The sequence below is a fragment of the Pongo abelii genome, chromosome 21 (assembly GCF_028885655.2).
Source record: "Pongo abelii isolate AG06213 chromosome 21, NHGRI_mPonAbe1-v2.0_pri, whole genome shotgun sequence".
In the NCBI taxonomy this organism is placed as follows: Eukaryota; Metazoa; Chordata; class Mammalia; order Primates; family Hominidae; genus Pongo; species Pongo abelii.
Window position 1 is genome coordinate 33,270,575 of NC_072006.2, and position 72,089 is coordinate 33,342,663.

Consider the following 72,089-nt stretch of genomic DNA (forward strand, 5'->3'; position numbering starts at 1 on the left):
CTCTTGTTGCCCAGGCTGGAGTGCGATGGCATGATCTTAGCTCACTGCAGCCTCCACCTCCCAGGTTCAAGCGATTCTCCTACCTCAGCCTCCTGAGTAGCTGGGATTACAGGCATGCACCACCATGCCCAGCTAAGTTTTCTATTATTAGTAGAGATGGGGTTTCACCATGTTGATCAGGCTGGTCTCAAACTCCTGACCTCAGGTGATCCACCCTCCTTGGCCTCCCAAAGTGCTGGGATTACAGGCGTGAGTCACCGTGCCTGGCCTATAATAGCTACTGTTGATTCATCCACATTCAGCTCACATCCAAGAGCACCATAATTCCCCCCTGAACAGCGCTTTCCTAACACGTGTGTCTTCTCCATGAGGCACACTGCAGCCTCCTTGTACGTGGGAACACGAGGCAGCACTTGGGCACTATGCATAGGGACAGTTTAAAGTCACCACCAAAAAGCATACATGTGAAAAACATGGCACTAAATAGACTGTGGAAAGGATCCTTGTCAACAGTTATAAGACCTGAATCAAGAAGGCAGAGAGTTGCCTTGTATGACTTCAGCTGGGAACGTGAGCATCTGGCTACTCACATTTTTGCTGCCTGTACATGTCTCTGAGTGACTGCCACAGCACTGTGGTTACTGATTTTGGGGTTACAAATAAATTTTAGTGAGTAGGTGAATTTGTAAATACAAAATAGTGAAGATCGACTTATATCTCCTCATTTATTTAAATTTCTTTAATTTTTCCCAGCAATATTTTGTAAACTGTGCAAATCTTTGATTTCTTTTGTGAGATTTATCCATATGTAGTTCATACTTTTTGATGATATTTTAAATGGGTATTATTTTTTCCATTTCAATTCCTGATTATTTATTGCTAGCATATGGAAATACAATTGATTGTTGTATATTGATCGTGAATCTGGCAACCTTGCTAAATTCACTTAGTTCTAATAGCTTTTTAATAGATTTCATTAGATTTTCTACATAGATGATGATGTCATCTGCAAATAAAAACAGTTTTACTTCTCTTAATCTCATGCCTTTTATTTTTTTATTTCTTGACTGATGGCACTGGCTAGAAATGCTAATACAATTGAATGATAAGGGTAGACATCCTTATTCCTGATGTTAGGGGGAAGGTATTCAGTCTTCTACCATTAGTATGATGTTAGCTGTAGTATTTTCATAAATCCCCAAGGAAGGACAAACTTGGAAGGAGTTTGGACTTTGTTGGAAAAGCTGTAGTTCAGCCACTGGATAGCAGAGAAGTTTGATGGTGTAGCCAGGCTGGAGCTGGCCTGGAGCTGCTGGGCAAGCAGTAGGCCCTCCAGAGTGTGGTCAAGGAGACAAGGCCTTCAGCAACCACTGTCATGGGCACGCAGCATCATGGACACGCAGTGGGAGTCCAGGCACCAGTGGGAGCAAGAAGTCTTTAGACAATCAGGGCTGAACATGAACTTGTTCTGCTGCTGGGGATGTGAGACCTCAGCCACAGTCAACTGTGTGCAGGCCACACGAGGGCTTTGGTTTTACGAGGCTGTAGAAAGGTTACCACTAAACTAAGGCTGCAGGGTCGCAGAGAAATTGTGTTCTGGGCCTATGGCTAGGGTAGGAATCCACTGCAGATCCCTCCTCCCTCCCCCATGCAGGATATTGTAGGGAGCCTTTTCCTCCTGCAGTGTCCTTTCAGTGTCCTCCTAGTGAGGGCTGTAAACCATGCATAGTGGAATTCTGTTGCTTACCAGAGAACATATATTGAAGGAGTGCTTGGAACTGACACAGATGGGCAGAACTTGCTATTTTAACTGTTCTCCAAAGCTGGCTGGAGAGTGGGTGTGAGAGTCTCAAAGGACAGTCCAGGGAAGCGAGTTTGGGGCCCTGAGAGCAGAGCACAGGCTGGGTTCCGGGGTGCAGGCAACTGGCTCAGCTCGGCAGGCATCCATGGCTAATCATCTTTTGTTCCCAGATTACTGCTCATTTGATGACACAGGAAAATACAGTACTACTTTTCTGTGCTGGAATTGGGTGTCCTCCTCTCCCAGGCCCCATCCACAGGTCAGGCTTTGCTGCCTGTCCAGAATTACGCAACACAGATGTCCACCCGCTACCTCTCACCAACAGAGCTGGGACCAGACCCACTTCTCTTAGCCCCTTAGATCCCTCTTGCCTGGAACAAAAGTTCTCAAGGTATGTCCTTAATATATCCCACACCTGCCTACACAGCTCTGCCAAGCCTCTTTCAGTATTGTCATCTGGTGCATGGAGTTTCGCACATAGCAGAGGCTCAGGAAACATTTGTGTGATTAGGGGATACAGATCTACATGTATTTCATCTGTGAATCCCCAGTACCTAGCAAAGTACGTGCTCAGTGAATACTTAAGGCGGGCAGGGTGAAAGCAAAGTAAAGCTTTGTAAAAGCAAAGCAAGCTGCTCCATGGACCCATGGAGCAGCTGCGTGGGTCCATTGAAAGAATCAGAGCCTTCTCCCTCCCAGTATTCAAAGCCCTTTATTTGTACTAATGCATTTCACCCTGAGAATAATCCTGTGATGGCATTCTTATCATCTTCCTCATCTTAGAGACAAAGACAACAAAGCCCACAGAAGTTACATCCATTTCTCAGGATCACACAGAAAGTGGCCAACATGGGGCTCTAACTCAGGCTCTGTATTTCAGACCCCACTCTCTTCATCACAAGATATTGCCTCTTCCCACATCTCTTCTATATTCCCAGCCCTAGAAGAGAGCTGACACATAGATGCCATGCATGTTTACTGAATAAATGGTACACCAACAGACAAGGCCTAGGCAGTTTTCTTGTCTCTGCCTAGGTCTGCAGAGCTAATATTAATAATGATAATACCTAGCCATTATTGGAATGAGCCAGGGGCACACTCTGTATGGCAGAGCAGCTAGTTGCCTACCCCAACGTCCAGTCTCCCCTCGGCCTTTGTAACAGGACCGTTGCCCCTGTTTCCTGGCCTCCTTGGCCTCAGATGTGGCCATGTGAGCAAGTTCTAGCCAACGAGATATAAGTGGAAGTTTGGTTGTGTCTTCAGGAAAGTTACTTAAAAAGAGGGGCAAGTTCTCTTTCTCTCTCCCTTTCTGCTGCTATTTGGGATGAGGATGAAATGCCTGAAGATCCAGCAGCCATCCTGGCCCAGGAGGTGACCTTGAAGATAGAAGCCACTTGTTGAAGTCCAGGAGATGGGATCCCTGAAGAATCTGGGTAACCAGCATGAAAGTCCTGGATTGCCACCGTTTCACGTGAGAGAGAAACTAAGCTCTAGCTTTTTATGCGGCTGTTGTTTGGGGTCTCCTGTTTGTCCAGCGGTACCTAATGCTCACAGACACAGGTGCAGTTTCCTGTTGTTTTATTTTACTATTTTACTTTATTTTAGAGACACAAATAAAATATCTTGCTCTGGCACCCAGGCTGGAGTGCAGCGGTGTGAACATGGCTCACTACAGCCTCAATCTCCCAGGCTCAAGGGATCCTCTTACCTCAGGCTCCCAAGTAGCTAGGACGACAGGCTCATGCCACCATGCCTGGCTAATTTTTTTATTTTTTGTAGAGACGAGTTCACCCTATGTTGCCCAGGCTGGTCTTGAACTCTTAGGCTCAATGCTATTCCTGCCTCGGCCTCCCAAAGTGTTGGGATTACAAGCGTGAGCCACCAAGCCCGGCCCAGGTACAGTCATTATCCTCATTTTGCATATGAGGAAACTGAATCCTAAGGAAGTAACTTGATTTGAAGCCGGGCAGTCTCATGGCAGAGCCCGTGTACGGAACCACTAAACTATAGGTGCCCCCCAGAAGAATGCTAATTGCACATATTAGGCACTGGGTAAACACTAGTTGGAGGGTGGCTGGGGTCTGCCAGTGTGGGAACTAGGAATGCAGGGGTTTTGGCAGTGTCTGTGGTCTGCTGGCTGGGGGAACTGCACTCTGTGTTCTTACCACATTCAAGTGGTTGAGGCCTGGGCCCTACAGCATTTTGGCAGGGCACTCACTGCGGTTATTAAATTCTTCATATTCTGGTCTGTCCTTAAGGAACAGTAGACCAAACAAAGGCAATTTTTGGAGGCTTCTACAAGAGGAAAGTGATCCTAGCCCCATGTGAAACAGGGTGGGGCAGCTAAAGTCCTCTGAAAGGGAATTAGGATTTTCGAGCTGCAAAGGTGATCTTAGTTAGCATCTCCCAAAGTGGGCTCTGCAGCATTTCCCCCAAAACACTAGAATTAGAAGATGTTAATAGGTGTTCAATGTAGAAGCATCAAGGATCCAAGAAGCTTGAGAAACTGCATTATTGCAGGACTTCTCAGAGCCGTCAGCATGCACTGGCACCTTCTAGGAAGGGAAGGAAATACACAGTATTCCTTAACATCACTTGAAGTTGGAGCCCTTTTATTTGAGAAGCACTTCACAGGATGTCTTTCTGGTTTTTAAAAAATACCATCAATAGATAATATTTATGAATAATTTACTGCATGCCAAGTATTGTGTTATGTAGTATATATGCACTATCTCATTAATTCTCAGAAAAATTTATGAAGTGGCTACTTGTATTGCCATTTTATAAATGAGAAAACAGGCTCAGAGAGTAACATGGCCAAGGTCACAAGACTAAGTAGTAACGCAGAGGTCAAACCCCTCTGTCTGATTACAGAATCCGCCACACTGTTAGACTCAGGAGGTAACTTGCCACATCCGACACTGTTGGCAGGAGGCCATGATGGATCTAGATTCAGCTATTTTGACTCCTTTTCCAATTACCATTTTGTACTTTGCTGCTTCTAGGTCACGGATGTGCCAGATGGTGGGTGATGCCCATCTCCCTACACTGTACTTCCCTCCCACACACCCAGAGCTGTGACCAAGGGACCAGCTGGGGATGAAGCAGAACCTCTGGGCCTGCCCATCACCAACATGCACATGGCCTGTCCTTCCCCCTACGGACCTGACACGTGGACTAGTCCCTGAGCTGAACCCGTCTGTCATGGGCCATGCTGTCCAGAAGCCAGCACTCAAAAGCAAGCCCTGGACCATTCTAGGTGTGTGGTTTTTACATTTTTAAATGGTTGAAGACAAACAGAACAATATTTTGCGACAATTTGGTGAAAACTATGTGAAATCCAAATGTCAGTGCCCATAAATAAAGCTCTACTGGCACGCAGCCCTGCTCATTTGTTTACTTGGTGTCTATGGCTGCTGTGTGTTAGGACAGCAAAGCTGAGGAGCTGCAGCAGAGGCCCTATGGCATGTAAAGCCTAAAATATTTGCTTTTTGACCCTTCACAGAAAATGTTTGCTGACCCGTTTCCAGATGAAAAAAATCAAAGCCCAATAATATAATCATTCACATCTGGTCATTTCCTTCTCAAGTAGCTGGTTCCATTCCTACTTATCAGGGGTTGGCGGGAATGAAGTGGACTGTGACTAAGCCTCAGGAAAGAAGAGAATTTGCAGGCCAGGCACAGGGTGTGGGCCAGGGCTCAGGAGGCCTGGATTCCTGTCCTGGCACCGCCCTCTACCCTGTAGGCACCCGAGGAAGTTTCTTCTACTGGGGCTGTGAACTAGCATGCTCTGATATGATATGCAATCAATAAATACATATTACACATTTACTATGTGCCTTCTCAGGCACTGCTTAAGCATATCTCTATCTATCTATCTATCTATCTATCTATCTACCTATCTCACATACATACACACAGATTTATATACACACGTGTATATATACAATATATAAAACTTTCTGCTAGTGATAAGTACTATAAATAAAAATAAAGCATGCTAAAGAGGTGGTGATGGTGAGGTGTTTCTTTAAATAAGAGTGCCAGGAAGGCTCTCTCAGGTGAAATGAGCAGAGACGTCTATCAGGCAGTGAAGAACGAACGCATTCCAGGTAGCAGAAACAGCCAGTGTGAAGGCCCTGAGACAGAATTGTCCTGTGTGCTTAAGTGATAAGGTCAAGATGGCTTGGAGGCAGAGCCTGAGGGGGTACTGGGTAGGAAATGGACCTGGGAGGCCACGGAGACAGGGGGTCTGGAGAATATCTTAGGCGTAATAGGAGCCTACAGTGTCCTGTGCCACAGCATGATCTGTTCTGATGATTTAAAATGAAATCTGTTAGTTGGAGACTGGATTGAGGAGTGGAGCTCAATGCCTCAGGATCTCTTTTGGATTCTCAGGGTGAGATATCACGAGGTAAAGACCCCTTGGGAGGCCAGCAGACCCTGCAGCTCTCCAAGTTGAAAGGCTCAAACAGGGTGAGGGTGCCAGGCCCACCACGCCTCAGAACAATGGGTGGTGAGCAGTCTGTCAGGGGGCACTGCAGGCTGAGGGGCTGTGGCACGGCCTGGAGAAGGGCAGGCTCAGGTCAGGCAACAGGGTGAACTGAGTGTGGCCCTTTAGACCTCGCCTCTTCCAAAAGTCTCCCCAAGGGCCCTTGGGTTGCAATGGGCCCTTCTCCACGCTCTACAGCCCCTGGAGCTTCCCTCTCTGTTATACCTGGCATGCTATGAGGATGTACCCGTCTTCTGACTCCCCTTCCGTGGGCCAGGAGCTCTTTGCTGGCAAGGCCTGTCTGACTCAGCAGCACTGAGTAGGTGGCTGGGAGTGGGTATTAATCCAACGATTAAGGCAGAGGCTGGAGTTGGACAGCCAGCAGCGGCTTAGGAGAGGAAGATCAGTGAGGGCCTGGATGTCTAGCCTCTTCCACTGGCACGAACACTGGCCTGGTTCTGTATTCCAGATCCTTCCCTCCAGGGTCTGGGTGACACACCTCAGACCTTGTATTACAGTGATACATCCCACATTCTTCACCATTCGTCTTTGAACCCTGCCCTAACTCTGTAGGACACAGGGAAAGGAGATACTCACTGAAGGGGTGCCCGCCAAGCATTTTGCAGGAAAAATCTTTAGTCCTGCGAAGTGGGTATTTATACTTTGTAAATGAGAAAATAAAGTCAGAAAGGTGATCTGCCTCAAAGAGCCAGTAAAGAGCAGAGCCAGTTTGTGTTCTTTTAACCCGCCTAGGCACAGGCTATGCCCCCAACAGTTGCTGGATCCATCAGTGTCTGGGTCAAGAGTCTAAAGCATCTACTGTCTATTCTCCCCCTATCCGCTATTAACCCGTAGCACAATGGTGTAGACCTAGCCTATAACAACTTGTGACCACTTTACACCCACTCAATTGACTACAATAAAAAAGACAATATAGCAAAAATGTGGGGCAACAGGAACCCTAGTGCATTGCCGGTGGGAATGGACAACGGTGCAGCCACTCCGGAAAAGCCTGGCAGGTCCCAAAAAACTAAACAGTGACTATATGACCCAGCAATTCCACTGCTTGGTATATACCCAAGGAAATTAAAAACACGGAGGGACTAGGAAGTGACTGCCAGCGGGCATGGGTTTTTTTTTTTGAGATGTTCTGGTATTAGCTAGTGTAATGGCTGCCCAACTCTGTACATGTACTAAAAACCACTGAATTGTACTCTTCAGAAGGATGTACTCTCTCAAAAAATCTGTTAATAACAAAACAAGTCTGTGGGCTGTCCTTCAAGCTCCAGGTTATCGCCCAGGCTAAGGACAGAAGTATCCTTTTCTAGAAGCCCCATCCCCAGCAGCCACTGGACACCAACTCTTGGGCCCAGAATGTAGCTTATTCACTCGCAGATTAGGCAAGCCAGTCTTTTATCTTCCTCTAACTCACACATTCCTAAGTCCTGACTCCATCCTCCTGCAGTTTTATTTTTCCTGGGTTCCCCGGGTCTCCCTGGGAGAGCCCCTGAATGATGGGCTCCACAGTAAACATCAACCCTCACCTGCCTGGGCAGCCTCACCAAGGCTGCACGATGCCAGGAGTCGGGGCTTAGTGCTCAGCAGACTCCGGGAGAATCCCAAACCTCTTTGGGAAAATCGAAAATTCATTTGAGTGCCTACTATGTGCTGGGCCCAATATTAGGTTCTTATTTAGCCTGCAACTTGTCTGAAGGTAGCTGTCATCACCCCCGCTTTCGTTGAGGAAGTAGATGTTCAGCAAGGCTCAGTTACCTGTCCCGGCTGGCAAGTGGCGGGAGCTCTTTCCCCAGCCCGCCTGGCACTCACCCAGCAGTCTTGATTTCTCTGGGTTTTAGTTCTCTTATGCGTAGAGGAGCACACATCACACCTACTATGCAGTATGATGGTCACAGAAACATCTGGCTTTTCATAAATTCCAGTCCCTGGTCCTCATGGAATGTGGCTTTTGTTGGCCCAGGCAGAAAGGGAGATGGACTATGTGCTCTTTTTCCCATTCCCCAACCAACCAGGATGGCCTGGCTTGACTGGACCCCTTTGCTTTTTGGACATGGATGCTACCAACCTCAGGCCACTGAGCTGACCTCTGACCTCTGATGGAACCGACCTCTCTGCTGAGCTTTTCCAAAACTTGATCCTTACACCCTTGCGCTGTGGTATGGAGACCCCTGCTATTTTAGCTCTTTGTTAAAACTCTCTCAAAGGTAGAACTTGCAGAACCACAGGGTTGGGGGTTGAGGGGGCTTCTGAGATGTCTGGAGGAGAGGCCCACAATGTTTGCTTAGGCCCCGGACCCCCTGGAAGGGCAGACTAGGCTTAGTTTGGATCCAGGATCCCCCAGTGGCAGCTGCACGATTTCAGATAGCTTCCTGCACTTCCAAGTGCTGGTTTCTCAGATGTAGAATGGGAAGGCCAGTCAAAGGCCATCAGGCAGCTTCTTCAAGCACGGGGACATGGAAACGGCCAAGGATCCTTCTCTCCCACCACCCACCAGCTGGGATGGGGGGCTGCAGCATGGGCTGGCCTTGCCACCCTCCCAAACAGGGGCAACAAACCACAAAACACTCTTTTTCAAATCACATATGGCTTCTTTGACCCCATCAAATAACTTTATTCACACAAACGTCCCTTAATTTACAAAGCCTCAGTCATTCATACACATTAGGGGATCCACAGTGTTCAAGGAACTTAAATATAATGTATCATACCAACCCAAGTAAACCAAGTACAAAAAATATTCATATAAAGTTGTTCACACGTAGGTCCTAGATTACCAGCTTCTGTGCAAAAAAAGGAAATGAAGAAAAATAGATTTATTAACTAGTATTGGAAACTAACTTTGTGCCTGGCTTAAAACCTCCCTCACGCTCATCTGTCCCACACAAATGTTTAAGAAGTCACTGAAATGTACTCCCCGGCTCTGACGAAAAGAAGCCCCTGGCACAAAAGATTCCAGTGCCCCTGAAGAGGCTCCCTTCCTCCTGTGGGCTCTCCTAGAAAACCACCGGGACAGCCTTCCTGCTGATACCATCTATAACCTTAGGGGTCCTCGGGCAGGCAACGGCAGCGGCCTCATCTCTTGGTGATGGCTGTAGATGCTAACACTGGCCAATCCAATGCCACACCTACTGGTTACCCTTTGAGGGCATTTCTCCAGACAGAAGCCCCTCGAAGCCTAGGTAGGGCAGGACCAGAGATACATCTGTGTTGTCTCGAAGGCTGTGCCACAGCCCAGTATGACAGCTTGGCAGAGCCAGTATCTCTGGACTTCTGCCTCCAAAACCCAGTGGCCTGAAGAGCTAAAAAATGTCAGTTTGGCTTTTCCAAGGTTGCCAGGGCCAAGACTCCCAGGAGCTACGTCTGTCTGGGGGCTGCCAGACAGGCCTATGAGGGAAAACCAGCCAAGGGGAGGGATAGTCTGAGACCCACCTAGAGTAAGTGCCACCAGCGCCCCCAGATGTGGGGGGAAGAGGGGCGTATGGGCAGGATGGAGAGTGGGAGCTGCACTTGGTGGGCAGAGGTGGAAGGAGCCATATGGAACCAGGCAAGGGCAGAACGTTAAGGTCCCTCCTTAGGGGGTGGCAGCCTGACTCCTGCTTTTCTAAGTTTCCAAAAGATACCCCAAGGCTAAAACCCAGACATCCATCCTAATAAGATGTCTTCTAAGAAGGTAAACAGCTAACAGAATAAAAAGAAAATTCCCACAATGCCAGCTCTTTTCCTTCTCTTAGAAAAAGATTCAAGCAAAAATAATCATCTTATTGCTCCAAACACTGGTTTTCTAGGCTAGGAGACAACTGATATGTTAAGGAGCTGAGATCCTGGAGGAAGGGAATGTGGAGGTGGGGAAATGTGCAGGGCGAGGGAGCCGTAGGGAAGGCGGGGAGTGGTCCTAGCACCACAGGGTCGGGAGCAGAGGGAGCGGAGGGCGTTTACCCCTGCCCCGGGCATCTCTGCCCTCATTCGCTCTGGGGCCCCCCTGGCAGTGCCACTAAGGAGGCCAGGCCCTGTCCAGAGTCAAATCTCCACCCAGTGTTGGGTGTTTCTCCTCTGGCTGTAAACAGGGTGTTTCTTAAGTAAACATTTAATATACTCCCTCAGAAAGGCAGCCACAGGGGCAAACTATGTCCAGGTGGGAGGAAAAAAATTCCCATTCTCCTGACCCAATGCCTCTGGGATGAGACGAGGCTAAGGCCTGCAACCTTAGTCCCCAGTGCCCAGAGAGGGTTCAGACGGGGCCAGTCTCGAATGAACAGACTGAGGCATCCTCCTGGCTAGAGGTAAGAGGCAGAGAGTGTGCACCTGTCCAAAGCACAGTTTTTCTGTCCTGGGCTATAGCTGCGAGTGAGTGCCGTGGTGGTGGTGGGGAGATGCGGACCTGGCTACAGCCCTCAGGAAGAGGGTGTGGGGGGTGAGAGGGTGATCCCTCCCCCGTGGCTCTCTGGGAATGAGAGAGACAGTGAAAGAGCAAGTGACAGAGGACACAGATAGGGAGAAAGAAGCCATGCACTTCCAGCTAAGCCAGGAGGCCTGGCCAGGGGAGGACAATGGAATAAGGCACTACGATCTGTCCTGCTGATTCTTCTGATGGGAAAACCAAGTTCAGATCCCTAACAGCCAAGGTTAAGAGTCCCCCTCCAAAGGGCTATCCTTGCCACAGAGCCGAGGAGAACGAATGACTGCCGTTTTAAGGTTTGAATACTACTAGAACTTGGGCAGGTCCTACAAACTTGGTGGTGTTGAGATGATGCACCAGAGAGCTGCTGGCAGCCTGAGACCCAGTGAAGACGCAGGAGTGAGGACGCGACAGTGAGTGGAAGCCGATCCACAAGGGGACAGTGGAGAGTGGCACTGAGACTACAGGTGCTACCCAGGGCTGAGCCACAGCCAGTTCTCTCACCATGGCGGAGCCCGCTGAGTGCCTGAGGTGGGCAAGTATTTGAGAAAGCAGGGGAGGGATAAGAAGCAGGGGCAGGCACTTGGGGCTAAAACGCTGGCCTGCATTTATGCTACGGAAAGAGGTCGTGCCACTAAGCAAGAACTGGAAGATGAAGGGGCATGGAGGCTGGCGACCCCTACCAGGCTGCCCACCTGTCACCTACAGGGGTGCTGTTTCTTGCTACTCTGATAGCAAGAAAAATAACAAAGAGGGAGCACGATGGCTCCAAGAACTTTTTAGTTAGAGCTACGGGACCTGGGGAGGGAAGAAAAAGTAAGAGGCTCATTAGGCTGGAGCCTCACTAGGGATGTTACAGTGTGGGCTGCAGCCGGAGGGGGGGGGCGGGGTGTGCTGGGTTTGGGGACTGTTTTTTCCCATTTGCTCATGTACAGAGAGACAGCTGTCCCCAAGAGAAGGCAGGGTGGCGGGCGGAAAAGGAACCATGTACTGCAATTAGGGGATGCTGCTGTTCCCACCCTCTTGGATACAACTCAGTGCACTCAGGAGGCTGCCTGAGAAGTCAGAGACAGGAGAGACAGGCAGTCACAACGGGTTTTGGCCTAGGAAGGGAAGGGCCCGGTTATCACCTGTGGGATCCTGCTAACAGCAGCCAAGCTTCCGCTCACAAGGAAGAAAGTTTGGTGTTGAGGGGGGTGAGAGTAGGCTGAAAGAATGTGAGCAAACATATTGCTGAGCCTGGCCTGATGCACTGTTCTCCCCCAAATTCTCAGGGCCAAAGGATTGCTGCTTAGCGGGTAAAAGCCCCTGCCTTGGTCACATAGAAACGGAAATGCCCTCCAACCGTCTCCCCTATCAATCCTATGCTGGTTTAGGTGAAACAAACAAAAATGAACACAAAAGGATTCCCTTCCCCCTCCCCAGTGGCCCTATAGTATTTGGCCATAATGGGGTGAAAAGCCTTTAGAGTGGCCAGGCGCGTCCAGACAGAGGGACAACACAAGAGCATTGCCCCTTCTTGCAGGGGGAGGACAGATGGGCTCAGAGCAGCAGCCCAGGGGGAGGGCAGCTTCCCCTAGGGAAGTGTGAGAGTGTCGCCGGAGAGTGCAAGGATGGCTGCAGCAGACAGGCATGGGTGGCGGGGCTGACATGTCATGGCTGGGGAAGCCTGAAGGTGGTGAGCCCACAAATGGGCCCCTAACGCTGCAGGGGGTCTACCCAGTTCCACGACACATCCCTGCTCTGGGCAGGTCCGCTGTTTTCCCATTGGATACGTCTATACTGAGGGCAGGCACCTAACAGTAAGTCTCCAGGGGTGAGGGAAATGGCGCTTGACAGTGTGTGTCACTGCATATGACACCATGGACCCCGGCACACAGGGCATGCCCTTCACTGTGAGAACACGACAACGGCAGCCAGTTCAGGACAGCCTGTTATCATGGCAAAGTCACAACCAGATCTTAGGGCCTCAGGCCGTCTCTGTGACACCTGGACACTATGGGACACATCTGGGAAGATGACAATCCAGGAGGCAGTTAGGTGAGAAGTGCTGACCTCACAGCAGTGACAGACGCCTGCTGAAGACCCAGCTGTGTTCCACACAAGAGTTTGGCACAACAGTTTTTCCCAACAGAAAGGCAGGGATGGCTGCTCCACCACCAGCAAGTGCGAGATGGTCGCCCTCCACCCTTACCTCCTAGTTCCCTGCAACACAGGGTGGAAGAGGAATGGATTCCCACCACTGTAAGTCCTGGTGTGGCCTGGGGCTCCCAATAGCTTAAACAGAACAAAGCCTGGAGTTGAGACCTTCTTAGTTCTCCTGGCCAAACCCTGGCCTTCCTCTTCCAGGCGGTTCTTCGCCTCTGATCATCTCCGAGGCCCAAGGGCTAGCCAGGGCCAGCCCACCAAGGAGTCCGGGAGTTCCTGCATCTGGTAGGGAGGCGTGGCCCAGAGGCCTCCTTGTGTCCTCATGCCCCGTTCCAGAAGAAACCCCCAGATTCCCTATGGGGAGGCAGGCCTTCTCTAGGGAAGTGAGGTGTCATAAGTAGAACTGAGAGAAGTATAAAGAAGTAAGACAGAGGGAAAGTGAAGGACAAAACCAAAAATAGCTCCCTAACCCCTTATAAAAATTAAGTGAAATTTATACATATGCCTTGTCCACAATGAATTTCTTTAAAGAAATTGGTGCTTGTCCACAGCATTGCGTCCTGCTCTTCTGAAGTCTCAATGGTTTAAATTAAAAAAAAGGAAAGAGGAAAAAAAAAAAAAAAGAAAAGGAAAAAAATAAAGCAAAACTAAAAAGAAGCGGGGAAACCCAAACAAAAGCTTCACATTGCCGGATCCAGCTGTCGGGAGATCGCCAACCGGCCAGGCCACCACCTGTACCCTCTGCCGTCCTCTGGAGGAGACGTGGTGAGACTGTGGGTCCCGAGGAATCGACCTGGAAGACAGAAGGCGAGTAAGGAGGGGACATTGGTCAGCAGGCCTGGGCACCAGCCCTCAACCCAGAGGAACACTGAAGCTATGTGTGCTAGGGGCTGTAGGGCAGAGCTCTAAATAGATGGGGTAAATCTAGCTTCACAACCTCCCTGGTCTAGACACACGTGCTTGTTTTTCAGATAAGACAAACTGAGGCTCAGGTTAAGTAACTTACCCAAGGTCACACTGACTAAGGGGCAGACACTTGCTGGGAACCCAAGCTTGCTGGCTCTAGCTGTCAAACCAATCGTGAATCCTGGCTTCCCCGTACTATTAGGAGCAAGACGCCGCAGGGCCCACCCTGGATAGTCTGTCCCCATAGACCTTGCCAGCATTGCTTCCACCCATGCTTTCTTCCCCACTCTCTGTGACTAATTGTGCTGTTTGTTATAAACGCCACAGCAACCCTCTCTAGGTTCAGTAATCCTGTTTTACAGAAGAGAAGAGTGAAGCTCAGGCCTCTGAGAATCCAAACCAGGCTACCCGCTAAGGTCTTAACAAGGGCCAGAATCCCACACCCAGGGGCAGGGCTGGACTGGGCCTGCACTGCCAGCTGCAGTGCACTGTGGGGGTTAAGAACTAGGGCTCTGGAGCCAGAATGGGTGACTGAGTAAACAGGAGCTGCCACTCGACTGTGGGGGAATTTAAGTCCTCTGTTCCCTGGTCTCATCACCTGTACCTGCGTCACAGGCTATTATGAAGATTAAATGAACGTAAAACCAAGAAGAGGGCCTGATCCTATTAGTATTGGCTATTATTTGGAAACTGCCTTAGAGCCAGGCCTCAGGAATAAGACAAGAAGCCTGCCCTTCAGTGGCTTATTCTACTGGAGGCCTATAATACAAGGGCCCACAGAGATTAGCCTTGGACAGCCCCCCGCTCTGAGCTATCGGATCAGTGCTAAGTATAGCGCTGTCCTGGGCAGGGCGGGCCATCTAGGGCAACAATGCTCCAGTCTCGTTGCACATGGAATCATCTAGGAGGTTTTTTGAGACAGGGTCTTGCTCTGTCACCCAGGCTGGAGTACAGTGCCTTGATCACAGCTCACTGCAGCCTTGAACTCCTGTGCTCAAGTGATCCTCCCACCTCAGCCTCCCGAGTAGCTGTGACTACAGGGCACATGCCACTATGCCAGGCTAATTTTTGTATTTTTAGTAGAGACAAGGTTTTGTCATGTTGTCCAGGCTGGTCTTGAACTCCTGGGCTCAAGTGATCCACCTACCTTGGCCCATCTAGGAGTTTTTAAAGTGCCTGAATGACCAAAGCAGACAAGTCTTTCACTGTGCGTGCAATCCCCCAGTGGCTTCCTTTCTTTGTCAGGCAGAGCCAGCACCGTGCTGTCATGACTTGCCACCTGTGCAGGCTGACAACACCAGCTCGTTGTCCTCAGCTCCTGGGAAGGGACCTGGCTAGTCCTCCCAAGAGGCAGCAGGATAGGAAAATATTGGATACTTTACTGCCTGTTGGCCTCAGTTTCTCCCCCTGAACACTGGGGACTCTTGGTTGAGGTCTGAGTGGAACGACTCAGGTTCCTGGCCCACAGCAGGGACGAACATACTCAATGAGTCCACCCCTTCCTAGCCAACTGTCCCCAACCAGAGACTATAAACGTGTTAAATCTGAACAGGCCATGGTTCTCAGCCACACAACCATTAAAAGTGTTTCTGGCTGGTGAGGGTGCCCCGCACACTGCTGGAGGAGGGGATAAAGCTTCTGGAAGGTAGTCTGGCACTGTTTTTAGGGCTTCAAAGGTGTTTAGATTGGTGGCTCCCTGAAATTCCACTCCTGAAAGCCAAGCTTAACAGATAAACCTAAATATGAAAATAACTTTATGGATAAAGAAGTTCATTGAAATATTTAAATTACAAGACAATAACTCACAAGTCCAAAAATAAGGATTAAGTAAGCAAATGATCCTTCAACGCATTGATATACTACAGAGGAAAGGAGATCATTGCATGACATTTTGAAGATTATGACAAAAGCACTTCCCTGGGTGGGGTAGGTGGAAGAGAGTAGGTTACAAAGTTGTGTAGCGCACAGCATGACCATAACTATGTAAAAACACAAACCCCTCAGTGTAGCAAATCTGACAAGAAATACACCAACATGTTGTGCTTGTTGTGACTGGATTTTCCTCTTCCCTCACTTCTGATTTTTAATACTGAACACACACCAATGTCACATTTTACTTTTTAATAGGAAAAATAGGGTACTTTAATGAACAAGAAAAGCTGGCAGCTCCAATAGAAAGGTCCAGATGTGGGGTCTTGTCTGGACTCTTCCATGCCCAGTGGACAAAGGAGAGCTTCCACACTGCCAAACGGGAGGTTAGACTACGTGACTCCCTGCTCTACTGCCCAGGGAGCGGGTGACCAAGAAAGTGGGTGACCAAGAAAGTGGGTGTGGCTGATCTGGAAAGAAAATACAGGATTTCTTGGGCCCAGTCTTTCACTCTGCTGCTTCTGTTTCTCGGTCTGTTAATTCCCCTCAAAAAAAATCCACTTGTGGGTCTTGTATCCCAGTTTTTGACTTGGAAAAAGAAAATCATCATAAACATACTCCCTGATGATTCAGCAGCCATCTCAAATTCTAGCTCTATTTAGCATGCCTATTGCTTTCTCCCCATGCTTTCTGTAGACACAGCAGATCAACCTGAAGATGGGGGAAGAGGGTATTTAGGGTAGGCCCTCACCATATGAGACATTAAGACCTTGTGAAATACGACAAGAAATTACACAGCCACACGTGATGTGCTAAAATAATCTTTGGGACCAGTTATGACTTTCCAGCATTCCTTTCCTCCCTCCCTGCGGACAATCTCCTGAAAAGGATGCCCATCAGCAGGAAGGTAGCACGTGGCAGCTGAAAAGCAGTGTTGGCAAGGAGGCAGGTTCAGAAACCAGAGGTTCCTTTTTACATAACAAACTAGCAGAACACAGTGTGACTGCAGAAGGTCAGACCAACAGCACAGCACTCTGCAAGAACTCCTGAGATACCAGCTTGTAATGACCACTATAATCACTGGGTCCCATGCCAGGAAGTGAAGCTGACATTTCCCAAAGGCTCCTCCCTGCTCCCTCTAGCTCTGGCACTGGCTCTGGCCCTCCTGTTGGAAGCCTCAGAACAGCCTACAGGTCTCAGTCTGGGTCTCTCTTGTGGGCACAAAGAAGGAAAATAAGAGGGCTCTCTATTGGCGAGAGGATCTTTGCTTGGGGTTCTTTTCCCGCCTGCCATCACAGAAAGAGCACTTTTCCTAGGGAGCTAACAGCACAGTAAGCTCGCCGAAGGTAGTGGAGGTGCTTTCTGTAGCTATGAACAGGAATGGCTCAGACCACATGGTTCTGAGTTTAAGCAGCAGACCCTCCTAGGTACTTGTGGGCACAATAAAGGGTGTAGGTCTCAGCCCCAGTGGGCCCTTGGGGAGGCCTTAGGCTTGTGATGCTTCATCCTAGCAGATGCCACATCTCAGCTCCCTGACCACTCAGGCTGTGCCTGACTGCCTGGCTACCCAGCTTCTACCGGGGCTCTTCTCATCCCTCTCTGTGGAACCCCTACCTCTGACCGGAGCCTGCTCCTTGAGGGCAAAAATGACACCTGCTAAGCATAATGAAAAGTGGTGATGTGATACACCTGCAACTGACATCTGTAGTGCTCTTCCATGATTACTGTGAGGAGGGATTTGGCCAGTTTTCACAAGAAAACAGGCCCAGAGAAATGGAGCAACGTGCCCCACGCCAGAGTTGCTGAGCAGTAGAACCAGCACTTAATCCAAAGTTTCCAGCTTCACTACCCAAAGTCTCTGCACTATGACAGTCTTCAATCAGTGCTTCCAAAGCCGGCTCAGCAATGGTTCCAGTAGCTTGCACCTGAGATGATCTTGGGGGTGGAAGGTGTCAGTGATCTGGGAAAATGTGCTATGAATCCTTACCTTTCTCATTTCAGCTCTTGGACCATGTTCTCTCAGTGCATCCCACCTTCTTATTTCTCTGTAACTGGCATAACAGCAATCACTTACTGAGCAGTCTGTATGTGCAAGTTCTAACTGTGACATAGGGAACAACCTTGTAAAGCAACACTGCTTTCCAATCACTGTTAAAGGATTGAGTGTTTTACATCCATTGCCTCATTTCACCCCAGCAACCCTAAGAGGTAGGGGTTATTGTCCTCCTACTCTTAGAGATGAGAAAACTGAAGCTCAGAGAGAACAGCCTCATAGCCAGTAAGTGGTAGAGAAAAGGGTTTAACTCAGGGCAGTCTCACTCCAAATCCCCTGCTTTTGACATGTAACGGTGCAAAATCCCTTCCTAGAGAAGACAAGAGTCTTAAGTGGAGTTTAAAACCCATCTAATCCCTTCATTTATAAATAGACTCACTCAGAAAAAAGGCTCATGGAAGGCTTACGTGCCTGTGCACAGGTCTAGTGCTCGGGGGACAAAGGGGGACATGGTGCCAACCAGGCAGTGAATGGTCTTCCAGCAAGCTCCTCTGCCAGTCAGGCAGGTGTCTGGTCTGTTTAAGGAGACTGAGAAACTGAACTACTTTCATGGAGGCCATTAGCAGCTTGGAGAACAGAAGCCTGGAAGATCTGAGGGGAACATGCACAGGAGGATGGGGCTGGAGACAAGGATGGCACGTGTTCACCTCCTTCCCCTACTCCTCAGCCTGCAGGCACAGAATACCTTGGTGATCAGCCCTTACTCTAAAAGGATGGCCTTCCTACTTTATTAGTGTCAAAATGTCATTACCTTTTGCTTTCTTTTCTAAGACACAGGGTCTCACTCTGTCACCCAAGCTGAAGTACAGTGGCACAACCATAGCTCACTGCAGCATTAAATTCCTGGGCTCAAGCAACCCTCCTGCCTCAGCCTCCTGAGCAGCTGGGATTATAGGCACATGCCACTACACCTGGCTAGATTTAATTTTTATTTTTGTAGAGACGGGGTCTCATTATGTGGCCCAGGTTGGTCTCAAACTCCTGGCTTCGTTCATGCAATCCTCCTGCCTTGGTCTCCCAAAGTGCTGGGATTATTATAGGCATGAGCTACCATGCCTGGCCTAAAACGTCATTTCTTTGATGAAATGATGATGAAAGTAAGTAGGAATGGTTTTAAAAATTGCTTCCCTCCTGGACCTGCCTCCCCAGTTTTTAAAATTGCACTGTCTTAGGAAATGTGGAAGTCTGGTAATCACGAGGTTTATCATCACTCCAGTGCTCTCTCAGGGAAGAGCACAGGCTCTATGGCAGACAGTCCTGGTTCAAATACAAGCTCTGCCATTTACTAGCTATTTCCATGATCTGAGTCTCCCTCTCCTAAACTAGAAAATGGGCATGGAACTCTTTCCTCTTCCAGGGGCCTGCTGTGAAGAGTGAAGAATTCTTCAAGTAAATTGCCTGTCATGGCACCTCACACAGGGTGGGGCATTCAGTAAGATCGATCTTGCTGTCATTCATGTTAATGGTCATTTTGGTTCTTAGGGTATCACAGACTGGGACTTCAAACCCAAAGCCCGGTTTTCTCTTACTATCCTGCCTCTCAGATCTAGTTAATAGAAAAGAAAGTCATCCCATTGGCATACTCATAGACTAAGGCACAGTATAAACTCAAAGTGGGGTATTATTGGGTGGCTAGCCAAGAATTCACTCCTACCTAAATTCACCCGCAGTCCTGTGTAGTGGTATTATCACCGTAGCTAATGATACCTATGACATGCTAGCTGCCGTGCAAACTTAATATGCAATACCTCATTTGTCCAAAGGACCATGTAAGAATTCTCCTCATTTTACAGATGAGCAAACTGAGGCTCAGGTTATTAATTTTCAGCATATCGTGCTGTGGAGCAAGCAGGCCTCACAAGCGCACAGAGGGAAAGTCATCTGTCAGGGTCACAGACAGCAGTCCTCTCCTTCCTCTAAGTGGGGTTAGTCATTCTTCACTTGTTTAATACACCAAAGCATCTGGCTTTTCACATTCAGACATCAACATGCCAGCCCTGGGGGTTCGGTGGCCCCAGCACGAATGTCTCCTCCAATCACTCAGAGGCACCAAGGCCAGGGAGTCACGCTTCCTGATGCATCATTCCTCTAAGGCTGCTCTCCCAACTGTGGTGCTTAAAGTAGGGCAAAAACAGGGATGACTGTGCTGTGAACGTGCCTGTTGTCAGGGTCGAAGGAATGGGAGTACTGACAAATGGGATAACACTGTTTTCAGTCTTCGGGTATACAGAAGGGGCAAGATGTTAGGAAAAAGAGGAGCAAGAGGGCAGACATTATACAACATATACAACAGGAGCTTCGCAGTGCTCCATGACAACCCAGAAGACCACAGGTCCACGCCTTATGACATCTGAGCCCTTACCAGGAGACCAAACCAAGGCAGCTCACCCACAGGCAGATATCCAGGGGCAGGCCCCAAATGCAGAGGAGCGTGGCTTGGAGGTGGTGTTCTCTCAAGGTATGGGCTTTGGAGTAGGAAGATCCAAAATTTACATCCCAGCTGACCTTCACCAAGTCAGGGTCCCCCGAGCCTCAGTTTGCTCAGCCTAAAATGAGGAAATGTCTACTTTGCCGGGTACAAAGACCAGTGATAGTATACATAGCAGGCAGAGTGAGGTGCACAGGAGGTACCTTAATAAGCTACAACAGCGGCTGCAAATCACATCCAAAAAAACACAAAACCAAACCCATAAAACCTCACTGCAGTCACCTGCCGGGGCAAAAATTCCAGAAAAGATGCCTTGGCCTCAAGTTGGTCTTCTCTTGAGGTGACATCCTCCCTCCTGCTTTGGGTCTTCAGCTCCTGATGGTCTGGCTACCCCAATTCCCACCCCCCGTCTGTCACTCAGATTGCACTCACCCTTTGGGTTCCCATCCACACGCCTTCCCCAGGAAACACTCCCAGAGGGCCCAGTCTCTATGGGAATTCTTCTGTCCCCCTGCCCAGTGAAAAGGCATGGATGACCTCAGATCCCACTAGCCTTGTTGTGTGCTCCAACCTTACCATCTTAGACCCTGAGCTTCCTGCAGGACAGAGAGAGTCTGCTGCTTCTCTTAACCCTCTCAGGTGACCAAGCAGCAGTGTTGGGTTTTTAGGAAGAGCTCAAATACCAGGTGATAGCTAGAAACTGGGAATTAGTACATAGCAATAAAACTTCACAGAATCATTCATTCCACATAATAGGGTTTTAACATAAACACATGATTATAAAAAAAAATCTCTGCCTTTGGTTGAGTTCCTGCGTCACTGCCAAGTGTTCTGCACACGTTCCCACTGAAAATCCCAGCAAGCCAGGTGTGGACAGTGATGCTCAGAGAGCTGGGCCACTTCTCCAAACTCCAGCAGCTGGTAAGGGACAGAGCTGGGACCATGTCCAAGTCGGAAGCCCATGCTATTTTTCTACCATGCTACAGGGTGCTGCTCCCCTCTCTCACACCTTCAGAGCTGGGTGACAGAAACGAGGCATGCAGGGATTACAGATTTTCCTGACATTACATAGTCTATCAGTTACACAACCAGGGGGCTCCTGTCTCGACTTCAGCTCTCTCCACTACTATTCCCCTTACTGACTTCTCAACAGGAGGCTTTCTTTCAAGGGGAAGAAGACGGCCAACTTTGGCAAATACATCTGTTTCACGTGGAGGGGTTCCTTGAAATCCAAGTGTGGCTATTTGGAGCAGGCCCGGCCTCAGAATGTGTCCCCTGAGTCTAAGTTAGGTATGGTAAGAGGTTAATGAGAAGAGTAGACTTATGACTGGAACACTGCGGTTTAGTCTGAAAGTATGGACTTCCCAAGATGTCTTTTTTTTTTTCTGAGATAGGGCCTTGCTCTGTCAGGCTGGAGTGCAAAGGCATGATCCTGGCTCACTGCAGCCTTGGCTTCCCTAGCTTAAGTGATCCTTCCACCTCAGTTTTCTGAGTAGGGACCACAGGTGCATGCCACCGTGCCCAGCTAATTAGTCTTATTAGTCTTGCTGTCGTCCAAGCTGGAGTGCAGCGGTGCAATCTCAGCTCACTGCAACCTCCACCTCCTGGGTTCGAGTGATTCTCCTGAGTAGCTGGGACTACAGGCGCACACCACCATGCCTGGCTAATTTTTGTATTTTTAGTAGAGACAGGGTTTCGCCATGTTGGCCAAGCTGGTCTTGAACTCCTGGGGTCAAGTGATCCTCCTGCCTTGGCCTCCCAAAGTGCTGGGATTACAGGTGTGAGCCACAACGCCCTGCCCAAGATCTTAAAATGCACAAAGCCTCTTTCTAGACCCAACCATTTGTAAAATGGCAAATATATCCTATAAGTCTCTTTAGCTAACAAGTGGTCCAGGAAGTGGAATCCTGGCTGAAGTGCTGCCAGATATGTTGGGACTGGTGGAGGACTCCCATATGCCACATTCAAAACACACGGATTGTTGAAAGAGGTGGCTGGGGCAGCCCTACAAGGAACTGAGCACCAGCCTGTGCTCAGCAGGGGTTCACCCTTTACGTAGCCACCCCCTACCACCATCTTCCACATTCTGTTCACCCACTTAAGTGTATCCAGAGGAAGCCAGTCCCACGGATTCTCTGAAAGGCAGACTGTCGCCCAGGCTATAACAGCACAGATGCAATCATAGGAATGTGCTCCCAGGAGGCAACCTACTAAGAGGCACTGAAGTGAAACACGGGAAGATGAAGGATCTTGTCTGGTGCTAAGAGTAAAGGTGGGAAACCTGGTTCCAGGCCCCTCTAGCTCTCTCCCTACTCCCCCTCTGGAGACTTCATTTCTTCATCTGCCAAATGAAGGACTTGGGGCCAGCACAGGGGTTCTTAACCTGGACTCCTTCTAACCCCAAGGATGCACAGGTTCTGCAAAGCCCCTGAGGGCTGGGAATTTTAATGTACATGCCAGGCATTTTTTTTTTCTTTTTTTTTTTTGACACAGAGTCTCACTCTGTTGCCCAGGCTGGAGTGCAATGACACAATCTCGGCTCACTGCAACCTCCACCTCCCGGCTTCAAGTGATTCTCCTGCCTCAGCCTCCTGAGTAGCTGGGATTACAGGTGTGTGCCATGATGCCCGGCTAATTTTTGTATTTTTAGTAGAGATGGGGTTTCACCATGTTGGCAACGCTGGTCTTGAACTCCTTACCTCAGGTGATTTGCCAGCCTCGGCCTCCCAAAGTGCTGGGATTACAGGCCTGAGCCACCGCGCCAGGCCCCAGGCATTTTTTTAATGGGAGAATAACACACCATTCAGATTCTGAGAAAGGAACATGGCACAAAGAATACTGAGAAGAGGCCCTTTCTAGGCCCCTTATTTATTAAGGCAAAAACTAACTGGACAGTGGCACATGAGTGCTCTAAACAGGGCATCCCCAGCACAGGTGAGACGTACAACTTGTGTGGCTGGGGCTGAGGGAAATCAGGCCAAAGAGTGTTCGGAGGGAGGCAGACTTCAGCTCAAAGCACCAGAGCCCTTTCTAACAGGGCAACAGTGAGGTCTTCCTCCTCCTTGAAAGTTTCTAGCAGAACCTGAGACCCGCCCATTTTTTTTTTTTTTTTTTGGAGACGGAGTCTTGCTCTGTTGCCCAGGTTGGAGTGCAGTGGCACCATCTCAGCTCACTGCAACCTCCGCCTCCCAAGTTCAAGCGATTCTCCTGCTTCAGCCTCCCCAATAGCTAGGATTACAGGCGTGCACCAAAACGCCCAGCCTGAGACTCCCCTTTAAAGCGGATGAATGTTAACAGGAGGAGACAGGCTCTATGCTGCATCCCTGAAGCTCAATCCACGCCCCACTTATACAAGGAAGAGACAAACACTCTTGCAGCAACAAGTGGCAGGCCCATGTAAGGCCCAGTAAGTCAGCAGGGTATGACTTACTGAGGGAAAGGGTCTGAGCAAAGCTTAAAGCCGAGACAGCATGCTGCTGCAAAGAGATGTCAGCTGTATCTCAAGTGTGCCAGAAAGTCAGGGCAGTGGAGCAAGCAGTTACTGTGAAAGCTCCTAGACATGAAGACTTGCTTAATATTGTTTTAAACAATTTGATTCCTTGGAGTATACTGCCAAAAGTGCTAGTATTAAAAAGTCTGCCAAATGCACACAGAGAAACAGTAGGCAAGACTGCAGATTCTGAGATTTGGAGGTCTCCGTGGTGACCAGCAGGCAGGGCTCCACACTGAGTCATCTTGTCTGCATCTGAGAACCCAGACTCACTTAAACCTCGTCTTTCTGGCCTTGGGAGGTCAAGAGGCAATAGGGCACTGGGATGGTAGTTCCTCTAAGCACTTTAATTAGTACACAGACACTGGGTGAAACCCAACACCAACTAAGGGGAACTATTTGTCTCTAGAAACAGCCCAGGTAATTGGCAGTTAGCCGTGTGGATACCCTAATTCCCCTCCTCAACTTATTAAGTGTGGGACCGAAAATAAAAGCTGCCAACTGCCTCAATTGGTCCCCAGAGACAGGTTCAGCTGTGGCTGCTGTGATTAGCAAAGAAAGAGCCCAAGGGAAAGGCTGAGGTCCTCAGGGGCCCTTGCCAGGAGGAAGATGCTAAGGTGCCATTACTAGCTAAAGGGGAATGGTCACTCTTCCATATGGGGACAGAACAATTTGTGGTTATAAAAAGAAAGATGCCAACAAGGTCGTGCCCACAGAGAGGTCCATATGGACTTTTGGTTACAACAACCAGTTAAAGCCTACCAAGCCAAGGGGAACTCACTGGAGGCACTTGCTAAGGGGTTTGGAGATCTCTTTGGGGGAAAGAATGCTATTACAAATTGTTAGTAAGAAGCAAAGTGAAAACGTATGATTGGCCTATGAGGATTTGGCAAAAACAAACAAAATAGCAGGATGGGGGCAATACACAGAGCTACCATCGTCATCAGGAGCTAGGAACTGCGCCGGACACAGCCTACAGTGAGCAACACTTACTACACTGACCAGACAAGGAAATGGGGGCCCAGAGAAGGTAGATCACTTGCCCAAAGCCGCCCAGCTAGTAAGTAGGAGAGCTGCCGTTTAAACCTAGATTGACCAGTCCAACAGGTTCAACAGCAAGTCTCTTGATGTCTTGACACCAATACAGAAGCAAAGGTTTCTCATCTTCCTATTCAGATGTTACCCTTTCCGCCTTCCCATGCTCTGGAAGGTGCCTGTGCAGTCTCACACTTTCTGGAGACATGTACTGCCGGTGTGGCAACTCATCTTCCCCTCCTGGGGGACTGACAGTTCTCCCCTCATTGTTACTGACTCACCTGCCTAAAATATAGCCTTGCTCACCACCACCCACACCCTTGTCTTTTTTGGCAGGATGAAGTTCATTCTCCTCAGGCTGGCATTCAAGGCTCTTGGCAACTTAGCCCTATTTACCTTTCTACTCTAGCCTCTGTGTGAACCCACCCAGGGACAGGCACTCTCCACAAATTCCAGTATTCTGTCTTTGGACGTGCTATGGCCCCTGCTTCAAATATGCTAATCTGTTCTTCTTTCTTCAAGGTCCATCTTAAGTCACGTGTCCTCTACTTTGCCATCACTTACTTCTTTGGCAAAAGCCAGCTCCCTTCTCTGAGTTCCTGGTGGCCCTGAGACAGTGCGGTGCATATGGACTTGCTCAGATGACCTCTCTTTGGTAGCTCAATGGAGAGCATGAGCACTGGAGCTCTGGCCCTTGAGCTGGCATGAGCTAGCCACATGGCCAGTGGTAAATCACTTCCTTTCTCTGGAGTGGGAGTTGGGGGGACAACAATACTCAGGACGCAGGTGAGGATTTCACAACATTTAAAAAAGAGTGGGGAGTACTGACACTGAGCCTGCATAGGCCTAGGCTAATGTGTGGGTTTTTGTTTTTAAGCAAAAAAATTTAAAAAGTAAAAAAAAATACTTTTTTAAAATAGAAGAAAGTGTGCAGAATAAGGATATGAAGAAAGAAGGGCCAGGCACGGTGGCTCAGGCTTGTAAGCCCAGCGCTTTGGGAGGCTGAGGCAGGAGGACAGCCTGAGCCCAGAAGGTCGAGGCTGCAAGTAAGCCAAGATCGTGCCACTGCACTCCAGCCTGGGTGACAGAGCGCGACCCTGTCTCATGCTTCTGTTTTAGGCTAAATGTTAATGAATCAAGAAGTTTTAAAAACATTTTAAGTTTAGAAAGCAAAAAAATTACAGTAAGCTAAGGTTAATTTATTTTTAAAGAAAGAAATTCTACAATAGTGTACAGTAATGTCCTAGGCCTTCACACTGACTCATTACTCACTCACTGACTCATCCAGAGCAACTTCTAGTCCTGCAAGCTCTATTCATAGTAAGTGCCCTATACAGGTATACCATTTTTAATCTTAAAAAAAACACAAAACTTTAATATAATTTTGTAGAGATGGGGGTCTCCCTCTGTGGCCCAGGCTGGTCTCAAACTCCTGGGCTCAAGTGACCTTCCTGTCTCGGCCTCCCAAAGTGTTGGTAATATAGGCATAAGCCAGCAAGCCCAGCCATTATTTACCTTTTATGCCATATTTTCACTGTACCTTTTCTATGTTTACATGTTTAGATACACAAACACCATTGTGTTACAACCGCCTATAGTAGTATTCAGTACCACAACATGCTGTACAGGTTTGCAGTCTAGGAGCAATAGGCTCTATCTACCATATAGCCTAGGTGTGTAGGAGGCTATACCATCTAGGACTGTGTAAGAACACTCCATGATGTGTGCACAAAGACAAAATTGCTTCACAATGGATTTCTCAGAATATATCCCCATCATTAAGCGACGCATGAGTATATAGTGAATGCAAGATGATCGGCAAGCTCCTAATTCTCAGTAACCATTTGCTGAATTTGTATAAAGACCTAGGTCCCCAGGGGGTTTCAGGGAAGGGGGTCTGGTGAGCAGGCAGATGACGCAACTTCTACCCACGCCCTATATTGTCATTCAAACCACGGTGTGACGGGATGGCCAAAGGAGTGACTCCGAAGCCCCTTCCCCACTGGCTGACCATCCAGATAAGGCTGGAGGGCCGCCCCTCAGCTCCTGGTGCTTGCACTTAGAAACCTGAAGATTACTGAAACCAGGGACTACAGACCTTCTTCCCCCACCTCCCTCCCCTGTATGCCTTTCCCTAACCCAAAATAGAAAGTATTTCCCAATTTACAAATTAAAGTAGTTCTCAAAATCAATTTTACAGCCAGCAATCATGACTCTGATGTTATATAACTAGTAAAAATAAATAAATAAAGAGAGAGCGAGATGCCCACACTGGAGAGCTGCCCCGTGACAGGATCACCAGGCTGCCCATGTGACAAGACCCCGCACAGGTTTTCAGCTCTAAAAAGCAAAACAGTACAAAAACAACAAAACGCCATGTTCTTGAGACACAATTATAGCAGAGTGCAGATGCAAATAAGGACAGAAGAGCAACACATCATAACCTAATGAGAAGCTGATTACCAAGAGAAGAACAAAACACAGCGAGACTCAGCCATGAACGCAGCCCCGAGTCCAAGGGACCATTCAGTGCCTGTGAAGGTGCTCTTTGTTCAGCAGCAAAACTGAGATCCAACAGTCCTCTGAGAAGACCCAGATAAACGGGCGCCACTTACCACAAACACCCACGCAGGAGAGAGTGTACAGTCTCATGTCCGCACGTCCAAGACACATTTATGTATCTCCCTACTCCCCTAAACCCTCTCCTGCTGCAACGTTCACTCCTACATGGCTCTGTTCCCACCACCCAGTCACTCAAGCCACAGATGATGGAGTCAGCTCTGAGCCACTCCTTCCTACCTTCGGAATTCAGGCCATCTGAGAGCCTTTCTGAATCTCCAAAATGCACCTTGAATTCACTCCCACTTCACCATCTCCCCTAACCTGGACAGCTACAGCCTCCTACCTGGGCTCCCTGCTTCCACACCTGCCTCTCTCCAGTTCTACTGGCCACAGAGCAGCCGGTGACCTCCTCCTGGCCTCCCACGCCTTGACCACTGCACTCCAGCCAGCTCCCTCCTCCTCTGCTTGGCAGAGGCCTCATCCTTCAGGTCTCGGCTTCAATGCCACCTCCTCAGAGAGCCTTTCTCTGACCGCCTTGGGCAGGTCCTCATTTTCTGCTATTTTCTTCATTTACACACAACTGAAACTGTACCTATGGTACTCTCGTATGACATGTCTCTCAAACTCAGTGCCTCAAGGGTGAGGACCATGTCTGCTTTTTTCACCCATGTGTTATTAATAGAGGCACCCACCACAGTGCCAAACACACAGTTGATCAAAAAATTAACGGGCCCCCTCGGGCACCCAGGTTTTCCTTTTTATTGGTGGGGGAGGGGGAAGCACATGAGCCTGCACACATTCCGAGATGCTAATTCTTGCTCTGCCACCAGCGTGCCCGAGAACTGGCATGAAAGGGCAGCAGGACCCAACGCCTGTGTGGTACCTGCTGCATGCCTGGTAGGCCTATGCCAGCTTTTCATTTACGTTCTCTGTAATCCCCACGGCAATCCCTCCAGGTGTCAGCAACGCCCCTTTACGAAGGCGGACTCGGAGGCTCAGAGAGATGCCCAGGGTTTACATGGACTGAGGATGGGAATTCTCCTCATTTCCACGGCCCAAACCTGGCTCACAGCGGGTGCTCAATACATGTCTGTGGAACAGAAAAACGAAGTTTGCTAGTCACGATTCAAAGTCATGTTTAAGATTCCACTTAGAGGCCTGGTGCAGTGGCTCAAGCCTGTAATCCCAGCACTTTGGGAGGCCAAGGCGGGTGGATCATGAGGTCAGGAGATTGAGACCATCCTGGCCAACATGGTGAAACCCTGTCTCTAACAAAAATATGAAAATTAGCTGGGCGTGGTGGCATGCACCTACAATCCCAGCTACTCTGGAGGCTGAGGCAGGAGAATCGCGTGAAGCCAGTGAGCCGAGATTGTGTCATTGCACTCCAGCCTGGAAACAGAGCTAGACTCCACCTCAAAAAAAAAAAAAAAAAAAAAACCCACAAAGATTCCACTTAGAGACCTAAGTTCCACCTGTGCCTCGGGGGGGCTTCCCTGTTTCCTATGCCCTGTTGCTTCTCAATTTCTCCTTCCTCTAGGGATGATCTCCCTACCATTCAGACTTCACAGGAATCCTGTGGTTGCCCTGACAGTACTCCCCTGAGATCACCTTGAGACATTCATCATTATTATGGCTCAGAAGTCCACTTCCCCAGGGAAGCCCACAGAGAAGTTTAATTGTTTCCTCCTACTCCCAGGAGCAAGAGGCCACAGGGCTTCACCCCATCCTAAAGACAAATGCACTGAGAGACAGCCTGAGCGGGAGTCAGTTGTCCCAGGGTCCCAGAACCACATCCACCACGGAACTAGGAACACGCCAGGACAGAAGGAACGGGGGGAAGGGAAAACAGTGGTCCTTCAGGTACCTTGGTTCTCTGGAGGAGTGACTTGTCCAAGTCACAGTGCTAGGTAATTATACAATTACTTATGGAATCACAGAAGCCAGGACCTTACAGGCTCTCCCGATTCTCACACCTAGGTCCAAGCTTTTTGAAGGTAAAAGGGTAAAAGGTGAGGGCAATGGTCTGCACGTTTAAAAGATGGCAGGGTGGCTGATTGCACATTTACCCTCTTTTGCCAGAGCAGTTCTGAAGCTTTTGTGTTCATCAGCCATCACCTGGAGAGGTGATACAATACCACTCCCCAGTTTCCAACTCAGTAGGTTTGAGGTGCAGCCAGAAATATGCGTTTCTAACAAGTTCCCAGGTGATGCTGCTGGTCTGGAAACCACATCCTGAGAACCACTGGTGCTAGGGTTTCTCACTGACACTGTGTGTTGGGGGGTGGGATCAAGTGAGGAGGAGCGGAGAGGAGACAAGGGGTTGAAGGTATCTTCACCAACACTCCTTACTCATGACATCCTCTGTTCCTGCTGCAGATAAAATAAAAGCAATCTTTTAACCATGGTTAAAACTTCACCCAGGTTCATATAATTAGGTTGAAGACTCACATCTGGGTCTCTCTATGGCAATGATCCCAACTCAGTTCTAAGAGCAGAAGCAAGTCTGGCATTATCACGACAGCTGTTGTCCTGCTTACAGGACTCCAGAGCAGCAGGAAGGAGCTATGTGCTCTCTGAAGGCTTTTCCTGCTATACCTGTTGGTACCCTGGCCCTAAGATGCTCAGGTCAGAAAAGGGAGGAGGACCTCTGGACCATGTCAGTGGTGACATCTGGATTTCAGTTTAGGCACTTGGCCTAAACTCCAAAATATTTTTAAAAGTTAAAGTTAGCCTGTTTGTCTGGGGTGTGGTATAATCACTTATTTCTGCTGTTCTATGCAAACCAAGGGTTTCTTCCAAATATCGTCAGATCCAAGATGCAATCTGGTTACTAACAACAGTCTTTACTTGTGACTTCCAGTTCTCTTTATGTCTGGTACAAGGCCGGGCTGTGCTGGTAATGCCCATACAACCTGCCAAGATCTGACAACACTATACTCCCAACTCCATGCCTTAGATTTGCCCTAGGCTTGCCCAGCTTTCTGAGAGGGCATGTCTTAAGCACATTCAAAAAAAGTAGAAAAGAAAAAACAAAGGGGTGCTGTACATGGTGAAGGGCTTTCTTTCCCCACAAAGATGGAAGTAAACGCAGAATGAGTCAACTGGTTCACATCATCTTTGTGATTTTCCCATTAAAATAGATAATCAATACTAAAACCCAACACGATATAACAAAGCCAACCTGCCTCCCATTACAGCTACACTACCATGCCTCTGAGTTCAGGGGAAAAAAAAATAAAGGTGACCATCCATAAGGCGACTTCCCCAAGCCCCATGTCAAGATGCTTTTTGCAGCCTGGGAAAATGGAAGCATTTTCATCTTCCTCACTATGGCCTATGGAGTGCCTGGGTGGCCCTAATCCATTCCTCCCATGTCCCTAGACATCACTTTCTTTAATAAAGAAACAAAATATAGAGTTCTGACCTGTGTACGATGCAGGCTGAGTTATAGCTTTCCCCTGGCACCTCTAACTGAAAGTGAAATTTCTTTAAAGTTGGGAAATTCATTGCAGTGTTTTATGGTATTGATTTATTTTAAACTTGGTTGGCAGTTTTAAGGCCTGCCATGCCTCTGAATCCTAGAAACGCTGGAGGAGATCTCCATTTCCTCTGATTTTGTAATATCACAGCGGACTCACTAGTGGAAATGAGAAAAGGGGCTGGGAGCACGAATGCGGCTGCCCTAATCAAGACAGAGCCTTGGGCACTCTCCCTAGGTCCTGGGTCCACAGTGTATCTCCAGTTGGGAATTTCACTACCTGAACAGGAGTACCCTTTCCTCCTGTAGCTGAGAATACTGTCATCAAACCAAACCTGAGTATGTACCCTGAGATGTGGCCCCTGTGCATCTCACTTGGCTTACAAGGTACCCCTAAAACCTACCTTCAAGAACCAGCCTGGAATACCACCTCCTCCACTCTTTCCTGTCTTCCTGTATCTCCACTGAGCCATCTATAACCCATTACAACCAAGTGTCCATATCTCATCTGCATTATTAAACTAAGTTCCTAGGAGACCATATTGGGGTTTAAACAATCAATGCCTCCACTGGGCAAGTGCCTACCATATGCCAGAAGTGCTCTTGCCCACCAAATCTGACTTGGCTCCAGAATCTTTCGACACAGGGCTATGGGCAGCCACATCAATCGGAGTAAGCATGAGCGATGGAATCCCTTGCTTAAGTCAGGATTCAATGAGTGAGCTGGAAGATTTGTCAGAAAGACACAGAGCAACCGCTGCCATTCTGCTGGGTCTTCATCAACTTTAAATCCCTGGGTTCACTCAGAACGGGCTTCTGCCAGGGCATCAGGACCACAGACATGTACGATGCCTTTGGCTCTTATTGGAGCCCTTTCCTTGTAGCTGGTGCCAGATGCTGGCCTAATGACAGCATTCCCTCAGTGCCGGGTGCTTTCCCAGCTGCCAGTGGGTGAAGGTGTGCTTTGGATCTCCTACTTTCCAACCTTTTGGCAATTTTGACCCGGCTGCATACGTGGCTCCTGCCTTCTCTGCTGCCAGACCTTGGTTATATGGGCACTATCCCAGCCTTGCCTCCTCTGCCAATGTTTGGGGCAGTCATTGTAACACAGGAGGAATCCACATGCAGGCTGACCTCACCTGAAGGGATGGCTGGTGACTCTGCCACAGTGTGCCTGTGCTGAAACCAGTGTCAGACTGTGAAGGACACCCACGGCAGCCCTGGGTGCTTTACTGTATGGTGCTATTGGAGGGGAACCCACCATCTGCCTCAGAATAGAAATTCATTAAAAGTGGCTTTAAGAGGCTGTAGAATGCAGAATGGAGCAGTAGAATTTCCAGACAGATACACCTTGTCTCAAATCCTGGCTCTCAAAACCTTAGGAAAGTGATTTTCTGCTTCCTTATCTGCAGAAAAGAGGGCACATAACAGAATAGCTAAGCAGATGATGTATGATAATGATACATGTAAAGTGCTTAATTCAGGGCTCGGAATAAAAAGGCAGGGTCTCTGCCCTGTACAAGTCAACGGGTCCCTCAAAGCAGGTTTTGATAACCAGTAGCTGTTGATGGGAGTGTCTTTGCGTCCCTGGGGTAAGAGGAAATGGGAGTTGGAAGCACCCCTGAACCATCAGGCAGCTTTGCTCACAGCTGGATGATTACAAGAACCACTTTGATTTGCCCAAAGGGATGCTATCTAGGTTAGGTGGAGCCAAGGATGCCACGGAGGAAGAACACGTGAGCAGCAACTGGGCCTTGACGTCAACAGCCCCGGGCCAGGCCTGTCCCCTCATGGATGCTTTCATGTCCTGCAGAGCTGCAAGGGACAGATTATCCCTGGGGGGCCATCAGCCCCATTACATAACTGACAGCTCAGCTTCCTGCTGTTGATGCGGCAGAAACAATCAAGAGATGGCAACAGCAGGTCACTGGGGAGCTTGTGGGGACTTACAAAAAAAAATAAAATACCAGCCTTCCCCACCTGGGGAGGAAAACTCCTCAGAAAACACCAGCAGAGAGATGAGGCCCCAAGGGACATGTCTCTTTGTATACAGGTATCTAGCGCCACTAGGGTCTTCACAGTTGAAGACTGAGCTTCAATTTCCTGAGAGAAAAGAGAACCAAACACTCTGACTCTTCACTCATAACCCCCACCTCTTGTGAAGCTGTTTAGTGCTAGTGAGATGGGTTGTGGCAAAGCTGTGACCCCTACTATATGGGCAGGGACTCAAGAACCTCAAGGGTTCTGGATCTGCCTGGATTAAAGAATTGATCATCATCAAGAGACACCACCTCGACCCCATGATCTCTCTGCTCTTAATAACACCTCCATTCTTACCCACTTCAGGGTACAGCTTAGCGTTTCCCTTTTCCCATCCTCCCTTTGGGAAATTCAAGGCTCCACCAAAGACTAAGTAGGGATCAGCTTCTGGGGTACAAAACCAAACCACTGACTTCGACCCCTTGGCAGTTACACCTTCCCATGAAGGAAGAACCTTCCTTGCTTCTACTTTCCTTTGGGCTACCTGGCTGCTTATCACCATATTCTGGACCTTTTCAGAGTAGGAGAGGAACCATCTCCTCTTGAAGCCTACTAAGTGTTCCATACCATGCATCTCATAATGCTCTGGGCTTGGTGGGCAGGAAATTCTATCTACTTTGATGCTCAGTTATTTGTTGAATTCAATTAGGAAAACATTTTAAATTTAAAGATGACTCAATGAGGCAATACACCAAACTGGTTAAAGCCATGGACTGAGTCCTGGGTTCAAGGCTAGGCTTTACCCCTTCTTAGCTCTGACCTTCAGGAATTTACTTGAAAATAAGTAAATGAATTATTAGTCATAAAGCACTCAGCCCAGGGACGACCATGAATCATTGCCGTTTTGGTCATCTTTGGTGCCGCTGCCCTTCTTCACAGCCTAACCCCTCAGGCTGCCACACTCCTCAGCCAGGCACCAGGTACAGGCAAGGGAGGGCAGTCCTGTAACGCAGGAGCTAGTTCCTGGCCATCCTGAGAGGTGGGCCAGGAAGTCATAGAGTGGACCTATCTAGTACTGGGGGTCCCAACTTCTCACCTAAAACCATTTAAAAATTTACCCTAGAGACTGTTTTGAATACTTTGCTGTTTAAAACAAACCATGTTAATTAAGCATTTCTTTTCCATTTTTTAGTATCACTGCTGATTAACTTCATAGCTATAGTGTAATAACACAGTTTGCGTGTAATCCTAGCCCAAAGCAAAAAATTGGTCATTGGGCTTTTATGGCTTCAACAGGCAAATATACTCTTGCCTGTCAGATAAGCTGAAAGAGCTTGTGAATTCCTGTCTTTGATTAGGGTTGTACTAGGGTTAGATCTTGTAAAACAGAAGTAAAATCTGAAGCGCAGGTCAAGGGGCCAATGCAGGTCACCCAGTATGTTAGCCGAGAGCCACATCTTTGGACCCCAGGCCAGGGATAAATGTATCATCTATTACTTCAACAGAAATTAGGCCTGATTTCCTTCTCTGATGTTAGGCAGCTACCGAGATCTCATGTGGAACTAGAAATACTTTCTGTGACCCCTCAGGTCACACCAACATCTGATTTCCTTCAGCAGGCCTTAGCTGCCCACTCCAAAAAGACGTCATTCGAGGGCTTTGGCTTCAAAAGGCCCTAGTAACGGAGGTTTGTATATCAGACAGCAGACTTGGCCATGAATGCAGATTCCCTCATCCCACAACACTCTCCCTGGTAACACGTGGGCGGAGGCACCTGGAACATCAGTTTGGCTGGCTTCCTGCTTGGGATAAAAGGCTGTGGCTAGCTGGTAGGAACCATTAGGAATTATTAAATATCTTTCAAAAGTGACAAATAAGAAAGAGATCAGACCCATCATTGAATGGTCTTTAAAAATAGATATACTTTTCTGGAACAAGTGATTGGACAGCGTGAGCCTTGACTACAGCTTTGTTTCAAAAGAAAAGCTATTTGGCAATCCACAAAAGTGAGGCTACCAAAGACCACTGTCTTAGAGGGAAATGGAAGCCAATACTTCTACCTAGGCCAAAGTATGGATCTAAACAATGCTACTGTATTACAATTAATTTAGACTGTTTACATAGGGCACTTTCACAACCTCTTGTGATTCCCCCAACAACCTCAATAAGATATATAGGATCAACTCCATTTTATAGATAATAAAACTGAGGCCCTGGTAAGTGGAATAATTTGCCTAAGGCCACACAGTCAGGAAAACGCAGAAATGAGACTCCATCCCTGCACTGTTACTAGACACCACTTCTTTCAGGGGAATCCCAGGTTTCCAACCCAAAATGCATTTCCTTTTATTTTTGCAAAAAACTAAAACTAGTTAGTCCCGACTTATATGCGACTCTGAAATCTACAATCCTAAAACACTGAGGTGTTTTTTCATCTTGGTGGTATAGGGGTCAAGTGTGTTTACTTATGCAACTAGAGTTTTTTTGTTGTTTTTTTTTGAGACAGGGTCCCTCTCTGGCGCCCAGGCTGGAGTGCAGTGGTGCGATCTTGGCTCACTGCAACCTCTGCCTCCCTGGTTCAAGCAATTCTCCTGCCTCAGTCTCCCAAGTACTGGGCCTATGGCATGTGCCACCACACCTGGCTAATTTTTGTATTTTTAGTAGAGACCAGGTTTCACCGTGTTGCCCAGGCTGGTCTCAAACTCGTGAGCTCAAACGATCTGCCCCTACTCAGCTTCCCAAAGTGCTGGGATTACAAGGCATGAGCTACCACGCCCAGCCTATTTTAATTTTTAATAGTACAAACATCCACAGATATAACCCAAAACAAAAGCTCTTTGGAGTCCGTAAATTCAAAAATGTAAAGAGGCTTTCAGACCAAATACTTTGAGAACTACTGGTCTATTCTTTCACTGTCTCCAATTCCTCTCCTCTTCCCCTCTCAAAACCACCCTAGTTACAGGTTTCCCCATTACTCCACCAAAATTGTTCATGAGTACTGATGCTTTCCCATTTACTAAATCCAATGGCCAATTCCTCTCAATCAACTAGCAGATGATGCCACAGCTGGCTCCCTCCTCCTCTTGATGTCTCTTCCCCTCTCTCTGGCTCCTTTCTTTCTTCCCACCCTCAATGTTGCACCACCTGGAGCTCAGTCCTCTGACCTCCTCTTGTCTATACCCACTCCAGTACCGTGGCAAATCTCTAAATTTGTATCTCTAGGCTGGACCCCTCCCTTGAACTCCAGACTCATCCAACTGCCTACTCTACATCCGTAGTTGGATTCTAAATAGGCATGCCAAACTTCCAGATAACTAAAACCTAACTTTCTCCTGCCAACCCTATTCCCCCAATGTCTTCCCCATCTTATTTAATGGCAGCTCTATTCTTCCCATCACTTAGGCTGACACCTTGAAGTGATGATTAATTCCTTTCTCTCACACCTCACATATGATCCAGCCAGAAATCCTGCTGGCTCTGACTTCAAAAAAATACCCAAAATCCAATAATCACTTCTCTGTTCCATTGTTTCAAGCCATCATCATCTCTCACCTGGATTACCGCAACAGCCTCCCATCTTATCCCGTTATTTCAAGATGCAAAGTCATCCTTTCAAAAGAGCAGATATCACACAGCTGAAAACATCCCCATGGCTTTCCATCTCATCCAAAAACACAAGCCAAAATCTTTACAGAGGCTTACGAGGCCTACTTGGCTCCTAGTTATCTATCTCTTCCTATACACTCCTTGCTCACTCTAGCCAACTTTCAGGACCTTCACAGTGGCCATTACCTCTGTCTGAGATGCTCTTTCCCCAGAAATCCTTGGGATTCAATCCCTCGACTCCTTCTAACATTCGCTCAAAGGTCACCATCTCTGGGAGACCCACTCTGATATCTTCCATTTAAAAGTACAACCCCACCCCTCCCCACTGCCCAAGCTTCAGATCTCCCCTACCCTGCTCTACTCTTCCCACCCTACCCTCTCACCGCACCCAGCACCGAGCACTTTCTTGTATATTACCTATGGGTACTGTCTTCCCAACAGAACGAACGTTAAGCTCTACACTGCAAAAACTTGTCTGTTTTGTTCACTGATGTATTATCTGTGTCTAAAATGGTACTTGGAAAGAGTTTCCAAAGAACATGTTGAATGAATAAATGAAATTAGCTTGTCCATCTACAAAACTTGGCAGGGGAAAGGGAGGTCGGACTCAATGTTCTTCCCAACTCAAGCCTCAGATTCTCTGACCAGCCAGATACGGCTCATCTACAGAAGCTGATTTGAAGCTTCTGGCAACACAGGGTTTGGCTCTGGTCACAGACCTGGGCCCAGGCCCACAATTCTAAGTGCCCACCTAAGACAGAGGAGGATAGGCTATGGTCAAATTGGCACCACTAGTACTGTAAAGATTAGCTGTAAAAGCCACAAAATGAATTAACAAAACAGCCTGGGACACTCACCAGTAACCATATTCCTAATCTTTTCCCCTCTTCTCAAGGTCGCCTATTTCTCCTACATGAAGGAATCACTCCAATTTAGCCAAAACTGCCCTGCAAAACAGCACAAATCTCAAGTGTGGATATCCAAATGGAAGCCCTGATCTCAATTAGTTATGACAACCCCATAATCGTAACCTAAATTCAGGTCCCTCTTCCAATGACAACCTTCCTATGCCAGAGCAAATCTGAATTTTAAGAGGTCTTTCAAAAGTAGAAAGCATGAGATGGAAATGGGAAGTGACAGCACAAAATACATTTAAAACACTGTCTAGCCAACCCTTTTGGTTTCTAATATAGCACTACCCTAAACCTAGCTTTGGGGAGTGCTGTTCTCCTACCCACGGGTGGTAGGACCAATTGGTCCAGCACCTGGAATACATGTTTGTGGAATGAAAGAATTAAACCTAAGTGACTCACTCCAGAAATACATTCACTGAGAACACTACACATGAAACCACGCTCAACTTGGTATGAGCCAACCCCACCTAGAAACCAGAGGATAATGAAGGGAAAGGGAGGGAACCCACCCAAGTGATGGAAAGCTCCATGCCTTATGGCTCCTGAGGCTCCTTGTGACCACCAGGAGGATCAGCACTAGCTCCATCACCTCATCAAGACTTCAGCACAATGTAACAGCAGCTTACTTCTAGCTCACCATATTAAGGGAAAAGGGAGTGGGGGATGCTTGAATAAGATATAACCGTCCTTAACTTAGTAGGATCTGGGGTAAATTACTTAATCCCTTGCAGGGTTGTAAAGGCGAAACAAAATGGTTCATGTGAAACTACCTAGCATATATGTTGGTCAATTTTTCATCTTATTTCTCTTACACACACACATCAAACTTCAGTCCAACTAAACTATTCTGCTGTTCCTATAAATACCTTTGGGTTTTCCAGTTCAATTTCTGTCTACACTGTTCCCGTCCTCTCTAATTTCCACGTCTACTTCCTCATTAACCCAAATTGGTCTGGTCTCTCAAACGTGCCAGGCTCCCTCTGGTTTCAGGTCCTTCGCAGAGGTTGGTCTGTCTATCTGGGATGCTCCCTCACCCCCAATTCCCTCCTCTTGACTCTCTGCATCAACACCCGAAAGGTCAATTTCCCTGAATACCTCTTCTCCTTAAACACCTATAAAACAATTATGATTTGAAGAATTAGACCTAGTGACTCATTACAAAAATACCTTCACTGAAACTACACATGAAACCAAGTTCAACTTGGAGTTTCTCTCCCTAATTAAGATGCAGAATTCATGAAGATGGGGAAAGTCTCTGATTTGGCTTATCATGTCACCCCAGAGCCTAGCACATACAGTCATGGGTCACTTAACAATGGGCTGCTTAACGATTTCTGAGAAATGAGTCCTTAGGCGATTGTTGTGTAATGTCAAGAGTGTACTTACACAAACCTAGACGGTGTAGCCTACTACACACCTAGATGACACGTATGGCCTATCATTCCTGGACTTCAATTCTGTACAGCATGTTACTGTACTGAATACTATAGGCAGTTGTAACACAATAGTAAATTTTTGTGTATCTAAACACAGAAAAGGTAACACACTGCACCATAATATGCACTATAACATTACAACAGCTACATCACTAGGTAATAGGAATTTTTCAGTTTCATTATAATCTCATGGGACCACCGTCATATAGGCCATTCCTTTTTGACCAAAACGTTGTTCATGCGGAGCATGACTGTACTTGACAAAGGAAAGCTCACAATAAATTTTTTTTTTTTTTTTTTTGAGACGGAGTCTCACTCTGTCACCCAGGCTGGAGTGCAGTGGCACGATCTCGGCTCACTGCAAGCTCCGCCTCCCGGGTTCACACCATTCTCCTGCCTCAGCCTCCCGAGTAGCTGGGACTACAGGTGCCCACCAGCACGCCTGGCTAATTTTTTGTATTTTTAGTAGAGATGGGGTTTCACTGTGTTAGCCAGGATGGTCTTGATCTCCTGACCTCGTGATCCACCACCTTGGAATAAATTTTTTAAATAAGCAAAGACTTCTACATAAATATTCACTAATACATTCTTTATAGTATCTAAAATGGGAAAAATCTGTTTTCTAAAGTAGGAGAATGGTTAAATTATGGTACATATAATGGGAATGTCATATAGTCCCTGAAAAGCCATACTTCTAAAGTATGACATGGAGGAATGCTCAGATTAGTAATGAGTAAAAAGAAAAAGACCTTGACCAACTAGGGCAAGATCTAAACTATGTGGAACTGGACGTGTGAGTAGGTGGGATACAATTAGAGATAGTGTTTATTCTCTGAAAACCTGTCTACCTCTTATGCACATTTTCTACAGTGAGCATTTATAATGATGAGAAAGAGCGTTTCTAAAAAAAGGGAGACTCAGCTTAAACGCAACCTCCTCTCAGAAGACTTCTCTAGACTTTCCAACGTGTACTCAGATAATTGCACATTTCTCCCATCAAGATATGGGGGGGATCTTTGAAAAGAAGCACTTCGTTTTCTTCAACTTTGTATTCCCCCCCCAAGTTCACAGGGCCTATGCCAGGGTCCAGAATGAAGAACCCAGTCCAAGAAGCGGGCATACAGAAAAAAAAGGGAGGCTGGGCATGGTGGCTCACGCCTGTAATCCCAGCACTTTGGGAGGCTGAGACCGGCAGATCGCTTGAGGTCAGAAGTTTGAGACCAGCCTAGCCAACATGGTGAAACTCTGTCTCTACTAAAAATACAAAAATTAGCCGGGCATGATGGTGGGTGCCTGTAATCCCAGCTACCCAGGTGGCTGAGGCACGAGAATCGCTTGAACTCAGGAGGCGGAGGTTGCAGTGAGCCGAGATCCTGCCACTGCACCCGCTGCACTCCAGCCTGACCAACAGAGTGAGACCCTGTCTCAAAACAAAAAACAAAAAACAACAAACAACAACAGAGAGCACTCACCTAGTTTAAAATCACCCAAAATGCTTAGCCCTGAATTTTAAGCAGCACATGTGACCTGGTCCATTCTGGTTTCAAGTTCAAAGGCATCAGGCCGGTCCTGTGGGTTAGCAGCTAACATATCTTTCAAGAGCTGCTTGATCCCCTCAGACATGGAAGTCCTGCGTTTTTGGGGGATGTGCAACTCCATCTTTGGGTTTTCTAGCAGCGCCTCACCAACAGGGACGATCTCAGTCCCCTGTTTAATGTAGGTCCCCAGGAGCTCCTTCTTGGTCTCAGAGTCAATAAAAGTGATTCTTTCTATCATTGCCCAGATGATAATGCCCAGGGCAAAGATGTCCGCCTTGGCTGTGTAGTGTCCCTCCCAGACTTCAGGAGCCATGTAGAAGTCCGAGCCGCAGGCTGAGGACAGCCAGTACTTATTCACATTCACATTTTTGTTGTCTTGATTGCCCTCTTTGCCTCGGGGTGCCAGCCCAGCACAGACCTTGCTTAGTCCAAAGTCGGCCACTTTGAGGATGGGGGTGCCAGACCGCTCTGTGATGAGGATGTTGTCTGGCTTCAGGTCCCTGTGCACAATATGGTTTTTGTGCAGGAAGGCAATGGCGCTCGTGAGCTGTAGCATGAAACTTTTGTTGGTGGCTGGGTCTGGCCTCCGGGACAGGACATACTGATTCAGGTCTCCACCTTCACAGAACTCCATGACAAACCAGAGATAGCAGGGCTCCTCAGCATAACCCAGGATCCTTTCTCCTAAATCAAAGAAGACAGGAAGGAGCTTGAGTGAGATGGACACAGTCACACTTCTTTTGAACTAAAGGATGCAGTGTACTCAAGACTGACATTGGTGACAAACAACTGCTCCAGTTGGAGCAGTGCCAGTGCACAACTGGCACTGAGTCCCTTTCTAAGGTATGACACAGGCACCAGGGACTGGTGTCAGGCACCTGGGTTTGGAATGAGGCCCAGGTGGAAATTCAGGTTTACTGCTGTCTGGTTGACTGCAAAGCCTTTTTGTTTCATTATACTGTCTCCAAAGAGGCAGTGCCATACCACCCATACCTCCCAAGGCTGCTGGGCAGATGGGAAAAGGGAAAGCATGCAAGAAGGCTGTCACGGGTCTATTGCTTCTAATATCGTTACTCCATGCTGAGCAAATGACCTTCCCTCTCTTTTTTCCTGACTTGTAGAAGGATTCTTGTTAATATACCTAGAATGGCACTACAATTTCCTTTATTTCAGAGGCACACTCCTACAATTTCCTTGGTTTATTTCAGAGGCACACTCCGATCCATCAATATTTTCTGCAAGCCCACCATATGCCTAGCACAAGTTAGGTACGTAACACGCCTCCATCTCTATGAGGCTTAGTTTCAAGGAGATGACAGGTATCCACAGCAGCAACCATCAAAAGCTGTACATCTCCATCAGGGTCAACTCCTACAAACAGTGAAGCGGGGGCAGGAGCCACCAGATCTGAATGTACACCTCCATCAGGGTCAACTCATATGAACAGTGAAGGGGGGGGCAGGAGCCGCCAGATCTGAAGGTGTCAGAGAGGGCAGGACTGAACTTACCCTGTAAAAGGCAGGCAGTAGATCAGTGGGGGAGTAGGAAGGTAATTCTAGGCTGAAAGATGGAATGGATGATGGAACGCAGGGACAAAAAGACCAGAAAGGTATAAATTGGAAGTCTGGTGGGAACAGTGGAGTCTAAAGTCGATGTACAAGACAGATATAAATTGTGTGGGCTTGAAACTCTAGGAAAGCTGGTGACCAACCTCTCCAAGCAAATCTCAATGTTCTTTATAAAGCAATTGACTGTCCAGTGAATCTTTATGTGGATGTTATCTGATGACTACAACTGCTCCCAAAGCTAAGTCTAAGAAGGCAGATGTTTTATCTCACTGATGAGGAGAGGCTGGGCCTGCAAATGTGCTAGCTTGTTCTGGGTGGTCACAAGGTCATTTGTAACTGAGCCAGGACCTGAAGAGAAGTCCTCTCTCTGGCCCCAGTATGGAATATGCATCCTACCAAAAATGACTGCACTTCCTCAGACAGCTTCTGGCAGAGGGTTCCTTTTACTAGTCATTTACTCTATTATAAAGAAAACCAGTGATCTGGGTGAGACTCTGCTAACCCAAACAGCCCTGAAATTACCAAGGCACACAGTCTACTAAAGCCAATGGTCTGAGAGTTCTGGGTTCAGCCAAGATGATGTGACGTACAAAACAAAAGCTTTAGGTTTTTGATCACAATCGGATAGACCTCACTTCCCTTGTAATTATATAATTTATTTGCTTATATTACTCACAATCAAAGTAATACAGGTAGAACCAGTTTAGGGCAGATGTTTTTTGTTCTTTTCAAATCAGTTATTTCCCCTCTCATAATCCTCTATCTAGGTCATGGGCAGAGGCCATCTATGTAAAAATACTGCACAATGAAGCATCAATCTGAAGCCCAAGTCAATCCAGATGCTAAAGACCCACAAAAAGGAGAGCAAGAAATGTGTACTACAGGTAGAACCAGAAAGGAAAAGATTAAAAAGCCATCCAATTCCTTTTGCAAAGGCCAGATCAGAAAACACTGAAACTTCTGGTGGGGGAATAAAGGAAGAGGAAAGATGATTATTTTATATACAAAGTTAGTAACTATGGCAACCTAAGGAAAAAGAAAACAAGTCTGCAAAACAGACTATAATCTAAGTCCAGGTTATGAGAATCCAGGGAAAGAAAAAACGGTAAAAAAAAGAACCCAAAGTTTGTGAGTGGTTGGGGGAGACTGGACCTTCAGACTGAAGAGTTGCTCTGAGGAAGGAGCTAGACTCAGGAGATGCTACAGGAGGGGCTGTTTGTTGAGACGAAAATTCTGGACAGGAAGAAGTATTCTCAGAATCACACCCAGCAACAGTGGGTATGACAGAATGGAAAACTGGGAGTGCAGCTATTTGTCCCAGATACAAAAGTGTTATTATTTTTACGAGTCAAGGTCTCACTCTGTCACCCAGGCTGGAGTGCAGAGGTGTGACCATAGCTCACAGTAGCCTCCAACTCCTGTGCTCAAGTGGTCCTTCCGCCTTGGCTTCCCAACGTACTTCCAAAAGAAGTACTTTTGAGGCTGGGTGCAGTGGCCTCAATAGTCCCAGCTTCTCAATAGCACCTGGCCTCAAAAGTACTTCTTTGCGCAAGAAAGACCCCTGGACTTATTTCATGAGAAGCTGCAGCGTGTGCTTTCACACACGAACTCCTAGCTGCCCGGGAGAAAACAAACATGTCAGATTTCTAGTCCTTTACTCCAAGTAGACTGTCTAACAGGGTCTCAGCTACCTCATGACCAGATGGAAGGAGGGGACGTGGATGATGCCAGGCACTTGGAGGCATTTGGTGAAGTAACAGGAAAAACACAGACCAGGAAACAAAGAGTTTGGGTTTAGACCCCAACTCTGACCACTGCCTCACTGGGTGGATTCTTTGTTTCAAGGAAAACACAGGGAGACTGAGGTGTGATGAAAAGATGGCTAGAACCCTGGGCAAGTCCCTGAACCTCTCTGAGCCTCAGTCTTTTTGGTACCTCAGTCTTCGCATCTGTCAAATGAGAGAATGAAACTATACCACATGAGTACTGTGAATTAAGTCAGATATGAACTATATTTGGCAGAATGTAAGATCTTTTTGGGGAAATGAACCACTGACCATCACTAACATCATCATTCCCACTCAACCCCAACCAAATCCTTGGAAGTCACCGATTTCAATAATCCCAGTGCTGTAGGCCACACAAGTAAGTTTTTACATGTTAGGCAAAAGATGAAATTTAGATCTTAGAATGAAAGTATTTTATTCCATCTAAGACATCACACTTCTTAGGCTGTAACAGCTGAAACCCATGTTCTAGGCAGACCAGGCTATTCCTATTTGAAGTGAGCCCTCTCCCTAGGCCCGCTGCCCCCACAATCTCTGCAGGTACAATTGAAATGTGCACCTTAAGGCTAGCTGCAAAGCCAATCTATCTTATACTCATCTGATTTCCCAGTAACTTCCCTCTTCTGACCAGCCAAGGCCCTAGTTTCATATTTTTATTTTAGTTTTTATTAAATTATACCAGATATTCTGGTTAGCAATCTATGGCTTAACTCTTCTACTTAACCCTGAGAAATGCTGGCACATTCTGCAGATGTTTTGAGGTCGGGGGACTAGATTTCTTACTCAGTCTTCCGGCCTCCCCAGGGAGACCTGCAGTCATCTCCAAGGTGCCTGTGCATTTAGTAAGGGAAAGTAATCAAACTTTAGGGGATTACTGAACACAAGTTCCAAAAAGACACTAATTCCCAAAGAACCAAAGTCTCACTGTGGTCCACCAGTCAGAACAGGACTGATGGAGGGCAGGTGATCCATGGAGTTTCAGCTCAGGCCCATCTCACACTGGGCTCCCGACCCACCCACAACTGCAGGTATTTCCCCAGTTTCAGGATATATAATTGGAATAGACATATGCAGCAACCACTAAAATCCCCATGTGAAATTCAGTTTTTTGAGCTGAGAGGAACAAATAAAATTTACTTAAGTTTTATAATTCCCTTGTCTGGTATAATGTGACAGTTTTATAAGGTTAATAAAAGTTAAAAATTTAGCTTCCTTCCCAGAGAGGGAGAAAACAGGCAGGTTATTTGGAGATAGTAAGGATTTGAGGTAAATTAGCCTGTGAAAGCCTACTGGGTTGCAGGTACTATTTTAAAAGTTTATTATGTGAGCTGTCTCATCTTACCAGGCACCGTTTTACAGCTGGGGCAACTAAGACTGAGAAAGCCTTTAGAGTCTGCCCGAGGGCCCTACCATGAGTAACTGGGGAGGATAGGAGAGAACCCCCACAGCAAGTCCTCCCCCCAGACCATGCTGTCTCTCAGCTCACAGAAGGCTGAAAAGTGTACTTCAAGAGAGGCAGGCTTGCCTTTGGGGACAGTTTTACTACCTTTCCCTCAAGTCTGACAGTCAGGTGACCATAATATAAATTATGTATTTCAAAAGATATCCTATGCCACAGTTCACAGGGAGAGAAGATGCTTAAAGTAAACCCAAGAACAAAACCAAGCAGGTGTCTTGCATCTCATTAGTCATGGAAATTGATCAGTAGTGCTGAAGTTCCCAATAAAAACATGGCTTGCTTTGCTGAAAAACGTGAGGCCAGCAGGCTCAGCATAAGGACAAGCCAGTAGGAGCTTTGGAAAGACAGGCACTTCTGGAAAGAAATACAAAATGCTCTAGATTTTTACAAGCCTATCCTTAAGCCTTCTCCAGAAGTTAGATTTCCAGGTTTTAGTCAACGCCACTTAAACAATTTCTGAGCACGCATTGCTCTTGAGACAGAGGTGCGGTGAGATGAGGGGCATCCCTGCCCTTACATAGGCTTCTGGTCATTAGAAGCAGAATGACTACAGCTGTGAGAACCAGGAAGCGGGCCTGGATTTGCCAGAAGAGTCGGGAGAGAAGCTGGGATAAGAGGAAGGCAGGCTGAGAATAACTGCGAGAGGCCCTGCAGCTGCGTCTCCCAGGATGAGGGGAGTGGGAACAGGAGCACGTGGGTGTGCGCCAGGGACACGAGTAGTCTGGGTAATCACAGAAGAGTTTCTGTAGATGTGCCGGAATGAGGCTGGATGTCTTCTAAGGTGGATTTAGACTCCAAGAAATGGGAAGTGACTGAAAGTTCTTAATATATTTTATTTATTTACTTATTTTGAAATGGTCTAGCTCTGTTGCCCAGGCCAGAGTGCAGCCAATCACAGCTCACTGCTGCCTCTACCTTCTGGGCTCAAGGGAGCCTCCCGCCTCAGCCTCTCGAGTAGTGGGGACTACAGGCATGGGCCACCATGACCGGCTATTTTTTTCTATTTTTTGTAGAGACAGGGTCTCCTTATGTTGCCCAGGCTGGTCTTGAACTTCTGGGCTCAGGCAATCCTTCCACCTCAGCCTCCTTAAGTACTGGGTAATTACAGGCATGAGCCACCACGCCTGGCCATTGACGTATTTTAGAGATAAGTTGCTTACAGAATCTACAAGTCACCAATTTTAAGACACACCATTTAAGTAAGCCATATAGGCTGCTGACAACGCTACGGACACACCACTGACTAAGTCAACCGCTGATTTCAGAGACGTTGAAGTGTGAAAGAGCATATCTCGGACAATGAAACAAGTTCCTTATGGAGGCATGAGGGGTTGGCAATGGGAGACAGACTAGTGGCCGACCGCCTTATCAAGAGGCTCTGAAACCTGGTGAAGTGAGGGCTGGCAAGGGAGGAGGTGAGAAGAGGATGTGAAAGGTCTTAGAAGTTTAGGATAAATAAAATTTAATAACTTGTCACATAAGATGGAAAGGAAGAATTCAGAGAGTGCTCTGCCGTTCCTCTCTGGTTACTCGAAACTGCTATCTATTCAGATAATAATTACATTTCCTCTCACATGTGAGGAGACTCAGGAGCAAAAGATTAAGTAACTTGCCTAGTTGAGGGCAGGACCTTGAGTTTCCATAGCCTAGATTCTCAGCGGAAGCATTGTGACTGCCTGAGTGCCAGCAGCAAAATCGCACACCTGGATGTGCTAGTTCCCACAGCGGACTCTGATGCGTGCCCCCAAGAGTTTAATGTTCATCCAGTCCCTCGTGATGGTCCAACCACACAACATGCAGATCTGTCTTTCGACTAATTAGGACTTTGACTTACGTGCACTTCAGCAATACATACAGAAGTCTTAAAAATGCTCGATCCATTTGAAAGAAAAATCCCACTTGAGGAATTCATTCCAAAAGTGTCAAAAAGACACAAAACAAACAAGCCTCCCCACCCAACAAAAATACACACACCAAACACCAGAAACACTCAGAACTGGTATTCCATATAGAGTAAGTCAAAGTGGAGGACTGGAAAACAACTGTCCAAGAATGAGAATGAGTAACAGTTAAGTATGGTAATACCAATTGACTGAAAGTTTTAAAGGACCATATTATATTTCAACAAAAGTTTACTTAAAAAGCCAAAAGAGAAAGTCACCTAGCATGTAATAAGCAAGTTTTAATGTGAAGGGGGGAAAAAGGCGGAATATTAAAATTATAAAGTTATGTCTTAAGAAAAAGGATGAGGGAACCCCGAAAAATGAAGTTTGAATAAATTATGACTATAGCCATCCCTGTTTAATTAGGAGTTGTACATTAAAATATTTTAGTTAAAGAGCTGGCTCAGCCGAAGATCTGTCCTGAGAAGCTAAAGACACGGACCCATCCTGGCACATCTTCCCAAAGAAATACGAAAATGCGGACCAAGAATTGGTCCCATTCTCAATGATTTTGGGCTGTTACGTCATTATAAAGAGGCTGGGTACCATAGCAACACCACAGGGTGTGTCCAAAGTACTTCCTAAGTTTAACAGACATGTTCTGCTGGCTGCCAGGGCAAAACACAGTGTCCAAAAGAGGACAAGAGTAAACCCACCGGCCGGACAGGGGCTGTAAAGCCAGCCAGGCCTGGGGTCAACATTCCCTCTACTACCTGCCCCCGACCCCCCAATTACATAGCTATATGATCCTGGGCAAATTTCTTAGGACACTAAGAATCTGTTTAGTTTTTTATAAATTGAGAAGAAATACCTACATCACTGGACTGCTCTAAGGCTTAACTGTGACATACAAAGCACCTTGAATGGTGCCTGGACACTAGAGCAGAATGCTACTGCGTGCGAATTATGCTAATGTCTCTGGACACCACTGGCAGCTGTCCAATACAGTCACAAGGCAGCCTGTCAAGAACATGGACACTGGAAAGAGCATCTGGATGTAAACCTAGGCCCTGACCTTTCTCTAGTGTTGTGCTGGACAAGCAACTTGACCTTGATGGATATTGATTTTCTTGTCTGTAAGAACAAGTTATATAAACACCAACTTTACAGTGGCGATGATTAAATGAGAAAAGGAATATGAAAATACTACGAAACGCTAGCTATTACTACTTGGAACATTACAGGGGTTTGTTAATATGTAGAATCCACCGGCCAGGCAGAGAGTTGGGGTACCCCTAATCCATGGCAGTCCGTGCTCAAGTATCTCTCTCCATATGGATGGGCCTTGCCACACACCTAAGCCTCAGCTCTTGCCAGGGTTGTTTCTGATTTACCCTTTTACAACTCATCCTTCCTTTCCCCAGATTTAGTCCACATTCCTGGCAGCTGATTCACCCAGAGCACCTCTTACAGGCTGCAGTGAAGTAACATCTATTGTACTGTAACCATCTCTTCCGTTAGACTGGGCACTCACGGTGGAATGAAATCAAGTCTCTGGGTTCCCCACGGTATACTACATGCACACCTAGGTGGTCGATAAGAGGGTGAAATAAATCAAGATAAAAGTCATGAGCTGGAGAGGTGTAAAAAGACAAAGAACATAGAAAGTAGTAGTAGGGTATGCAGAATATGCAAGTTAAAGACAACTAGGTCAGGATCCAGAATTTAGAAGTCACTAAGGAGGGTTCCTAGCCCTACAGATACCAGCAAAGGCCACATTTGAGGTGCAAATGAGCAGACTACTTCAAGTTCTACTTAGGAAGCACTCCTCGAGAGTTTACACTATAAAAAGTCTTACCCAACGCAATCCCAATTAACCAAAGCTCTCAATTAAGGAAGGGCTGCTTCTATCTCCTGGGGCTGGTACCTAAAATCCCCAATGCACATAAAAAGCAGTCGGTCAGGAGCAAGAAGTCTGGGTGGTTGCCCCAAGTCATTCAAGAGTACAGCAGAGAGCAGGTGGTGTACCTGGCAGCTGAGACACACAGAAGGAACCAACAGAAATCAGCAGTGCCACAAGCACTGATCAATATACAACCAAAAACAAAGAGGAGCCATTAGTTTCTCTCTTTTTTTTTGGAGACAGTCTTGCTCTGTTGCCCAGGCTGGAGTGCATTGATGCGATAGCTCACTGCAACCTCTGCCTCCCGGGTTCAAGTGATTCTCCTGCTTCAGCCTCTCGAGTAGCTGGGACTACAGGCATCCGCCACCACGCCCGGCTAATTTTTTGTATTTTTAGTAGAGACAGGGTTTTACCACCTTGGCCAGGCTGGTCTCGACCTCCTGACCTGAGGTGATCCGCCCACCTCGGCCTCCCAAAGTGTTGGGATTACAGGCGTGAGCCACCGCACACGGCCTGAGCCATTAGTTTCTGAGTAAAATATGATTATGCCCATTTTACAATCAAGAAAAACAGAAGAACCTAGAACTTAAGGTACCTGTCCCAGCAGTACCCCACAGCGGTTAAGAAAGCATACTCAAGTTTGAATATCTGGCCTTGAATCCTGACTTGGTTACTTGCTTAGCTGTTTTACATTGAGCAATTTCACTAACCTTGGTACCGCAGTTGCCTCACCTGTAAAATGGAGATAATCACGGTACTGACTTCACCTGATACATAGCAACCTACAAGTTTCAGCTCTTATATACAGGGTGAAATTGGGATTAAAACCTTCTGACTCTGAGTCTAGCATTTTATTGTATTGTGTTAACTTGTATTTCCCCAATGCCAGCCAGCTGTCTGCCTCTAGACCTGGCGGCTCTCTACACTCTGAGACCCAAGCCATAGAAGAGGATTCAGAGTTGCTTTCTAAGGGCCGGGGAGGGAACGGCCTTGCTCTGCTCTGAAGGTTCCCTAGGCACTCGACAAGTTGGGGAAGTTTGTGGGCTGACAACCCATCTATTGCTAAGACCCTGATCTATCCTATACTATTATAGTTCCTCCCTCAGCTTCTTCCTTCCCCTGCTTCCCCAATGCCCCTAACTAAACTCCCAGAGAACTGTACTGTTTTCTAAGATGCTACCACTTGTGACCCTGCATTATGTTCATGTGCGCATGAGTCCTCTGCACACCTCGTGGAAAAAAACTCTGCATGGCCTCTTATAGTAGCCTGGCTCAAAGCCACTTGGTGTGCAGGCAAGATTACTTTCCAGGGCCTCGGTTCCCAGCCACCTAAAGGCATCGACATCAAACAATTGGTAAAGAAGAATTAGTGTCTTATCAAGTTGAGTGTAAGCTAGACTCCCAGCTCTTCCAAACTTCTAACTATTCTGTTATATGAGTCTTGAAAGTTTGTCCTGGATTAGTGTGTGTGAGTGTGTCCTCACTTGCTATTTGTCAGAAGAATCACTGTGTACCTTAGACAAAGCAACAGAATTTCTGACTGACAATGACTCAGACTTGCCTGCTGTCTAAGTGGCAGTAATCTTGAACTTTGTTTTAGGCACATTCAGGATAGGCATTCTCGCAATGGAAAACAAGGGGATAAAAGCAAACTGTTGATGGCTTCACCCCCTTCTCTTTATGTGAGAAGTATTTCAAAGTTAAAAACATAGGCACCAACCCTTCAACCAAATAATTTACAGGATTGTAAATGTGGTTTTAAAAAGCCTGGGAGGCTGGTTTGAGTGCTATCACTAACTCATTGCGGATAAAAGTTTTGTCCCTTTTCTGGGCTTCAGTTTACTTCCTTGTGAAACAGGCAGCCAGGTCACACATCTAAGACCTCTTTCTATTCCTCCAAAGCTTCTGCTGTCTTAATGCTCTGGGAAGGACGTGTTTGGTCTGTGCACAGAATGGAAGGAGACAATGCATTTAAGGCTATCAAACAAAATGGGGTAAGACCAAGAACAGCATTTCAAGACATTTCTCTTTTTGATACTGGATTATTTTATTGGCCAAATAGTGAAATGGACTCCCTTTGTCTCTTCGCCTATCCACAGTCCTAGGCACCCTACTTTCAAGCCCACCTTCTCCCTAACTCCTGATTCTCTTTCCTCTTAATTCTTGTACAAAGCCCTTGCTTATGAGTTGACTGGTCATTTCCTCCAGTGATCTCGAATAGCATTTAAGTCTTCTTCCAGTTCTCAAAACTTTTCAAATATAAGTTCCATTGGGGCAAGGGGCGGTGTGTTTTGCTTTGCTTTTTTTCTTTCCCTTCAAATACCACAGTAGGGACTCAGCATTAGGTTTAGTTGAGACTTCAAGGCAGATTCACACTTTTTGGCCTGTTCAAAATCATTCTGAGTTTTAGGAGGCAGGGCCAAGAGTGACTGAAAAGGACTTTTCTATTTAATGAGAGAGCTGAACCAGGTTATCTCTAGGATTCCTTCCAGCTTTAACATTACTGGGTAGTATTTGCATGCTGTAAACCCAAAGCCCCAGGACAGATCAAAATCCCTAAATTTTGGAATCCAGAATAAGGAAAGTTTAACTTGGAGTAATTTTGGTCTGTTTTCTATTTTAAGAAGCAAAAATGATTACCTATTTACTACTTGAAAAATCAACACATTGCAAGTCAGCTTAAATGTCATTTTCATAAGCAGAAACAACACACATTTTCTTCACTGCTCTGTCTCTGAGCCCTGAACACCGTAGAGGTTCAAATATTTTAAAGACTCCCAACAACTGAAAGGGACAAATCCAATCCAGTGTACGGCCTAAAGCAAAAGATTTCATTTTTCTAGGTCTTGGTTTTAGTTTGCGAAGGGAGGATGAAAACACCAGTGCTTCTGTCAACTTGGTGTGCCTGACAACACAGAAAACAAGGTGTGTTCTATGATGAAACAAGTTTGGGAAACTTGAGCAAGAACAATGTGAATCTTGAAGGGGTAAGGGTAGAAGAGTACAGAACATGGTGTGAACTTATATAAGGCACTGAATTCCTCCCTATGTGGAGCACTTGCTGACATTAACAGTTTGCACAGTGACCCTGTGTACCTAATGTCATAGGTACATACCCACTATCTTACAATAAAGGAATGCTCCTCACAGGGTTCAAACAATTTGCTCCATGTTTTGTGCAGTCAGTCCTGGGATGAGCCAGAGGGTCTAACCCCAAAGTCCATGGTACTAACCACTATGCTATGCTGCCATGGGGTCACTTTGGAATTTTGACAAATTCTTCAGGTGAGGAAAGTCTAATAGTATTTATATGTTGAGAGAGTAAGCAAGAGCTTCAAGCTGAGGTTGAAGGTTCGAGACTGGCATCAATGAACTGAGGACACAAAGAATAAACATTTGGCAAGGCAAATTCCCACATCCCAAGGCAATCTTGTAGTAGGAAGTCCAGACCATTCATTGGCAGTAAAGGAGAAGACTAAGAGAAGTCTGAGAATAGAAGGACTTCAAAATAAGTGATGCGCTCCTAGAATACAGGTAAGATAAACGAATCCCCTAGGGAGTCTTTTTTTTTTTTTTTTTTGAGACAGGGTCTTGCTCTGTCGCCCAGGTTATAGTGCCATTGCATAATGGCTCACTGTAGCCTCAACCTCCCAGGCTCAACTGATCCTCCCGCCTCTGCCTCTCAAGTAGCTGGGACTATAAGCCTGTGCCATCACGTCCGGCTATTTTTTTTTCTATTTTTTGTGGAGACCAGGGTCTCACTTTGTCGCCCAGGCTGTTCCCAAACTCCTGGGCTCAAGCCATCCTCCCGCCTCAGCCTCCCAAAGTGCTGGGATTACAGTCGTGAGCCATTGTGCCCTGTTGGAAGTCTTTTCAAAACAAAAACACTCACCCTGGGGAAAGGGTAGCCTTCTCAGAATGGATGGGGCAGGGATGGACTTTATAAAGTTAGACATCTATTTAAAGGACTCTAGATGATATTGATTCATGTTTCCAACTCCACTGTCAAACGACTGACTTGCAATGGGACAAAGCGTTCTCTTGGGAAAGACTTGGGGGATCTTTAAGTTGTGCAAAAGCTCCAAATAAGATTTTGGGAAACCACCCCCTCCAAACTCACCCCAAATCCTACCCACTCTTAAAAGTTCATCCTCAGGGTACGGAGAACAGCATTACGCCTTTGAAAGGATCCATACCTTGAATCAAGACAGATCTGGGTTCCCCGTCACTTAAGCTCTGAGAAATGTAAGGAAACCAGGAGTACAGTCTAACTTCCCTTTCAAGCGGATTAACCCTGATCAAGCCTTTGTTTGTTCACTTGTTCACTTCTAAGCCTTAGTTTATTTATAGAAAGAGGATAGAATTTACTTTTGAAGTTATTACCGAAAAATTACTTCAGCACTGAGACCACAGCTGGGACTCGGATTAGTAAACTTTCTTCCCCTGGATCCTCCTGCCTCAGAAAGTCTCCTCAAACTTTCTACCGCCCCTCTCCTCTCCGAGCAGACACTTAGCTACTGGTAGTATGAAAAAGGCTTGTGGGTACTGAGTAGTTAGGATGAACACATTCCCTAACTGCAGTTAAAACCCGGAAACTAAGATAATTAGTTCTTCCAGGACTGCAAGACCTCTTGCCTCAGTGAATCAATCCCATTTTCCTTTTAAGTAAAACCATTTCCCAGCCAGCCTCTGAGGTTAAGAAAAAGATTAAGAATGTAAAACGGAGGGAAAAGACGCTGGATGTTTTGTTATGTGACAGCTCTCAGGCCACCTGTGAGGGTTGTCAGCCTGCATCCCTCAGAGGACCAAGCCAGAAAACCGTCAGTTTGCTTGGCTGCCTGGGATGAAGGGCTGGGGGCCTCAAAGGAAAAGGCAGACGAGGAAGCCACAAGAGTTTGGGGGTTGGAGCTGGAGGGTGTCAGGAAACTTGGAACCAGACAGGGAGAGGGTGTGGGTGGGTCCAGTAAAGTTTTTCTTTTTGTTTGTTTTGGGAGGGAAAGAGAGAGGCCCTAGGGGGTGAAGAGGCTCCGCAGTTCTGCTACTAACTGAACCCAACCCCTCCTCCACTCCCCGACCGACCTTAAAAATAGAAGACGTTTAATAACCATAGCTCACAATTACTGAGCACCTATTAAGTTAATGGTTAGCACTTAAACGAGCTCTTGTTATGGAAATACCAGCCAACTTTAGGCCCAGGGACTGATCTTGGGACCTGAAAAGAGAGGGCCGAATGCCTGGGCCCAGGAAAAGAGGGTGTGTCAGGGCACAGGGTGACAGGAACCAGGTCTGAGGCCTACGAAGGCCGGGAACAGTGTGGGCCGAGCCGTCCGGAGAGCAGGGGGTCCAAGCCCTGCGTGGGTGGAAAGGCCTGCAGTACTCCTACCTTTGAGTGAGGTCTCCACCAGGCGCAGGTAAAGCTGCGAGCTCTTGTTGCCGTGACTCATGCGCTGGGCTAGCCCGTTGCGCTGCAGGACGCACTCCTCAAACTGCACGACGTTCTGGTGGCGCCGCTTGAGGCTGGTGAGGGCCCAGAATTCAGCCAGCGCCAGCTCCACGTTCTCGGGGGCGTCGCAGCGGATCTTCTTGACCGCCACCCGGGCCCCGCTGCGCCCGGCCACTGCCTCATAAACCACGCCGTAGCTGCCGCGCCCGATCTCCGCCAACAGGCTGTAGCGCGGCCGCGCTGATCCGCCACCACCCTCAGGCCGTCGCCGCGCCAGGAAGGCCTCGCCCGGGGCCTCGGCCGCCACCGGATCCATGGCCTGGGCCGCCGCCGCCGGCCTCAGCTTCGTGCTGGGCGCCCGCGGCACTGGGCTTCGCCTTTTCCGCTCCGGGCTTTGTGTACCTCTGCGGGCGCCGTCCTTCCCCGTTTCCATGGCTGCGGGCGGCGGGGGGAGCAGCAACGGCGCTGCCCGGGCCCCCCCTGCCTCATCCCTCCGTCCGGCCCTGGGACGCGGAGGAGCCGGACCTTGGATTGTGACCTGCGGGCGAAAGAATCGGTTAAACGGCCAGACCGAGGCGGGGAGGCCGGGAGCGTAGGCCGCGGGGCGTCCCACCTCCTCCTCCCCCGGCCGCCGCGGCCCCTTTAAGACGGAAGCCACCGCCGCTGATTGAACGGGGGAGGGGAGGGGAAAGCGGGAAAGACCGAACCACTGGGCAGCGGCTCAGAGGGGGAACCGGAAAGAAAAGCAGAAACTCTCCGCTCTCTCTATTAGCTTGTCATGTAGCGATAGGAAAAAGAAGAGCCAACAAGCTTCACGCCTTCTGAAAACCGCTTAGAGACGCAATTTGGCCGGCGGAAATCTTTTTCTTTGCTTGGCCCCCTCTGTGACGCTCCTCCCCGCGCCCCGCCTTGTGTTCGCCCGGGTGTAAACAGTCCATTGAATTAAGCCCTAGCGGAGCCCAGCGGACCGACCCAAGTCCCCGAGGGCGACGGGTAGAAGTGATTGGCTGAAAAGTTCGGCTTCTCGGAGCGCGACCGGCCAAGAACCCGATTTCCCTTCCCAAGCGCGGAGGCAGTGGCAGTAACTCCAGCCTCGGCGCTGGCCTTCAGTCCTCGAAAGGCGCCCTTACCTGGCCCGCGCACCTCCACTTCCGGGCGGCCCGTTTCCCCCCTGAAGCCCCTGCCTGGGGATGGTCCGCTCCGGGCCCGGGCTGCCTCCGGGACCTAGCAGCGCGGGAGGTGGTGGCCCGAGCCCGGCGTGCAGCGGATCCTTCTGCTGTCGCGGCGCTCGCTGGGGAGGCCTGGGCTCCTAGGCTCCCGTGGCTTTCCACGTGTTCGCGCCAGCTGAGCCCTTTACATAACCTCTTTACATAAGCTGCACCTCCCGCCGGCGCCCGGGCCAGCGGAGACTCCTGGTGGCCCATCCCCCGGGAGGCCAGCCGAGTGAATCCTGCACCGCCCGGTCCTGCAAAGGTCGACGGAACAGCCGCAGCCGAGCGCACCGGCACGCCTTGCCGGGATCCAATCACTGGCGAGAACACCCAGCCAACAAAAAATAGGCGCCAAATTCCCGTGATCCGCGGCGGGCTCCGGGTCTCCGCAGCGGCCCGCGCATCACTATCCCTTCTCGCCTGACCTGCGTGAAGACCAACCATCCGCAGTAGGCGCCTAATAAATACTGATTGGGTGATTGTCTTGGTCGTTTGATTCATAGCTCGGGCCTGGGAACCTCAGGGACTGGGTTGGAATCCCGACCTTCCCTTCTACCAGCCCAGTGATCTTGTGCAAATAAATCATTGACCCACCCTGAGCATCCGTTTCTCTAATGATCCTCTGCAAAGTGGATAGAATGGGCTTTAATTCTCAGGAATGATAGACCCAAATGAAATACCTAGATGGAGGCTAATTGGGTGTGGGGCTGAGTGTTAGTACTCAAAGCTCCCATTTAGGCACAGATTTTTGAATATTTTGTTCTGTATTTTGTATTCCATTGTAGGCCTAGTGGGTGTCCAGTGTTTGTTAACTGAATCTACAGATGTTTATTGAACACCCGTAATGTGCTAGGCACCATTCCAAGTCGCTGGGGAAAGAGCAATAGACAAGGCAGTTTCTGCCTTGGTTGAGGTGGGTTCTGTGCCACTGCAGGAGACAAACCACATGGGTGGCCTTGGGCAAGTTAATCAACCTTCTTGTGTGTTTGTTCCTTACCTGTAAGAAGATTCACAGAGGTTATACAGGTAAAGCACTTAGGACAGCCTTGCACACAATGTTAAGTATTATTAAATAAATGCACAGGATAATTTTTGCCAGTGGTAAGTGTGATGGAGAAAAAGAATGAGCTAAAGAGTGCTCACTGGGGACAGGCCATTTCTGATAATGTATTTGGTCGCTGAAAACCTCTAACTTTTTTGTGATTAAATTTCAAATTTACACATAAATTTCAAGAATCATAAAGATCATATACTTTTCCACTAGAATAACAAATTGTTATATTTTGCTGCATATCCATATCCTCTCGTGTATGTGTGTATATATATACACAAATACATATTGTGTGTGGATATCTATATGGTATATACACCAAAAGAAAGGAAATCAGTATACGGCATATAGATATTCACACACATACGTATATATAATGTATATATTCTTTTTTACTACATCATTTTAGAGTTTCCGACATCAAGCTCCTTTATCCTAAATATTTGTGTGTGTTTCCTTAAAAAAAAGACATTATCTGGCATAATCTCAGTACAGTGGTCAAAAATCAGGAATTTTAACAATGATATAATTGTTTTATTTAATACACTCCATCCATATTTAAATTTTGCTAATTGTCCCAATAATGTCCTTTATAGCTCTTTCCCAGGATCCAATTCAGGATCACACGTTGCACTGAGTTGTCATGCCTCTTTAGTTTCCTTTAATCTGGAAGGGCAGTTAGTTATCCAGCCTTTCTTTGTCTTTCATGACCTTGACATTTTTGAAGAATACTGGCGAGTTATATTGTAGAATGTCCCTAAATTTTTATTCCTCTGATGTTTTCTTATGATTAGTTTCAGAGTATCCATTTTTCTCTCCTCCCCCACCCCGCACCAACCCATCCCTTGCTATTCTGAGAGGGTATGTATTTTTTGGCAGGACTACTACTGAAAAAAGTTGCCTCCTCGGGGCCTTTCATCAGGAGGCACATGGCATTGTGTTTGTCCTAGTATTCCTGGTGTTAACTTCCGTCATTTGGTTGAGGTGGTGTAGGGGTAGTTACACTCCACCATAAAGTTACGATTTTTCCTTCTGTAACTGTTAAGTATTCTGTGGGAAGATATTTTGAGACTATTTAAAATCCTGTTCTTCAGACTCTTACCCACTGGTTTCAGAATTCATGGTGATTCTTGCTTGAAACAATTATTACGGTTGCAAAATGGTCATCAGAAGGTCTTTTCAACCATGACCATTAACCATCCCCACCCTCCACCATCCTCATTCCCCCTCCTCCCTTCCCAGTCTCCGGTGACCATCATTCTACTCTCTATCTCCATGGGTTTAATTGTTCTGATTCTTAGATCCCACAAATAAGTGAACATGCAGTGTTTTTCTTTCTGTGCTTGGCTTGGTTCACTTAACATAGTGATCTCTAGTTCCATCCATGTTATTGCAGATGACTGAATCTCATTCTTTTTAATGGCAGAATAGTACTCCATTGTGTGTAAGTACCACATTTTCTTTATCCATTCGTCTGTTGATGGACGCTTAGGTTGCTTCCAGATCTTGGCTATTGTGAACAGAGCTGTAACAAACACAGGAAAATCAAAATACTAATTTCCTTTCTTTTGGGTATATACCCAGCAGTGGGATGGCTGGATCATATGGTAGCTCTATTTTTAGTGTTCTGAGGAACCTCTAAACTGTTCTCCGTAGTGGTTGTACTAATTTACATTCCCACCAACAGTATATGTTCTCCACATCCTTGCCAGCATTTGCTATTGCCTGTCTTTTGGATATAAGCCATTTTAACTGGGATGAGATGATATCTCATTGTAGTTTTGATTTGCATTTCTCTGATAATTAACAATGTTGAGCACCTTTTCATATTTCTGTTTGCCATTCATATGTCTTCTTTTGAGAAATGCTAATTCAAATTTTTTACCCATTTTTAATTGGATTATTAGATTTTTTTCCTACAGAGTTGTTTGAGCTTTTGATGTATTCTGGTTATTAATTCCTTGTCAGATGGATAGTTTGCTAATATTTTCTTCCATTCTGTGGGTTGTCTCTGTAGATGGTTTTCTTTGCTGAGCAGAAGCTTTTTTAACTTGATGTGATCCCATCTGTCCATTTTTGCTTTGGTTGCCTGTGCTTATAGAGTATTACTCAAGAACTCTTTGCCCAGACTGACGTCTTGGAGAGTTTCCCCAATGTTTTCTTATAGTAGTTTCACAGTTTGAGGTCTTAGATTTAATTCTTTAATCCATTTTGAGCTGATTTTTGTATATGGGAAGAAATAGGGTTCCAGTGTCAGGCTTCTGCATATGGATATCCAGTTTTCACAGCACCGTTTATTGAAGAGATTGTCTTTTCCTCAGTGTATGTTCTTGGTACCTTTGTTGAAAATGAGTTCACTGTAGGTTTGTGGATTCGTTTCTGGGTTCTCTATTCTGTTCATTGGTTTATGTGTCTGCTTTTGTTCTGGTACCATGCTGTTTCGGTTACTGTAGTTCTGTAGTATAATTTGAAGATTTGAAGTCAGATAATGTGATTCCTCCAGTTTTGTTCTTTTTGCTTAGGGTAGCTTTGGCTATTCTGGGTCTTTGATGGTTCCATTTAAATTTTAGGGTAGTTTTTTCTACTTCTGTGAAGAATGTCATTGGTATTTTGATAGGGATTGCATTGAATCTTTAGATTGCTTTGGGTAGTATGGACATTTTAACCAGTGTTGATTCTTTCTATCCATGAACATGAAATATCTTTCCATTTTTTGTGTGTCCTCTTCAATTTCTTTAATCAGTGTTTTATAGTTTTCATTATAGAGATCTTTCATTTCTTTAAATTAATTCCTAGGTATTTTTATTTATGGCTATTGTAAATAGGATTACTTTTTAAATTTCTTTTTCAGATTGTTCACTGTTGACATATAGAAATGCTACTGATGTTTGTATGTTGATTTTGTATCCTGCAACTGTACTGAATTTGTTTATCAGTTCTAACAGTTTTTTGGTGGAGTCTTTATGTTTTTCCAAATATAAGATATAATATGCAAACAAGGATAATTTGACTTTTTCCTTTCCTGTTTGGATGCCCTTTATTTCTTTCTCTTGCCTGATTGCTCTAGCTAGTACTTCTAGTACTGTGTTGAATAACACAGTGGTGAAAGTGGGCATCCTTGTTGTATTCCAGATCTTAAAGGAAAAGCTTTCAGTTTTTCCCCATTCAGTATGGTACTAGCTGTGGGTTTGTCATATATGGCTTTTATTATGTTGGGGTATTTTCCTTCTATTCCCAGTTTTTTTTTAGGGTTTTTATTATGAAACCATGTTGAATTTTATCAAATGCTTTTTCAGCATCAATTGAAATGATAGTATGGTTTTTGTCCTTCATTCTGACAGCCTTATTTTATCTTAATTAGCTCTTTAAAGACCTTATCTTCAAATATAGGCACATTCTAAGGTACTGGGAATCATAACTTCAACATGAATTTGGAGTGAGGAGGGACACAATTCAGTCCATAATAGCCTCTTTGGCATTTGGCATTTGAATTGAAACCTGAATGTCAAGAACCCAGCTCTGAAACCTAATGGGAAGTCATTCCAGGAAGAAAGAAGAACAAGTACAAAAGCCATGAGACGGATACAAGCTTGTGAAACCAGCCATGTGGTAAGATTTTAAAATGGTACAACCACTTTGGGGGAAAAAAAAAAACCAGTTTGGCAGTTTCTTATAAAGTTAAATATATGTCTACCCTGTGGCCCAGCAATTCCATGGGTCTAAGGTAAATGAAAACTTCTGTTAATAAAGTGACTTGTATAGGAATTCACAGTGGCTTTTCCCATAAGAATTCCAAACTGGAAAATGCTGCAATGTTCAGCAATAAATGAATGGATAAACAAATTGTGGTATTCCCATACAATGAAATGTTGCTGAGGGTGTGTTGGTGGGGGGAGGAATAAAGTATTGATACAACAGCATGTATGAATCAAAATAATTACGCTGAGTGAAAGAGGCCAGGCACAAGAGAGTACCTGCTAGATGATTCTATATACAATTCTTAACAATGCAAACTAATTTGTAGTGACAGAAAGCAGATCAGTAGTTGGGGTAGGAAGGGTGGATAGAAAACAAAAGGACATAAAACTTTTTGGGGTGATGGGTTATCTAGACTGTAGTAATAGTTTCAAGATAGGAATATATTAAAACACTTCAAATTGTTCCCTTTAAATTAGGTGTATTTATGTAAATCAGTTTTACAACTTTAACTCAATAAAGCTATAAAAAAATTGGAAAAGAACACATACTATAATTCCATTAATATAAAGTCAAGCAACAATAGTCTAGGGTGGCAGAAATCATATCAGTGGCTGTTTTTCAGGTGGGAATTGATTGCTGAGGGCCACAGGGGAATTTTCTGGGTGATGGAATTTTATTGTGTGTAAATTGTACCACAACAAAGTTGAATTAAAACATGAAAAAAAAAAAAACCCAAAACCCTGTAGCCGTGAACACTTGTGTCTTTACTTAGCAGTTTCTAAGGACAGAAGGCTGCACTGTGTGGCCCTGGCCCCATTCCTGTATCACTGGCTTCGTAGGTTGAGCACAGCCAGCAGTGTCTTTCCTCCTGGCTAGTTTTCCTATGATTTTGTTTTGTTTTGTTTTCTGATACACATATACATGTTTTTATTTTGTTTTTAGGCATCTTACCTATTCATCCATCTATTTGAGACAGGGTCTTGCTCTGTTGCCCAAGCTGGAGTGCCAGTGGCATGATCATGGCACACTGCAGCCTCAACCTCCTGGGCTCAAGTGATCCTCCCACCTCAGCCTCCTGAGTAGCTGGGACTGTGGGCACATGCCACTAGGATTTTACCATGTTGCCCAGGCTGGTCTCGAACTCCTGGCTCAGCCATCCTCCCACCTTGGCTTCCCGGAGTGCCGAGATTACAGGCATGAGCCACTGCACCCGGCCTATTTACTTTTTATAATTCCAGCTTGTTTTTTTAGATTTTGGGGTACCTGTGCAGGTTTGTTACAGGCATATATTGTGTGATGCTGAGGTTTGGGATACAATTGAGCCCATCATCCAGGTAATGAGCATAGTAACCGGTAGCTTTTCCACCCTTGCCCCTCTCTCCCCATCCTAGTAATACACAGTGTCTATTCGTGTCTTTATGTCCATGAGCACCCATTGTTTACTCCCACATGTAAGTGAGAACTTGCAGTATTTGGTTTTTGGTTTTCTGTTCCTGAGTTAATTTGCTTAGGATAATGGCCTCCAGCTGCATCCCCTACCTGAATTTTGAGAGAGATTGAATATGAAGTCCTGGGAGGACCACAAGGAGTGTGAATCCTTTTATATGCTGTTAAGAGGGCTGGACTACTTGATAAATCATTGATGGCTTGACCAAATTTTTAGTTTTTGTTTTTATCTTGCTTAACTTATGGAAGTAACCTATACTTTACTGTTAGGACTAATAGCCAACATTTACTAAAGTTTTCCATCTGCCAGGCACAGGGATTAACAAAGAATTATGACAATTCCATGAGGCAGTGACTTTCATTAGTCCCATTTTACAGATGAAGAAACTGAATGTGAAGCTGGCACAGCTGGGTTTCAAACTGAGGCCCCAGACACTCCACACCTCTTCATCGCACTCAGCCCCTCCCCAAGCTAAGCAGTGTAAACATTACAGCGAGCCCTCTTCTACATCTTTCTTGTTGACAAACATGCCTGCCTCAGTATCCCTGGAGCCTCAGACAGTGCCAGACATCTGACTGAGCTTAATATTTAGTGATAGAAGAAATGTAGAAGAGAAGAGCAGCAGTGAGGTTTTTTGTTTGTTTTTGAAATGGAGTCTCACTCTGTTGTCCAGGCTGGGGTGCAGTGGTGTGATCTCAGCTCACTGCAACCTCCACCTCCTGGATTCAAATGATTCTCCTGCCTCAGCCTCCCGAGTAGCTGAGATTTACTGACACCTGCCACCACACCTGGCTAATTTTGTGTGTGTGTGTTTTTAGTAGAGATGGAGTTTCATCATGTTGGCCAGGCTGGCCTCGAACTCCTGACCTCAAGTGATCCATCCACCTTGACCTCCCAAAGTGCTGAGATTTCAGGTGTGAGCCACCGTGCCCCACCAAGCAGTGAGGTTTTCAGCCCTTCCAGCAGGCCAGGGATGCGGAAGGAAGCCCTTCCTCTGCTGAGCCCAGAGAGCTGCATGGAATGTCACATCATTGGTTGTGCTCTCTACACTCAAGGAGTCACTGACACTGGCTGAATAAAGCAACGGCTACACTTTTACTGTAAGAAAAGTCATTCATTTAACATTTTTTGAACCCTTACTCCTCTATGTGCAAGGCAGTCTGGGAGCTGATGTATGGGGATGAGTAGGAGAAAACTCATGGTCTGCCTTTGAGGGGCTGACATAGACAATACAACAGTGCAGTTATGCAGTCCCATATCACAGTAGTCCCATGAGGGACCAGAAAGTAAACAAAAGATAGCAAGGGATGGAGGCTGGGCACGGTGACTCACACCTGTAATCCCAGCACTTTGGGAGGCCGAGGCAGGCGGATCACCTGAGGTCAGGAGTTCGAGACCAGCCTGACCAACATGGACAAATCCTGTCTCTACTAAAAATACAAAATTAGTCGGGCGTGGTGGCACACACCTGTATCCCAGCTACTCAGGAGGCTGAGGCATGAGAATCACTTGAACCCAGAAGGCAGAGGTGGCGGTAAGCTGAGATTGCACCATTGCACTCCAGCCTGGGCAACAAGAGTGAAACTCCGTCTCAAAAAAAAAAAAAGATAGCAAGGGATGGGGTCGATGGTATTTAGAATGGGTGGTTTGGGGAAGGCTTTCTAAGGAGGTGACCATTGAGCAGGGACCTGATTTAAGTTAAAGAATAGGTCAATTGCATCTCTACCGGAAGAGCATTTCAGATCAGAGGGAAGAGCAAAGGCCTTAGGTGGGAGGGAGCAGACAAGGCGGCCAGTGTGGCCTGAGCTGAGTGAATGTGGGAAGAGTGGTGGGAAACATGGGAAGAGGGATGTGTGGGGCCCCATGATGAGGCAGGGACTCGGGGGCCATGAAAAGAATGGTGGACTTACTGAACACTTGCTATATGCCAAGCATAGATGTGGCATATAGCCACATATATATGTGGCTGGACACCATTGGTCCTCCTTTCACGCGAGAGTGCCGAAGCTCAGACAGGTAAGAACTGTCCCAAGTGAGAAGGCAGAACAGTAAGGCTGAGGCTGATGATCCATCTCTGTACTTCAGGAGGCTGAGGACACCGGAGGGGCAGCCAGCTCTGGGGGTGGTGCCATGGGAAAGCAGGGAGCTTCGTCCTGGGAGGGAAGGGTGGATGAAGTGAAGGAGTGTGGAGGAATGGAAGGTAGGAGACAGGGGACTGAGACTGCTCCAGGAGGCTGGAAGAGGGATTATGTGGAGTGAGGAGGAAGGATTGGGGCTGAGGATTAAGGCTAGAGGTGGCATGGGGGTAGGGGCTAGGAATCAGGTGGTGTGGTGGTTGTAGAAGGGGGAGCCGAGGGTGGGAGAGGGTTAAAGGCAGAGAGGCTGGCACAGGGGTATAGGAGGAGGATCTCAGGAGCAGGAGGTGCTGAAGACAGAAGCTTGAGGTGGCTGCCTCAGTGAAGGAGATCCCCTGAGCAGGGAGTACTAGGGAGGCCTGGAGGAGAGTGTGGAGCCGCCTTGGAGAGCTCCCCTCCCATAATGGCTCTGGATTTCAGAGGGCCCAGGAAGGCTGTCTCCAGGAAACGCTGGAGCTTGTCATGATGCCTAACACCACACAACTCGCAATAACTCTACGTGGGAGAGGCTGTCTTCATCCCCATTTTACAGATGGGAAGACTGGCCGCATGTAGTGGCTCATGCCTGTAATTCTAGCACTTTGGGAGGAAGAGGTGGGTGGATCACCTGAGGCCAGGAGTTTGAGACCAGCCTGGCCAGCGTGGTGAGACCCTGTCTCTACTAAAAACACAGAAATTAGTCAGACGTGGTGGCGCATGCCTGTACTCCCGGCTACTTGGGAGGCTGAGGTGGGAGAATTGCTGGAACCTGGGAGGCAGATGTTGCAGTGAGCCAAGATCATGCCCTGCACTCCAGCCTGGGTGACAGAGTGAGACCCTGTCTCAAAAGAAAAAAAAAGACAAATAGGAATACTGAGGGTTGGAAATTGTTATATCACCAGTGACTGGAATACCTGGTATTTGAACCCCAGCAGCCTTAGGTTTGGGTATCCATGTTTTCAACCATTAGACCTATGGCTCTCAAGCTTGAATGCCCAATCCACTGGCATCACCTGGAGAGCTGATTAAAACCCAGATAGCTGGAGCCACCCACAGTGCGACTAATTCAGTAAGTCTCGGGTAGAGTTTGATAATTTGCATTTCTGACACAGTCGCAGATGATGCTGATGTTGACGCTGTTATCCCGGAACCATGCTTTGAGAACCACTACATCACACTGTCATGTTCCTAGACTGAGCACAAAGCAGAGGGAATTGGAGAGGATTTGAGTTCCGGTAAGAATTCGAGGATGAATAGGAGCTGAATGAATTACCTAGGAAACTAAGCAAATAAAGCATGAAGTGATTATTAAAGCCAAGAAAACAAAAACAATTGATAAGAAAAACATTGTAATCATCATAAACTACAACACTCAGCTGGAAATAATATTACATTGTCATTGTCATGTAAAACAGCACTTTGACTTAACCAAAAATTATGATATAATTATATTGGGAGACTTGGAGAGGGAAAGTGTGTCTGTGTGTATGGTGGAGGGGGAAGAAAAGGAGAGATAACTAAATCCTTATCTTCCATAGCTGTGAGTTAATAAAAAAAAAATTTTAACTCAAGGAGTGATCCCATAATCAAGTGTGGAAAAATAACTACAGAATTAAAGTTATTGTTTCTGGGATGGGATCAGAGGTGAAACAGGATTTCTGTTATAAGCTTTGTGGTAGTATTTAACTTGTAATGATATCTGACTCTTAAACTTTATGTCTATTTATCATTTGGATTAAAATTGAAATTAAAAATAAAAGTGGGCATGAGCTTTAGCCACCACTGAAGCAGCCTGTCAGCTTGGTGGCGCTGTTCAGCTTCTGGCCAGGGGTTCACCTGTCCTCCTTGTATTACCTAAACATATCTGGAGGGCTAACAATAGTACCCTTATCACACTTGGGGAACACTGGATTAGAGACACTGCACCCAGTAAGACTCAACAGAGAGGCTTCTTGTCTATTAAATGAGGGTCTCAGTTACAGAAAGCAAAGATGGGTGCAGATAACAGCCACCCTGTCTCCAAAACTTAATAGATGGGTCTAATTTCAAGTGTTCTTCCTACTGTCCACTGAAAAGGCTAAGAAATGTCTGACATTTCTTCCTCTCCCACTTGGGAATGGCATACAAATTTTTGTCAGGCTATGTATCTGAATATTTGCTGCAGGAAATTGGTTGCTAAGTTCTTAGGAGTTGTTTATCATTTTTGGAAAGATAAAGGGCTATAATGCCAAATGAGCAGGGCAAAGTCCTTAATTCTGTAACTACTGGGACATTCACAATAAATTATTGGGGCGTCTGGTTAAAATGTACACAACCGTAAGGCAACAAAGTACACTCATTAATCAAAATGTAAAGTGATACAGCCTTTTAGAAAGGCAAATTGATAACTTATTGTTTATTAATATAATTAACTTTGATATATAATATAATTAACTTTGATCAGCAATTCCATTTCTAAGAATTTATCCTATAGAAGTACTCACCCGGTGTGGAAAAATGTATGTGCAACAAGGATTTTATTGTGGTGATATATATATATGTATATAAAATAATAAAATATTAGAAACAATACCAAAAGTAGAGGCTTGGTTACACAGGGTCATATATTTAAATACAGTATATGCCCATCGAAAGAAGGAATTAGCTCTGTATGTACTACCATACAATACATATACACAATTATTTTGTTACATAAAAAAGCAAATGCAAACAAGCATCTATAATATGACCTCATTTTGTTTAAACATGTATGCATAATTGCTAACCTTCATTGAGTTACTTCTGTGTATTCCGATGGTTCTAAGTGCTCATATGTAATAACTAATTAATTAATCCAATAAGCCTTAGGGTAGGTTTTATTTTTATCTCTATTTTCCATAGAAACTGAGGCACGAAGAGGTTATTACTTTTTCAAGGCCGTACCACTAAAAAGCGATGGAGCTTGGATTCCATCCCTGGTGTATCTGATTTCAAAGCTCTTGATCTTGAACTAGCACATGATACAGCGTTTGTACGTACATGTTAATTTTTGTATACATAATGGAAACATTTGTATAAATAATACTCTAGATGCCAAGAATTCTCCCTAGGTGATTCTTTCACTTTCAGGATAATTTTGTATGATTTGAAGTTTTTATGTGTATATTTGGGTATTAATTTGAGTTCTTTTTTGTAGGTATTTAAAAAAGTAAAATTCAGTTTAAAAAACAAGTAATGTACAATAGTGTAGAGTGTACTTCATCACTCATTTGGTCAATGAGTACTTATTAAGCCCCTACTGTTTGCCAGATTGGGTACTGAGATGAATGGAACTCAGTTCCTATTGTAGAGGAACTCATTGTTTAGAGAAGACACGAAGAAACATCCAGTCTTGAGTCTTTTCCAGCTCTATTGCACTGTGATGCTGTTTTAGAGTTTGGTTGGTCAGTGCGAAATGAGGCTGAGCCAGTTATCAACACCAACGGTGTGCCTCTTTCAACTAATGGGAACCAGGGTCTGTGTTGGGCCCTGAACTTTATATACCTTTCTTTCTCTATAGAAATTATTATTGGTTCAACAAACATTTACTATGTGTTAGCCCCCATGTTTGAGTTGGGGATCCTGGGATGAATAAGACAGTCCCTGGTGGTAAAATCTCACCATATGGTGAAGAAAACTGATGTGTTTACAAACAGTTACAGTTCTCCCTTGCTGAAAATAATAACTCACATTTAAGAAGCATTTACCAGACACTGTTATAAACACTTCTCAATATAATAATTTTTTGAATTCTCAATCCTGTTATTATCTCTATTTGACAGATGAGGAAACGGAGACACAGAGAAGTTATGCAGCTTGCTTAAGATCACACAGCTAGGAAATTAGCCGGGCGCGGTGGCTCATGCCTGTAATCCCAGCACTTTGGGAGGCTGAGGCAGGTGGATCACCTGAGGTCAGGAGTTCGAGACCAGCCTGGCCAACATGGTGAAACCCCATCTCTACTGAAGATACAAAAATTAGGCAGCCGTGGTGGCACATGCCTGTAATCCCAGCTACCTGGGAGGCTGAGGCAGGAGAATGGCTTAAACCCGGGAGGTGGAGGTTGCAGTGAGCTGAGATCGTACCACTGCACTCCAGCCAGGCTGGGCCACCAAGACTCCGTCTCAAAAAAAAAAAAAAAAAAAAAAAAAATCACACAGGTAGGAAATAGTTCATGGGAGTCCCACCTGGAGAAGTGCTTAGAAGAGCATAGCCAAAGAGTCTGCCCTGTGGTGGAAAATTCATAATAAAAATAGTATTAACCACCATAATAACAGTACTTGTCACAAGTCATACAAAGCTTTATGGGATTTAAAGTGCTTTCACCTATTAGACATGTCTCAGCATTGGGTGGCCCAAAATGTAAGGTGTCCCTCTCATTTGTCACACTAAGAAGATTGCAGAAGAGAAAGTATTTGGGGGCTCAACTTGAATATATAAATTCTTAAGGTGGTATAAATAATCAAATATCTATGTAATATTTAATTTATTATTTTAGGTACATACACACTTTCAACATTATTTAGAAATATTGGGTTTTCTCCCATTCTTCCATTTCACAAAACAATTCTTTTCATCTCTTTCTGAGCACCTTTGATCTCAGTCACCGGGGATGATTTCTGTGTCACTCAGCCCACTTTCTAGGTCACATAATTTTCACTCCTATCTAAATTGTGATCCAGTACTTTTTGAGCCTTTATATGACGCTTTCTCTGAAATATTTTATCTTAGAAGTCCCAGTGCACTAAATCTTAGGACAGATTGTTTTTCCATTTCTCTCATTGGTTTATATTTGTGATCCACAACATCCAAACATTTTATGAATTGCTTTTAAAAGTGCTCTTTCTTAAGGCTTACATCAAGTGTGTGAGGTCAGTCCCCAGTGTAATGACTTACATCCATGTCAAAAATTGCTTGCTTTTTTTTTTTAAATTTATTATTATTATACTTTAGGTTTTAGGGTACATGTGTGCAATGTGCAGGTTAGTTACATATGTATACATGTGCCATGCTGGTGCACTGCACCCACTAACTTGTCATCTAGCATTAGGTATATCTCCCAATGCCATCCCTCCCCCCTCCCCCCACCCCACAACAGTCCCCAGAGTGTGATGATCCCCTTCCTGTGTCCATGTGTTCTCATTGTTCAATTCCCACCTATGAGTGAGAATATGCGGTGTTTGGTTTTTTGTTCTTGCTTCAGATGACTTCTATAGATTGGCCTACCTCCAACAATACTTTGTTGTTTAAAAGAAAGTAATTGAGAGAGTCTAGGGAATATGAAAGATTCTGTGAGCTTTTGTAAGAACTTAAATATAAGGCAACTCTCTCTTCTGAGAGATTTTTTTTGGGGAAAAAACACCTTGCGTTATGTCCAGGTGGATACTATATGTTAACTTCATTTTATTTTATTTTATTTTATTTTTTTTGAGACAGGGTCTCAGTCTGTCACCTAGGCTGGGGTGCAGTGGCGTGATCACAGCTCACTGCCACCTTGACCTCCCGGGGCTCAGGTGATCCTCTTGCCTCAGCCTCCCAAGTAGCTGGGACTACAGGTGCTTAGCACCACGCCCAGCTAATTTTTGTAGAGACTGGGTTTTGCCATGTTGCCCAGGCTGGTCTTGAACTCCTGGGCTCAAATGATTTACCCACCTTGGCCTCCCAAAGTGCTGGGATTACAGGCATGAGCCACGACTCCCGGCCAGACTTTGTTTCTTAAACATTCCAACCAACCTGTAGAGGTTTGTATGGTGGGCACTATCCCCATTTAACACGTGAATAAATTAAGACTCAGAAGGTGAGGTGCTTTGTCCGAGATAACTGGCAAGTGGTAGAACTGGGACACAAATCTAAGCCTGTCTGATTCTCTTGACTCATCTCTCCCATTAAAGCACTGAGAAAGTTTCTAAACCACCTTCCTAATTTAGATTGCTGGCCCTCCATAAGTGTGTGAAGCTGTGCTGACAGAATGCTAATGCTGATTAATTTATTATTCTTTTATTGCCTTATGGTGGTATAGCTGTGTGCAGTATTTCATAAAGAAAATGACAAAGCAATTTGCAAATATAAAACCCAGATGCTTAATTTTAATTTCTGGGTTTCTGTTTCAAATCCATTGCAACACAATGTGGGTTGTTTACACTATAGCTAAACTCCCCAGTACTTACAAGGATCGGGAAAGTTGCTTTTAGGTCCTGAAGTGATGTATTTGCTTGCATTTCTTTTGTTCTTGGAAACCAACTCTTTCAGGAATGAAGTGGAAAGAGACAATGGTGCCTAGTCCTTACGGGTGCAAGGTTCCCTACAGCGGTATGTGTGCTGGAGTTGGCTCTTCTATGCTTCTGAGAGCTGACTGTGAGCTTCTCTTTCCAACTCTGTTCAGAGACATCATGCTGGGAGCTTGAAATCAGTCACAGTGAGAGTATTCACACTATGGAAATGGGCAGCCCTACAAATCAAGTCTCCTTCCCTCCCCTCTCTCCTGCAGCCCCTCCCCAAAATGATTTAACCTCCCTGTGCCTTGGGAATAATAAGAGTGCTTCCTTCCCTTCTAGGTTATTCTGAAGATTTAGTGAGATAAAGCATGGAAGGCACCTGGCACTACCTGTGTGTTTATGTATTTAAGCAAGTACTACATACTTGGAGTAGAAAAAATCAAACAAGTAAACAGAAGGTTAGAGTGAGAAGGAAGTTTCCTTCTCAACCTGGACCTCCATTCCAATTCCTATCCTCAAAGGCAAACTATCTCTCTAAATCCTTCCAGAGATGTGCTCTGAGAGGTATATATTCTAAATGGGCTCATGTAGCTCTAACTTAATATTTTTAAAGCCTGGTCTATTATTCCATTTTTGGATGCACCATGGTTTGTTTAACCAGCCCTCTGTGGATGCCATTTAGGTTGTTTCCCATCTCTTTCCAGTAAAAATTATGGGCATTGAACAACTTTGTCTTTTGCAAATAAACATGAGTGTATCTATAGGCTCCATTCCTGGAAATAGAACTATTAGGTCAAAGGATATGAGCATCTTAATTCTGGTTTGATTGTCAAATTGCCTTCTAGGGGCCATGCCAATTCACTCTCCAGTCCACAGTGCAGGCAAGTGCTGGAGTCTCCACAGTCTTGAGACATTGTCTAACTTTTTGATCTGTGTCATCTGATCATTTTTGGCACCTAAGACAGGTAAATGGTCCTCATTATTATTATTGATGGAGAAACCCGGGTGCAGGGAGGAAAGGGAGTTGCCCACACCACCCATATCCAGGCTTCTGCACACAAAGCAAAGAAATGGTAGTTGAGGCTGATGCCATTAGCCCTGCCAGGAAGTGGGGAGTAATTCTTGAGCCCTGGGCAGTTGGAAATTCTATGAACTTGCTTTGCAGGCTCTTTATCATCCCTGTTTTTCTTGAGTGCAATTTCTCAGGAACATGAAGGATCAAGAAGGTGTGAAGCTCTGGTGCTCTGAGAAGCTTCAGTACAGCTTGTTCTCTACTGTAACAGACAACATCCTGAAATACAGATGCCATTTCTCTCTTCAGAACCTTCTGTGGCTCCACATTTCTCAAAGTTCCTGGACCAGCAGCACCTGGGAACTGGTTAGAAATGTGTATTTTCGGCTGGGCGCGGTAGCTCATGCCTGTAATCCCAGCACTTTGGGAGGCTGAGGTGGGCTGGTCATGAGGTCAGGAGATTGAGACCATCCTGGCCAACATGGTGAAACCCTGTCTCTACTAAAAATACAAAAGATAGCTGGGTGTGGTGGTGCGCGCCTATGGTCCCAGCTACTCAGGAGGCTGAGGCACGAGAATCGCTTGAACCCAGGAGGTAGAGGTTGCAGTGAGCCGAGATTATGCCACTGCACTCCAGCCTGGAGACAGAGCAAGACTCTGTCAAAAAAAAACCAAAAAACAAAACAAAGAAAGCAAGCAGGAAAGAAATGCGTATTTTCAGGCCCCTCCTAAGACCTACAAAACCAGACACGCTGGGGGTGAGGCCTAGTAATGTGGGTTTTAACAAGTCTTCCAGGTGATACTGATATATACTCAAGTTTCGAACCACTGATTTACAGAATAAAGTCTGTAGCCCCACAGTCTGGGGCAACTGTGGCCCCAACCTACCTTTCTTACTGTATTTCCTTCCTCCAACAATTTTTAAACATACTTAGCTACTGGCTCCTTCTAAAACCCCCCTCCACTTCCTCATCCCTGTGCTTGGAGCAGAAACCTCTAGTTGTCTCCCAATTTTTTCTACAGCAACAGAGGCCGTCATTTAAATGTATTGAACACAGTTACAAGGGAGACTGGGAAATTAACTGTATTTCCCAGTCTCCCTTCCCGTATGCTGTCCTCCCTCTAC

At 46.3% G+C, this 72,089-nt stretch overlaps 1 protein-coding gene across 1 annotated transcript; it reads right to left on the reverse strand.

Annotated features, from left to right (window-relative positions):
* Window positions 1-8,878: 8,878 nt before the first annotated feature.
* Window positions 8,879-56,001, reverse strand: STK35 (serine/threonine kinase 35). Its single transcript, XM_002830120.4, has 4 exons — window positions 55,327-56,001; window positions 54,137-54,734; window positions 40,088-40,837; window positions 8,879-13,648 (listed from the first exon to the last, which is right to left on the reverse strand). Exons 1-3 carry the CDS (start codon window positions 55,906-55,908, stop codon window positions 40,125-40,127), a joined length of 1,893 nt encoding a protein of 630 aa, XP_002830166.3. The 5' UTR covers window positions 55,909-56,001; the 3' UTR covers window positions 8,879-13,648; window positions 40,088-40,124.
* Window positions 56,002-72,089: the final 16,088 nt, after the last annotated feature.

Bases quoted from the DNA above. Each gene is read 5' to 3' on its own strand.
- STK35 (XM_002830120.4), bottom strand. From the start codon at position 55,908: ATGAATCAAACGACCAAGACAATCACCCAATCAGTATTTATTAGGCGC. The intron at 54,735-55,326 runs GTAAGGGCGCCT...TTTCGCCCGCAG, and splicing joins AGTGGAGGTGCGCGGGCCAG to GTCACAATCCAAGGTCCGGC. The intron at 40,838-54,136 runs GTAGGAGTACTG...TCTTTGATTTAG, and splicing joins GGTGGAGACCTCACTCAAAG to GAGAAAGGATCCTGGGTTAT.